Raw genomic sequence first — 72,089 nt, forward strand, 5'->3', positions numbered from 1 at the left:
GTAAGACATCTTAACTTCTGTCACGAAGGGCAAAGTTCTTCACAAAGCATTGAAAAACTGTTTCCTCTGGTTTATTGATTCGAATTCATCTTTTGCATTTTCTGTTTTAGATGGTATTTTAACAATCCACATTTCTAAATCACAGGTGGTGAGACATCTGTCGGCACATACCCACAAGGTATGAAACTCCAAGACTATTCGTGTCGGCGAGAATTTATCTGTTCAAACTTTGTGTCATCATTCGGGTTCTGGGTCTTCCATGAAAGTGAGGAGTATTTTTATTAAGTTGGAAAACGGAAATTAGGTTTAACACCGTACTACCAGGACTCACACGTGAGTGCTTCAGGGGACGAGACATGTTTTTTACCCTGCCTTGCTCTCTGTAGTTACCTGTGCCGTTAGCAACACGCTGGGCCCGAGGGGAGCCCCGTGCCCCTACACTCCGCGGGACAGCGGGACCGCCCTGCCCTCCCGGGGGTGCCCGCAGCCGGCCCGGGACCTGCCCCGGCCAGGATCCGCCACCTGCGTTCCGCCTCCCGGCCGTGCCCGGCCCCGCGGGGCGCCGGGGCGGAGCAGGACCCGGCCCTCCCCGCCGAGCCGCAGGTAGGGCAGCGACCCGCCCGATCGCATCGCGTTCTGCCCGCGGCGGAGTCTCCGCGCCCCGGCGCTGGCCGATGGATCCCGAGGCGGCGGGGGACGAGCTGTCCCGCTTGCGCGCCCTCTTCCTGGCGTGCGACGCCAGCGGCTCGGGCCGCATCGAGCGGGAGGACTTCGCTGCTCTCTGCGCCGAGCTGCGGGTGCGGCCGGCCGAGGCCGAGGCCTACTTCCAGCGCCTCGACAGCGACCGTGACGGGGCCATCACCTTCCCGGAGTTCGCCCGTGGCTTCCGCGGCGCCACGCGGGCGCAGCCCGGTGGCAGCGAGCCGAGGGGCGAGGACACGGGGGAGGAGGAGGCGTCGGCGGCTTGGGTCGCCGCGGGGCTGGAACAACCCTGGAAGGACTTCGAGGTGCGGCTCGGGGACGAGGCGAGGTACATCCCCAGGTAAGGTCCGGACCCGCCCGCTCCATCTCACCGTGAGCCCGGCGGTGGGAGCGGGTCCGGGGCCCCGCGGTTGGCGGGCTGAGCCCTGGGCACCCCGGTGCCGCCGCTGCCGAACCGGCCCTGCCGTCCTGCGGGGCGGGCACGGCCCTCCTGGCGGAGCCGCCGCCGGCGCTGATGCAATCCCCGCTGGGGGACGGCCGAGGAGCCTGACCCCTCGCCCCTAGCGCCTGCAAGTGTAGAGAGCCCTCCGCACACCTGCTTCCCGGCTGGGGTGGTTTCCAAAGCTGTTCTTCAGCGTGCAGCCGCTCCTAGCTTCCTCTGCTCTGCCCTGCTCTGCCAGCACCCACGTGGGAGAACGCGCGGGATATGTAAAGTTATGCCGGCTCTGCAGGAACTTTCTTACCCGTGCTGTTCCCCGACCAGCCCCCAGCATTTTTCTTCCAGCCCTGTGAATCTTTTCCTGGTAAAAGCTGACCAGCCACATCGTTGCCTCCACGTTAACGGTGTTGGTAAATTATGGTCCTCGGTCTGGTGAGCTCACTGAAGTTTGTGAGAGTATTTGTCCCCAGTCTCAGTGGAATGAAGACAACTGATGGTAGCTCGGTTTGAGATTAAACCTGTTTACCACGGGTGTGTCAGTACGGGGCTAATTCCAGTGTACAGAGACACATTTTTGGTGACTCTCAGGAATCTGCCTGAAAGCTGGGGTGCTCAAAATTAATATGAAGATGTTGGCTATAAAAAGTATAGAGTGATTCTTCCTCATTTAAAAATTGTAATTAATGGTGGAAAACAAGTAATCTGAGTTTCAGGACTTGGTAAAGTAAAAGGAATTTATAAAAGTTATGTATGTGAATATATCTCTGTGTTGTCTCTATATAGTGCTACTTAAATTCCTACCTATTCCAGCCAAATTAAAATTTTGTTTGGATTATGAGGTGAAAAATTTCTTCGGAGAAATTTTCAGTTATTTAACTTACTACTCATATGCAAATCTGGACTCAATTTTCTTTACTTCTTGGACTAATACTCTTTCATCTAATTAGACTGCCCCATCTCAGACAGATCAGTAAATTCATACAGGTCTTTCTTAATTTGTTCATGGTGCTTTCCTTGTTAGACACTTGCTTTCTACAGAAAGAGAACAACAGACTGTTTGAAAGCTTGCAGACACAGTTAATAACCTGAAGTCAGAAACTCAATAGGAGCTGAAAAAAAATCTGACTCGTGAACAGTGGTAACTTGTGAAAGCATCTGTCTCTTCTCGGTAATAGTTCTGTTTCAGTATCTTGGTTACTGTTTGCAGCAGCAGTTTCGGTGTAGTCTGATTGTCTAAGAAGATAATAGGAAGGGGAACAGCTTTGATTTGCTCCCTCATGCAGACGCATATGGTAGTTTTGCTAAATCCATTGTGACGTGAAGTAATTCATGTTACAATTCTTTTACATAAAAACTAAAAACTAAGTTTTGATGGTTAAATACTATCAGACAGGCAGTAATTTGATGTAAATGTTTCTTATTCAGGTTCATATTTGAACATCCTTCATAGTTGGCTGTATTTATTAAGCGTGTGTCAACTGAAAAACAGTGTGCCCTTTGTTTGTTCTCTCTCTTGTACTGAAGTGCTAGAAGCAGGTCTGTTTTACAGCTAAGCTTTTTTTCCTTTTGTAGCCCACATCTTTTTTTTGTTGGAACATATATGTAAGGTTTTTTTCATCCCACTAAGATCATTAGGACCACTTACATGAGTAATGAATATATTGAAATTCTTTGAGGAGTCATAAGCAGAAGAATATAACAAAATCAAGTGAAGTACAAGCTGGACTTCAAAAAAGATATTTGTCTTTTTGTTTAAATTACTTAACTTGCTTTAGTTATTAGTTGCTTCAACTTTTTATTCAGGAAAAGGCAGTATTTTGAAAACTAGAACTGGCTTGGAACACACCTGCATCTTCAGTGCTATTAAAGAATTAGCGTCCTTATGTTGTGTTTTATTGCTCTTCGTGTATTTGTTGTGACATTGATATCTGTGAGAAAAGTAAATGACAAGGGAGAAACTCCTCAAAGCCAGATGAGTGCAGCTTGTAGTCCATATTTTTTAATCTCAGTTGTGTGGTTTTTGTCTTGATCCTTTGGGGTTCAGTTCCTCAAAATGCTCTGCCTTGTGGCCACAGACTAGCAAGACACTGGCACATGTGCTTTGATGCTTATTGGGGTTTATACAGAGAGAAACAAGGCACAGCAAATAGAAGTAGTGAGATAAGGGCTGGAGAAAATGCCACAGAAAACACCTGTGGTCTGTGCCACTCTTCAGCTTGAGTGAATGCCGATGGAAATGACAGGGAAAATTTTCAAATTTTCTGTCTCCATTTCAGAAGTGGAAAGTTCAGTTTCTGTGACCGAACTTTTTAAAAGCATAAATAAGCCTCCATAACAAGGTGTGAAACCTGTTAAAAGATCTTTACCCTGACTCAGTCCTCAGTGTAGCAGCAGGCATTTAATGCAAAATTATTTACTGCCAGGTACTAAAATAAGCATACATTACAATAAACATATTTTGAATTTAACTATGTTTTTGAAAAAGGTAATTTTATTATGGGACGGATCATACCTCTGCAGCTTGGTGTATCAGTTGCACAGTCCTTTTAGATTATACTTGAAAAGATTCAAGTCTGTGCTGAAGCTGAAATTTTATTGTTTGCAGTTAAACAGGCAGAGTCACATTAAAGAGTCTCTTTACAGCCTTGCTCCTTTCCCCCTCACCTGAACAGATTTCTTTGGACTGAATTAAGTTAGATTTCTTGGTAAGATGGTTACTGTGAGTCAAAGTATTGTTTGTCTTCGCTTTCACTTGTGTTAGGTGGGCAATATGCCTCTCAGAAAAAAAAAATTAGGCAGAAAGTCTTTCCAGGCTGATAATCTGTGAGGTCAGACCTTAGTGGAATTGTACAGAGGGTTGTTTTTTTGTTTGCTTGCTGTTTGTTTTTTTTTCTCGTTTTGTTTTGTTTATTTTTAATTTCATTTAAAATGCAACTACCCTTCTGCATTATTACATTTAATCAGGAATAATGAGTAATTAAACATAGAATAATGCAGTGCCTTTAGTTTATATGTATGTATAGTGAGTTGCCAGCTGGAGATCTGTTTTAATGAGAAGTCAGCCATGTTTGTTAGTTTATTCCTCTAGGAAGTATTTGCAGTGGTACGGGAGTGGACAGAAAGAAGCTTACCCTTTTGGTGCTCCAGGCAGTGAGTGATTCAGTGCACTGCCACACTGGAAGTGTTTAGCCCTTGATGGTGTTACTGGATGTTGCACTCTTTCTTGTGGCCAATCACAGTTTGAATTTCAGTGGCAAAACTGAAAGGTTCCCTCCATGCTCCTAATAGACAGATGTGTTCCTTTAAGTGTGTGGGAGTATCTCCCTAATGGCAATCCTTTTCCATTCCTCAGCTTGAGCAAGGAACAATCTAAAATCCTCTGACACTACAAGAGAAATCCTATACTTACGAATGCTATGACATTTCTTCCTCTGTAAATTACAGGCAAAAAACTTCTGGAAAATAGATTTTTACATTTCAACGTCAGACTTTAGTCAGAAGGAGCAAAGGCTTGGGACTGTCAAAAAGACTAAGCCCTACCAGACAACTTTTGTGCAATAGCTGGCAAATTGGATAATCTTACTGGAAAATGAACTAAATTAATTAGAGCATAAATGGGTGGATTAATCAGAAGCAGAAAGTTTGTATCCCTATTTTAAGTTAAATCTGCTGCTTCTGAGGGGCCTCATACTCCATTGCTTTGCTTCTTAGTCTTTGGGTCTGTTTTATTTGTGTGCCTTGTACTTTCAGCCAAGCTGACTATTCATCAGACTCAGATTTCAGCGCTGCCTGATTGTGAGATTTTATGCCTCATACAATTCCAAAGTCTTTTAATGTGATTATGATAGCAGTGTGCCCCCAGTCATGTTATCTGGAGCTGGATAGAAAATGTGGATCTGGGGGATGTGATAAAATGAGAAAAGCATGCTGTTCTTAATGTGGGCTACTTAAACTGTGAAAACAGGCGATGCTCATGGGGTATACTGCTGTACAACAGCAAAGAAGAGATGCTCTGTGCATAAAAAAGCATCCAAAACCTGTCATGCTCTTGCTGTCTGAACTAGGATGGATTTTTGCCAAAGTCAATATAGGGCACAGTTAACTTTTGTCAGCAATTTGTGTTTACTTGAATGAGATGATGAGCCGTGATGTCAGAACTGGAGAGGTTTCCTTGGAAGTTGCAGCATGTTCCCTGGAGAGGGGATAAAGGCAAATCCTGAGGAAAAACACATACTCTGTCCTTTTTTTGCCACAGTGCTGGAGAGGGGATCTGAAAGAATGTTATCTTTTAATACATGTCATGACAGGGGTTTGAGATATGTGCTCTCCTGGATGCCTTTCTGTGAGCTAGGAGACTTGCTGAGCTGTGTTAAGTTTTACTGCTCTTCTGAGTTTTGTTTTAATCAAAACAGAATCTGTGCCAACTAACTTAAGCACTGTAGCATGCATTTTCCTGGATTATTTTCCTGGTACCATCATGTGATCATTTGCCATAATGTCTTTGAGGTGTTCTGTTCGATGGACTTCATCTTTCCCTGGTTGTCCCACAGTCTTTTCTACTGCTGCTCCACTGGCTCTAAATCACACCTCTAAGGGAACAGCATTCATGCTTTGGAAACATTTAAATCAATCTTTCCTCTGGGAATCAGACCTTGGCTGGGCTGTCTCATCTGGGGATTACCGATTTGTTCATCTTCTTTTAATGCAGCCTGTTTTTGAAAGGGCAGATACAGAAAAAGAAAAGGTAGCATTAAAAAACCCATAGTGCTTCAAGTTGACAAATACTTTGAATTTTACTCTGTGCTAAAATTCTGTATAATCTGTTTTTCCTTAAGGCACTCAATCTAGAGAAAGTGTTAGGCACTCAGCTGTGACAAAGTTAGATCCTTTCCAGTCTGTATCTGATTTGCTTGTTCTTTTCTGCTGACTTGTTACAGTGGCATATCCAATGTGTCTGCTTCTCAGAAAAAGGTTCTTCTTGAGCACTTGGAGACACACAGGCTGTTGGTCTCTAGTTTAAGGGCAATTATCAGATGCATAATGCTTGAGCTTCGTTTTGTTCTGACTCAGCTCAGACCTTCCCAGTTCAGAGCACCTTACGCTTCATCTGTTCATGTCCATAACATAACAGAACTTCTGCAAGTGATCAGAGCAATTTTACAAGCTGGCCCACAATAGATCATTAAAACAGTGTTCTAAAACCAAATACTACCCTTAGGCAGTATTAGACTGAGGGGCCTATGTAACATAGCATATTCTTTCTAGCCACTACATAGGGAGCACACATAAGATACTGAGTAACTCTGGAGTTGTTATCAGTCGAAAAATTCCATCATCGTCCTCTGAACTGGATTCAGAGTGTGGATTATTAGGCAAATGGTCACTGTACAATCAGCAAACCAGAAATAATAGTATAAATTGATAAGGATTAATTTAACTATGTGGATTAAAGGAAATTATGACATAATATAATCTAAATATCTGATATCCCCCAAAATCAGTGTTGTGTGTTTTTTTGGTGTGGGTCCTAGGTCCTCCCACAGCATCAACCCCCACCCTCACTTCTGCTCTTCTATTCAACCATGGTATTTTAAATGTATCATATTAGATAGAGTATTATAATCAGAGCAGTTTTATTTCCTTTATGCAGTTCTCACAGGAACTCTCTGAAAAACCATGTGAATACTGTAACTTTGCTTAAGTTAACTCATGTGAAGCTTTGCAAATATTGACTAATTACTCTTCTAAGTACTAATTTTACAGATGGTTTATGCTATAAAACCTTTGACATGAAGTAAGGTAAAGCCAAAGCAATCCTTGGCCACAGTGCAATACTTTTTGTGGGTAGTAGTGTTTGGTGTCTGCAAAAGAAGCAACAGAACTAAATGTATGCATGATGAGTAGTGCTAGATGAAGAAAATGACAGACTTTCATGCCATCTATTAAAAAATGCTCTTTCTATGCATTAGTATTTGTGAACACCTTTAAGTTCCATACTAGCATAGTTGTGCTAGTGTAGAAATTAAAGGTGTGCCACTAAATACATTGAAAAATGAATTTAGGATTTCAAGGAAAACCAGTTTTAAGGGGCAAGTCCAAGCATTTGAGATGAGTTTTGCTGAAATATTTTGTCCAGCAAAAGGACAGACTATTTAGAGTTCAAGTCAGCTTGGTGAAATCCATTTGTAAAATCTTCTTTGATGATTAATTTTGAATAAGTGATGAATTTGCAGAAAGAAATAGCATGTATTCAAGAGGAAGTGAGGACAAACAGATTGGGCAATATTCAGTGCAGCAATCTGCCCTGCTGCAGCAGTGTCACTGATATTCACAAAGCATGTGGAAACAAAGGAGTGAATAAAAATATAATAATATCAATTTGGAACAAATAATTTTCACATGCATACTGCATGTTGATACAGAGTCCACATAATTGCTGGTACCTTCATGGATTCATGGATACTTGGAGTGACTAAATCACTGACAGTCTTTCCAATTCATGAAAGTGTATTACATCTTCCTGAAAGCATAAGTGATTAAGTAATTTCGTTCATTTTGTTGCATGACTTTCATTTCTCATCTGTTTTTTTGTTGTTGTTTTTGGTGTTTTTTGTGATTTTTTTGTTATTGTTGATGTAACATTTGTGAGCCTACTTTTTAATTAAGGCATCCTGTATTGTTGCTGTAGAAGCACTCATATGATTATCATTGGGAGTTTCAGTGACCAGTTATGATCTTTCCAGGCCCTTTCCAGAATCCTACATGGTTGTGGTTGTAGGGATATTGCTTGACTTCTTAAGCCTAAGTACTGCTTCCTAAAACTGTGTTTCTGAAATATTTTGAATCCAGCTGTGTGGTAAGTGGTCACTGGGCTAAGAAAGATAGGAAATATAAAAGTTTTTTTTAATCCCAGAGGGAGACTAAAACCTCACATTTACTACTTTGAATTTCTGACTACTGTATCTTAAAGCAAACTTAGCTGTGTGGCAGAGAGTCAGCATCACAGGCATACTGATTTCTAGCTTCAATTCAGGCATGTGTATTTCCAGATTGCAGAGCATTCTGAGTTGGAAGGGACCAACAAGGATCATCGAGGCCATCTTATAAGTAGTGGCCCTACAGGTACTGGACTCACAACCTGGTGTTATTAGCACCATGCTCTAACTAACTGACCTCAGGTTTGCACATACTTTGAAAAGAATCACAGAATAGTTACGGTTGGAAGGAGCCTTTGGAGATCATCCAGTCCAACCTCTCTGCCAAGGCAGGGTCAGCTAAGAGCAGGTTACACAGGAATCTGGCCAGGTGTGTTTTGAATGTCTCCAGAGAGGGAGACTCCACAACATCTTTGGGCAGCTTCTTCCAGTGTTCTGCCAGCCTCAATGTAACAAGAATTTTCCTCATGTTGAGATGAAACTTCCTGTGTTTTAGTTTAGGGCCACTGCTCCTTGTCCTGTCTCTGGGCACCACTGAAAAGAGTCTGGCACCATCCTCTTGGCACTCACCTTTGAGATATTTATATATGTTAATGTGATCCCCTCTCAGTCTGTCTTCTCCAGACCAAACAGGCCCAGCTCCTGCAGTCTCTCCTCGTAAGAGAGATGCTCCAGACCTCAGATCATCCTTGGTCATCCCTCTGCTGGACCCTCTCCAGTAGCTCCTTGTCTCTTTTACTGAGGAGCCCAGAACTGGGCACAGCACGCCAGACACAGCCTCACCAGGGCCAAGTAGAGGTGCAACTCCTTCAACCTTCTGGCTGTGCTCTTCCCAGTGCACCCTTGGCCCTCCTGGCCACAAGAACACTGCCAGCTCATGGACAACTTGTGATCCACCAAGAGTTCCAGATCCTTCTCCACAGAGCAGCTCTGTAGCAGCAACCCCTGACCTGTGCTGGCACTTGGGGCTGTTCCTCCCCAGGTGCAGGACCTGACACCTGCCCATGTTGAATCATTAAGTTTCTCTCTACCCAACTCTCCAGCCTATCCAGGACCCATGGAATGGCAGCAGAACCTTCAGGTGGATCAGCCACTCCCTCAGTTTAGTGCCATCAGCCAACTTGCTGGGGGTACATTCTATCCCTTCATGGGGTCATTGATAAACAGGTGGAACAAGAATGGTCCCATTATTGATCCCAGAGAATGCCACTGGCTGTTGGTCTCCAGGTGGATTCTGGAAACATCCTTAACAGTTTTTTGAATGCAAATCATTAATTGCATAAATATACATTTGATGAGTTCTTTAATGTTATATTATTTATACAGAATTTGTAGCATCTGATTAGATAAATCTGTTCGTTATCGCTCTTTGTGAACCTCAACATTACTCTGTTTAGAATACATTTTGAAAAAGAAGTTGTGTGCATACATTGAAAAATATTTAACTTACTAAATACAAGTAAGCATTAGCCTTAGTAAGGGAAATCCTTTGCAAGACAGAAACACGTATGTACACAAAAATTTCTCAGGCATCAGTAAATCTTTTCTCTTTGTTCTGGTTTTATGTTTCTTTGTCTCAAATGAATGTCAACATTTCAGCTGAAAGCAAGTTTTACAGTATCCTGAAGTAGTTAAATTGTTTAAAATGGAATTTGAGCTACAGTAACAGTTATGGTACTGTTTTAGTAAAGTAAGTTAGACCTTCAGTGGAGAAATCACATACAAGAAGCAGAGTGCTGCAGCATTGATAATCAAAGTTGTGGAATTGCTTCAGGTGGGAAAAAATGAAGAGAAAATACATTTATTGTTGATATCGTGTGTATGGTGAAGGTTTTAAATAGCACTACCTCCACTGAAGATAGGAAAACGTTAGCTGTCTAACAAGGAGGATTGTTTAACCAGAGTACAATCTTTCATTAGCAACAAAAAGAGGGTGATGAAAAATACATTGTGATGTTAGATATGGTGCTAGACTTGAACTTGCAAAACATTATTTTTGTTTGTATTTCTGCTTCTGGTAAACGTGTATTTCCTCATTACTGGCCTGTTTTCTCCACCTTTCTAGACTTAATCTTCTCTGTTCCTTTTTTTTTTTACATTCAGTTTTTAAGTTGTTGAATACTTGTTCATGTTCTAGCGTATAGTCTATATCAATCACATTCAGTTTTCCTTAGGACAACTAAATTCTGCTGCAGAATGTTTTCTGGTATGTTGCCTGAAGTAATCCAGGAGTTGGAACTTTTAACATGTAAAACAAAGGTTTGCATGGCATACCAGCAGCATGAACAGAAAGCAGTGCTATTTATGTATTAGACTTTATAACAGTGGCTTGGCTCTTACGCATTTTTCTTTTCTTTTTTTTTTTTTTTTAAACTTGTTCTTTGCTCTGACAATGAAAACTGTGCAATCTATGTGAATGAGCCTAGATTAAATAGAAATCAGAATATACTGTTCCTGCATTAAGGCAGCTTTTCAGTATGAATTTCAGGAAAACTTTCAACAACTAAAATACCTACAGAAATGTTTTCTTTCTTCTTTATGAGAATTATCTGTCATTTTTCACATAAGAGTCACATGCAGTATTAAATTTTTATAACAACAAATTTATTTGTAGACCAGAATAATTTGTCTGAAACTGAAGAGCTGTTTCTTCCTTTGCTTATAGCTCACCTCCATCTGTCTCCTTTCCCTTTTAACTTAGTTGGCATTCATACCCATTTTCAATTTTATGCAACCTCCTTAAATCTTGGGTTTCTTCATGAACTGTGATTAATGTTAGAGCAATCAAGAAACTTGATATTCATTATGGGTTACTTTGGTGGCATTCTCTTCTCTACACTATGAATAGAAGTAAAAAATATTTCATCAGGCAGTGTTTGTTTTTTTATTTTTTTTTTCCAGAAGCTATATCAAAGTGGAGAAGTAGAAATGGTAATCATAAGTTAAAAGAATTCAGACATACTGTACTGAGTGTTCAAAGCCTTTGTCTAGCTTGCTAAATTTTAAAAATAGGCAAAAAGGGGAATATCTTAATTTGTAGTAATTTTTTCAGACCTGTATTAGAGCATTGTTCCAAGTAAGTGCATTAAAATGTGCATCTCTCTCTTTTTCAGACAAGAGCAGGTCAGTGTTCTGTATCAGAACATACACATAGCAGAACCAAGATTAATCCAGCCATACGAGCATGTCATTAAGAACTTCATCCAAGAGATCAAACTTCAAAGCATAGAGATGGAAACTCTGGCTGTAGCAGTAAAAAGGTACAGTGAACTGTGTTTCTAGTTCAGTTCTGCAGTTTCTTCTTATTTTTCTTTTCTCATGCTTCTTTTGATTAAAATACTGAGAGTTAATGCCAAAATACGCCATGCAGAATATTTCCGTAAACTGAGTTCTGAAGTTACTTCATATGCATAAGCACATATAGCAGCCTGCAACGATTACCTGTTCATACTTTCGATAAAGTCTGGACCAAGTTTTTGCAGATTCTATTGTTAGTTACATGCCTTAAAGCATTTTGACTCCTCTTCCTTGGCTGCAGCTTTGAGGTTTATCATACATGTCCACTATACTTTCATTTTAGAAATTATATTTAAAGTTTTATTTTTGCTTCATGAGCTTCAAGGAGTGTATTTACCTGTTTTAACTACTTGGCAGTGTCAGTCTCACATCATAACTGGCAATACCAAACAGATTGTACAGAGATCTCATATGTGTGGGTCGATGCAAGTTGCTTTTGAAGTCTCTTCATAGGATAACGAGAGGCATCTTTTATCTTGGTAACTTAATTTTAAAAATGCAGATGTGATGTATTTCATGCTAATCATCAGCTTGCAGCTATTATTTAAAATCTAATTTGCCTGTATCTTCAAAATAATCTGGAATTTAGGTTCCCAGCTGTACCAATTTCAAGGTCTGGGCAATGTTAAGCTGTTTCCAAGTCTGTCTGTCTAATTTGTTTCAGTTGAGGTAGGCAGATGTCTTTCACACAGTGTTTCTTTCAAGCCAGAGGGCAATTCCTAAGAAAATATTTTGTTCTAAATTTTAGAGCTCAGGACAAAGCAGCAGTTCAACTCAGTGAGTTAGAGGAAGAGATGGAACTACGAATACAGGCTGCAGAGCATAAAGTTAAAAAGGAAGTAAGTATTTTATATTTACAGAATTTCATAATTACTGAACTCTCAGTGGTCTTAAGTAGGATTGATGGCCACGTGTGGTTTTGATCCTGATGGACTGACTCAAAGCTGCTGTAGGCAGGGCCTGGATAAAAAACCATATCCATATGAGTGGATGTGAGTGGACTTAACCATGAGTTAAAAAATGAATGATCATAATGCTTTCCTAAAGAGGAATATCTGCTTAGGTATAATAAGCCAAGAACAAAAAGTCTTTCCCTTTTGTGGAACACACTGGCCAAGAAGAATTTCTTTCTGAGACCAATATTGGAAACAAACTGGAGAAAATGATATTTCAGCACTAAGGAACGCAATCTAGTTCTCCTGGTAGAAGAATTTATGTAGAATTGAATGACTGGATTATTTGGTCCTGCTTTGTATATCTACCTGGAGTAGTGATCTTTCTTTCCCCCATTCTCCTGCAACTACATTTTAGAGACTTAAGAGAGGGTAACTGTGATAACAGTGTGTGACGGCCTGGGCCTCTCAAACTTCATGGGAAATTCTGTTTTGATCTGCTCAGTTTTAGTTGTTGTTTCAACTAACTTGCAAACTGTATGAAAAGGTGCAAAAATCCTCTTCTCTTACCCAGGGAGAGATATATTAGAGCCACATGTGACTGCATAATTCATGGGAGCAAGACCAGCTCCCTGCTTCATTTGGAATTCTACATGCATTTAGATAAGCCAAACTTTATATGGGCATAAGAATAACAGTCTGTGAAAGTTTCTAATGTGGACACAAGAAGTGCATTAGTTAAAACATATACTGTGGGCGTGATTATTGCTCATTAGGACACACAGTGTACTGGATAGCTATATGTATTTGCTATGGGTTCTTTCACCAGAGTATTTGCAGAACCAGAGGCAACAAAGTGCTGTCTGCCAACCTGCTGATTTAAAGTAACTCACACTAATTGATATGTGAAGGTAAACGGTGTTCTGATAGATTTACTTCAAATAGCTTTTTTTTGATACAAAACAGTCCTTCCACAACCTAAAAGCCTATTGTGTTTCTAGAAACAAAATATAATGGCATAAAAACTTTAAAGATATCACCCCTGCAAAAAAAAAGTGTCTTAATATGTTTAACTAGTGGTAATGTAGCTCTTAGTAGAGATAAATTTTTACTTCCAGAAAAGCTAAGCTGTTAACATTTAGAAAACAAATACATTTTCTCTAAAAAAATTACTGTTCTCAAAAAATGATAAATCCCTGAAAAAAAAGCCCTGGATACTCTTTTTCACTACTTTAAAAAGATGAGTGGGATATGTGTACATGCTTATTCTGAGAACAACTACAGTTATGTAGTAGCATTATGCAAAAGTCGATCTATGTATTATCTACATCTACTCTGTATTCTCAATCACTGTGTGCATCTAGCCATAGGTATGAAAGATGATCTGTTAACTTGTTTCTCACAAGGCTTTTTTCATTTTCACTCTCCGGTGCTCCCTGTAGCTCCTAGCTCCGCATACCGAACCTACTAAAACGCCCTGAGAGTAAATGTTAAGTTATTTACTTTGTGGGAATGTACTAAGCCATTAATCTTAATGTCTGTAATGAAGGCTATTGTTTGTCAGAGTGATCTCACTCATTCCACCGGGGCACCTGCTTCTGCATAAGCCTATCCTGTATTTTGTTTCTTCAAGGGAAGCAAATAGTTACCAAACAATACTTTGGAGTCTATGTAGCTGGCAACAAGAGGGGAATCCAACTTAAGTTGATTACTTTGATTATTGTTTTAACACATGAATGTCAGTGTCACCCAGGGGAAATTCTAATTCTGAATACTAAGCAAAGTCCAGATCTGCCTCTTCCATGTGACAACTCAACCTGTCTCATTGGGTCCACTTGTCGCTGCTGCATTCTGATTTCTTGTGTTGTGAAACTGAGGTCCCTGGGGAGTGACTGGAGTGAGTGAAACCAGTCTAGCACACTGCATACTATTCTTCTCATTGTGGTTGATGCAGCCTCTTTCCAAAATCTCTTTGTTTTGATTAAAATAAGTTCTAGAATGCTGTACTTGGTTTGATACTCAGACTGAGTACTACATATAGATATCGGTATTTAGACTGAGCACCTGCACTGGTTTCAAACGGAGTGAGAAAATTAAACCTGCTCTAGTTGTATAATACATTTCCACCTTTTTACCCCCTCTGCTCCTTCCAGTAATAGAGGAAAGTAGGAAAAATTACGAACTAGAATTGCAGTTTACTGGAAAGCTGCAATAATCACAACATATTGATAATATAAGGTATACAAGGGAAAGAGTTTTACCCAAAACAAAGGGCATTCACCACTGACTGTCCATGTGGACAGAACTGTAACCTTCCAACACTTGCAAGCAAAAAGATTAAAACATTAAAAAAGAAACAGAAGTAAAAAAGTAAGTGACATTAAGAATGTTAAGCACAGGAATAACGAGTGAAAAACACTGAACGGATTTGTATCTTTGCTTTCATGCCACTATTTTATTTCTATGAGTGTTTCATAAGTGGACTGCAGTTACAGAATCAGACTCTTTGGTTTTTAAGGAAGGGACAGAATAGAAAGACACATTTGTCTAAGCGAAAAGTATGTGCTTTCCAAACTGATTAATGAATTTTTTAATAAACATTTCAAACCTGTCTCAGCTTCTAATGAGATTGAAAATATTGCAGGAGAAGAAAAAAGCTGAAGAAGCACTGAATGAGCTGAAGCGCCAGTATGACGCTGAAGTTGGGGATCTTCAGGTGACAATAAAAAAACTTAAAATGGTAAGAGAGTTGAAGTCTGATGAGATTTTAATTGTTTTAATAGGTTTTGACTTTATGAAATGCCTCCCTAAAAGTAGATAATCATAATTGTATGATTAGAATAGGTTTCTAATTTAATTTGTATTTGTAAATGGCAACTGTAGTGACATTTTGGGATATTTTGTAATACTGCTTAATTTTGATTTTGGTTTTTGCTGTAAGTTTTACCAGAATTACAGAAGTGGATATATTTTTTGGGTTTTGTATTTAAAAGAACTTAAAGAACACTTAAAAGAACATTTGTAGAAATGGAAATTCCTCAAAGGAAACATGGGAGCTTCTTGTCCAAATACTACATAGCTGAGATAGTAATTTGTTTTTATTGGTTTTTTAAGTTAGTGTTTCTATCTGTTTCTAGCTTAATAGCTGTCTTTTGTGTCACTAGTTAGGAATGTTTCGCACCTAAAGAGTGTGAAATGCATATCAATTTTCTAGGAAGCCAGAAATTTTTGACATAATTCTGTCTGCTAGTATATTTGGAAAAACTCTTTAAGTTTTGAAAACTTTAGTATCTGTAAAACCTTTTAATGATTGTTTTTTGTGATTTCCATAAGGTTGTTTGTTTTGTTTTTTTTTTTAAATTAAAACAATCAAATACATTAACTGTGCATTTTTTTAATACTTCAAGCTGGAGGAGCAATCCAAAAATGTCAGTCACAAGGAAGATGTAGTTGAACTGAAAAAGAGAATGCATGATATGTCACTGGTAAGAGATTATTATCATTAACATACTGATTTAGCCTCAATTTTAGTGTCTGCAGTACAGATTGTTGTTTTTGTGGGTATTCAGGTGTCCTGGGTTGATGTTATTTGGTTTGGTTTTTTTCACATTTGGTACTGGTAAGCTAGAAAGTAAGCTTTTAAAGTTATGGGTAAGTGTATGTGGAGCTTTTAAGTTGAAAAAGTACCTGCTCAAATGTATACACATTCTATGCAGGAAATTTAGAAATATCTTGAGATGATGTAGTCCCATTTTTTTGTGACTTAATGGAAAAATAAAAGCTAAGAGGTTGTTGCATGTTAATTTTCTGACTTCTCTGTTCATTTAGTGTTCTTTTATTTTCTTTCCCTCTCTCTGCCAAATTTGTAGTGTTTCATTTCTATTTAACTTCGATGGTTTTTATTCTATTATTATATCAATATTTTGTGGAGGTGACTATGACAGATAACATCTAACATCTTCCTTTTTTTTTGAAGGAAAATCAGAGACTTAAGAAAGATCTTTTAGAAGCGCAGACAAATATAGCTTTTCTACAGAGTGAATTGGATACCTTGAAGAGCGAGTATGCAGATCAGTCTTTGAACACTGAGAGGTAAGTTACTTCCACATGATAATATTTTCACCAGGGAAAAAACAAAATCTATTTTCTGATGTAAAAATTATGTATGCAGTTGGCAACTGTTATTTTTTAAATTTACCTTAAAGAGTAGGTACATATTTGACATCGTGTCATCTATGCTGTTCACTTCTCTTGCTCTTGTTCTCTTGTTCTTTCAGGTTTCTGAAAGAGCAAGTTCTGGCTATGATGCAAACTCTCACAATCTTGCAAGAATATCCATTGATTTTAGTGGGACTCTTATTTTAGAAATAAAACAATAGTATAACATCAGGCATTTTTTTTCTTCCTGGCTTGCACTCACATGAGTATCATCTGTATGTGTATTAAGGAGAATAATTTTAGAAGCCTTTCATGTCTATCTAAACCTTTCGTTTTTCTGAAGTGAATGTTATTGTTACTTATTGTTACTCTTTTACAGGATTGTTTACTCTTTTACAGGAGCATAAAAATGCAGTTTCACTGTGTGGTTGTCTTCAGATAATACAAATTATATTTCAAGGAAAAGGAGTTCCTATGGTTATTTCATACATCTTTCATTTTTCATTCACAGTCTTTGTTGTGTTATAATTTCAAAGTTTAATGAAGTCACCAAGTGATCTTACTCTGCTTTAAACTGTTCTCAGGATATTTCAGCATAAATGTAAACTCTGCCAAAGGCAATATGGCAAAAATATAAGAATATCCTGTTAAATATAAGTTCATTTAAGTTTGGTGGTTTTGTTTGGTTGTTTTTTTTCCCCAGGGATCTAGAAATTATCCGAGAGTATACTGAAGACAGAGATAATCTGGAAAGACAAATTGAAATACTTCAGTAAGTTTTTACTAATTCAGTTTTTTATTGTCAAACTTTGTCCCAACATATTTGGGATAAATTTTTTTGTATGCAAACAATCAGGTTCAAATTTGGGAAAAAGTGCCTAGTGAAAATACTGAAGTGGCCTAAATTGACGTAAAAGGTATTTTCTCAGCTGTAATAAATGTTACTATGGTATGAACCATACCATAACACTACCACTTCAGTTGGTTTCTTTCCCTTTATTTTCTTAGTCCCACTAACTTTTATTTCTTTCTTACAAGCTGAATGCAATTTGAGTCTATCCATCCTGTCAGAAAAATTATTGCCTGGCTCCTTTTTCTGTTGGCTTTGCTTCTCCAGTAACTCCCTGTCTTATTATTGTCTGGAATAAGCACTAAGAGTGTACAGTATTATACAGTAGGTGCACAAGAAGGGTCACAATGAATAGATCTTTTTGCATCCTTATTTAATTTCCTTATCCTAAACAAATTCTTTCAAGCAGATGAATTTTATTTGTCTTCAGAATCACTTCAGCCATATTTAAAGGATAGTAGTTTTGTACAGAAATAGCTGGACTAGTTGTTTTGTTGTGTGGTTTTGTGTGGGTTTTTTTCTTTTGGTGACCATTTCTACAGTATCTTTTTTGCACTAAGCTGACAGAGACCATGCTGTATGAGTGAAAATGGCCTTCCTGGTCTGCCACTGAAGTGTAAAATTCACAGTGATTTTTTCAGATAATTTGAGTATCTGTCAATATATTTCTAGTTTCATATTAGTCTTTAGTTTTTAGTTAAAGAAAAAAAAAGGGTCTTTTAGAAGTATTTTAAAAATTTTTCTTTTTGAGAAGTTACATGGTTTTTCATGTTTTCTTTAGTTCTGCAAGTTAACTGTGTTTTCTTAGATCAGCTAATAGAAAATTACATGACAGCAATGATGGTTTAAGAAGTGCACTTGAAAACAGCTTCAGCAAGTTCAACCGATCATTGGTATGTATTTATGATTTTGTTACATTGTCATAGAAGGTGTAAGAATTAGCACAGCAAATTTAAATTGGTACCTCAGTGGGTACTCAGAAAATTGAATTTTATTCAGTGGACTCACTGTGGGAATACTCCTGTGTAGTTTTGTTAGATTTTACTTATATTTTGTTAAATAATGGAAGTTTAGTTAGTGTGTAGGTGCTTCCTGAAAAAATAGTAACAATATTTTTAATATGTTGTGATATTTAATGAGGTTAATAAAACAACAGTTTCTCTTGTGGTAAAGGGAATGTATTTGTGTTGTGTGTGGGAGTGGCCTACCGTTGACAACACACTTTCTCAGAAAAATGCTCTTTTTAGTAGCAAGGTCTTACCCTAATTTGAACTTTTGTCCAGGCAAGTCACTGGGAAAATGAATAGCATGTACTACTGATACAGACCGTAGTCAGACCCTTTTGAACTCTCAGAACTACATTGCAGTCTCTTGTAACAAATGTCACCTGACATCCTCCAAACTAGAGAAAGAAAGGACTGAAAGAAAGAAGAAAGCTACTCTACACTGTTATTTTGCTATCCTGTGAAAACTGTTAAAACTCTTAAAACTGAGGAAAGCTAATGACAGTTCCCCCTTTTTTTTAGTAGTCAGCATGCCATGATCTAAATACCACTTTTCAAAACATAGTATTTCAGGGTTTTCAGGTGTAGTCAATGTAATCATCCTGTTGGAATTCTGTAATCTTTTGTGGCTGAACTTGTCTAGTAGTTTCAGTATAAAGGCAGTGGTGAAGCCTAAATGCAATAGGTCATAGGCCTTCTGACCATCAGTCATATATAAAGTATGAAGTTTAACTAAATGTAAATAGCTAAATATATATATATATATATATATATATATATATATATATATATAATATATTTATTATGTGTCTGTTACAGCGGTTAGCAAATACCTCACCAGGAAGTACCATTTCTAGAAGCAGTCCTAAATTTAATGGTGAACATTCTCCCTTAAACCCACGGTATGACAGGTAAGACAGGCTTGCTTTTGTTAATTTGAAAATGACTTGTTTTAGAAGAGTAGATTGCTGTTAAGTAAGAGAGAATAGTTCTGTCTTATTTAGAAGTAACGTCTGACCATAGCATGTGATCCAAAATATCCTGAAGTCAATAGGAATCTTCTTAATTACTTCAGAAAACTCAGGATAACTGTCTTCAGTGGAAGCCATAAACTTATGGAGAGTTCAAGACAGCCTCTTGTGTGGTCTTGGCCTCTTTTGATTCTAGTTTGATTCTTAGTCTCTTTGTCTCCAAGAAGCTATAAAACTCTTCTGAGGGCCTTTGTTAGCCTTTCTCTGTACTTGAGAAATAAAACATTTTTGCTTTCATCTTCAGCTTGTGTGTCTTCTTTCCCTTGTAATAATTACGACAAGTGTGGGCCTGATTCTTCAAAAGAATAAATCACCTCATCTCACACTGATGTGCAAGAGTAGTGAATGCACTTGAATATTAATGGGATAAGAGTACAAAATCAGTAACCAGTGACCATCTAAATGCAATTAGATGGTCAGACGTGTTTATTTTGGTAGTTACTGGATACAAATCATTGATTGGAACTTCCTGTCATCATTTCAGAGACTCAATGAAGACAGTGGTTATTGAGGCAACCCTGAGTGTTGTCAATCATACTATGCTGTCACACTTGATTTTTTAGAAGTTAGATCCATCAGCAAAAATGTGTGTCCTTGCTCAATTGATAGATTATTTTCTGGTTTTTTTTTTTTTTTTCTTTCAGTTGTCCAAACCACAAAATAGGGAATCTCTAATAGAGGTTTTAGTAGTCTGAGTTTTACATTTTTTCCTGGAAGAAAAATATCTGGATTGGACTTAAATTGACTTCTGCTTCACACTTATAATATCCCCATTCATTCAGTAGTGTCATTCTTATTCTGTTGTCTCTATGTGAGATGTAAAGTTTTGGTTGTCACAAGCTGTTTCCTTTTTCTGAATGCACATAAAGCCAATTACCTATTGCTGGACCCTGTGCAAATTTTTAGAGGCATCCACTCTTAAGTTGCCTATTACATTCAGTAATTTTATGAGGGAGTAACTAAAACCTCTCTGGAGGTTTAGTTATATTGTTCTCTATGAATATTTATTAGTACCTGCCACATGGTGCAATCCTTGTGTTTCCACAAAATTGAGAAATACAAGCTACTTTAGAAGAAAGTTTATGTGGTAGGAGTAAAGCTTGATCTGAACATGTGTGACTTGCTAGTGTCAAAAGACAGAAAGAGATGTGACTGTCCCAAAACCTGTTTGTTTTCAGCACTTTATTTCCTGACAACAGATCAGCATTAAGAGCTATTGGTTTGCATACTAACATGTTTTAAGCAATTTGTTCTAAAAGGTTAGATTTTTGGTTTTTTTCATCTGTAAGATTCATCTTGGTCTAACTTGCTTTAAGCATATATGAAATTCCCAGCATTGAATTCATGGCTCAGTGAAGTTGAAAATTACCTACTAAATAGCTTTATTTCAGGGAATGCCTAACAAGCTTAACTTTATTGTAGCATGCACTCTTCCTCAGTATTTCAGTGACTTGGTATAGGCTAGTAGGTGCATGAATACCAAGAACATGTATGCTTTGATACCATACAGCAAAGATCACATGCATTCATGTGATTATTCGTTAGCATGAAGGGGTGTAATTTAGATGGCTCTGAATGCTACTGCATGGGACAATGATGCCACTGTCACCCCCATTAGCATTAGTTGCAAGGAGGTATTTGATTCAGTAACAACTCCGTAATTTGGTGATTTTCCCCAGTGTACTCTCCTGTATTGTGCCATCACAGGGGAGCCCCTCTGGGAGCAAGCTGTTATTACAAGGATTGATGCTGACCTTGTCTGGTTTGCAGACCAGAACTGCAGTTCAGTGCATCACATCCATTCCCAAAAGGGCTAAGCCAGACCCTCTCTTCTCTGCTGTGGAGACCTTTACTGCCTCACTTTAGTTGATGCCTGTCCCTGTCTTGCTGAAGGAGCATGATAATGATTGTAGCCATTGTAACTTTTTTTATAAGATAGTTTTTTTTAAGATGTACTCTATTAACTTTCCTTTTCTGTGGTTTTATTTACATAAATAAAACCTTTTATTTTTTTTTCTGTAAGACATACTGCCGTTGCAGCATTCACTAAAACATATATATTACAATATCCAGAATGAAAAAAAAGACCTTTTAAGGAAGGTTAAGGGAAAAGAGAGGAATTCAGTGTAAAAGTTTAGGTTTTGCATAGTGTACCAAGCCGTAAGAAAGTTTTTTAGTAACTTCTTCCACCAGTACTGATCTCCTGAACTTGGCTGCTCCCTCTTCTATATTTATACCTGTTTCTTGTTGGCATGTGTGCCTCTGTGAGAAAATGCATTCATTTAGATGAGATGCAGCGTGTCAGGGTTGTTTTCTGTCTTAGAATAGGCCAAAATTAGCTAAAACATCATATGTATTTTTCTAATGTCTTCATAGTACCTCACTTTCTGAATTTTTTTTTTTAGATAGGCTTTTTTTAATTAACAAATAATCATAATTTCTGAGACTTGGAAAGTCATCATCGGTAACATAGATTAAATAACTTATTCTGAGCATCCCAAGACATATGATTGAGAAAGAAATTCTTTATAAAGCCAAGATAGGGATTGACATATGTCTTAAACTTAACATTAACTTCTCTAAGAATTGTCTATTCCAGAAGGGCTCAGATTTTGCTGGGGAGAGCAATCATTTATTACTGGAATTTATTATGTGGAATAATTTTTTTTTTTCCCCTCCAATATTTTCTTATTAGGTCGTCTCATTCATCTTGTGTCGATGAAGATTATGATTCTTTAGCCCTTTGTGATCCAATGCAACGAATAAACTGTGAAGTTGACAGCTTACCTGAGAGCTGTTTTGACAGTGGTTTGTCTACTCTGAGAGATTCAAATGAGTATGATTCAGAAGTGGAATATAGGCATCAGAGGATTTTTCAAAGGTCACAGTGTATGCAAGAAGGCTTTGGTGGTGATGCTTCTGATACAGATGTAAGTTCCAGATTTACTCCTCTGAGAAAGGCATTTGATTGGAGACGAAGTTAACTTCCTGTTTTTAAAACAAAATGCATCTTTGTCCGCAGGCCAGTTAAAAGTAAATATTTGGGTTGTGCACATTTAAATTAATTTGTGAAAACTTTTTTGAGAATGTATAAATAATTCTCATTTTGTTTTTACATTTTTTGATACATTTTTCAGGTAATAACTTAATTTTTGAAGTTTATGTGGTTTTTGAAGGTTGTTAAAACTGTATGTAGAAAAGAGCTAATTTTCTAATAATAAAAAAGCAGATAGAAGTAAAATAGGTTTCCATTCACTTCCTCTCAGTGCACACATTGATTTACAGCTAAGTCTTGGAGAATTAAAAAATCTAAGAAGATGTTACTGTGTCCCTTTTATTGTTACTAATATTTAAAGAGTTACTGAGGGCTACATAGCAAAAATAGCAACAAGCACAGCAGAATATGTGGGGCGTTTTTTTAAGGTAAACAATTTGCTGTGCATTTAGTAGACATTAATCTCTGTGGAGACTTTGCTATGAATAATGTTGATTATTCATAGCTATGCTCTACTTAATTTAGCTTGAGTAGTAATAGCATAGAGAGTAACGTCTTTGGGGAAATTCTTAATATTTGCAAAATAAGCTTTGAAATAAAGTGTTGTCACAATTGTTTATTGTGACTATGTTTTAAGTTGAAATTTTCATATAGAAATTAATTTGCTCTATTAGAGTACTGAAAGAATGGATGCCAAACAATAAAAATGTTAAAAGACAAAATGTAGATTATAGTAAACAGCAAAAATGAATGAGGACAGAATAATCACGGTAGTTTGATTAGAATTGCTGTATCTGGTCATTCATCTCTGTTTAATCCAAACTGTTAAAATGTTTTAATCAGTCTTAGCTGAGCCTTTCCAAAGAAGCATACTTTCCTCACCAGAGAACTAACTCATACTTTCAGGTTCCAGAGATCAGGGATGAAGAAGCATACAGTCCTGCTAACAGCCCTGCAGTTTTAGACTGGAAACCCTCACGACCAGTTAGTCGGAGCAGCTCAGTTGCTTCAACAAGGAGACACATATCTGCTCTCACCCCTCAGGTAACCAGTTCTTCAGGGGAAAAATGGAAAAGATTTTCCATTCCATTTCCAAAGTGGTGGGTTTTTTTATATTATAGAGGGATTCTTTTTATTTTCAGTCAGATGCAACTGAATTCGCTCCAAAATACCCCAGTTCAGAGAAGGCTTACAAGATTGTTCTTGCTGGAGATGCAGCAGTGGGAAAATCCAGTTTTCTTATGAGACTTTGCAAGAATGAATTTCGAGGCAATACCAGTGCGACTCTGGGTATAGTTGGTGTTCTTAATATATTTAAATTACTTTCATTGTTATTTTGCAGTGAAGTGGGTGATAAGCTTCCCTTTGTGATTGCTTCCTAGAGTTTTCTGGATATACACACGCAGTTTCTCATGCAGGCTGTGCGATCTAATTGAGTACTAAAGCTTAGTAATAATACTTATTTTTAGTGGACAGTAGGGTACTGGCCTAATTTAGTTTTTCTTTACAAAGCCTCTTTCTGAACAGCACAAAGCACCAGAGAAGGAATGTCATTGTAAGGAACTTTCAGTGTGTGTGTGAACTTTTCTTTGTTTTTCATTGCTTTTTGTTTTCCCAATACTTCCCTCTTTCCTTAGTTTTTTATACTATCCTTTGATGTCTTTCCATTTTTTGTTGTGATTTCTTCAAAGTGTTATTGAAACTTTGGTTTAAATGCAGCTGGAGGATTTGTGACTGACTTCTTGTATATTTTAGTATAGTTATCATCTAACAAACTTAAGTGTTAATGGTTCCAAAGACTGAATTTTGTCTTCCAATCAAATCATACGTATATGTTTGTTTTATTTCCTCTCGTCAGGAGTTTTGTTCTAATTTATCTTTTTCTTCCTTCATATTTGAAATCAGGTTTTTTATAAAACATTTTAATTTCTTCGATAAAACTGTTTGGCCAAATTAAAGCAGTGAGAGATCTTATTTGTTGTCCAGAAGGCAATTTGTATCAATTCTTCTGGGAAAAGACAAATACATTCAGGGGATTATTGCAGCTCAGAAGTACGTGCATGACTGACTGAAATCTCACAACCTATTAAAATAGATTAATTTTGGAAAAACTGTTGTAGATAGTCCCTACCTTTTAATTTCTGTAGGTTCTTTAAGATTATTGGTGCTTTTTTTTAGATTATACACATGATTCTTTTCAGGTGTGGATTTTCAAATGAAAAGACTAATTGTTGATGGAGAACCTACAGTGCTACAACTGTGGGACACAGCTGGGCAGGAGAGGTTAGTGATGCTCTGCACTTACTTAATTTGAATTATTTTGTTTGTAAAAGTAATTTACCTTTTTTCATCTAGCAGAAAAAAATCCTATTAATTGTATTGTCCACATGTAAATATCCTTAAACAGATGGAATTTTTCTCTGCTGAGACCTCAAGACAGGTGGAATGTTTGTTCCAAGACAAACCAAGACAGGTTTGAATGTTAGCTTTGGTGATGCTTGAGGTAATCTTTTCTTGGCATAGAAAGAAATAGTTGAGGTTCACCACAGGATTAATTGATTAAATCCATATGTCCCTCCTTGGCGATACTAAATGATGGAGTAGATGCACATGGTTTCCTCAATTTTTAGTCTTTAGCTTTCTTTGTTCTTATACACCTGTATCTTTAAGCAGGCTTTTTGTTAGAGATTCCCTTCCCTTCCTTTCCATCTCCTGTTCTTTCCTTGAAAATCTTGGATTTGCATTATACCTAATATATAAAAACTTCTTTCCAAAGACTTTGAAATTTTGCCAAAAATATCTTTGCATATTGCTGAATTTATATTTAAGGTTCTTCAAAATATTGTGTAAAGTTTCCTCAAAATCCTATGACATCTTTACTTGAGAGACATTACTTCTTTACCAGCAGCTTTTAAGGCTCATTAAGAGGTTGGGTTCAGTGCCATGGAAGTCAGTTCAATATGTTCATTGACCAAGATTTGTGTTGGGCTGTATAAATGATCCAGTCAGACTCCTTTCATGTAATGAATTTGTGAAGCATATTTTAGTATCCAGTGTAAATACCTGGTTACTGTACTTGGTTGAGTAGATTGTATGAAGTTCCTGACAAAGATGACTGTAATTGATCATGAAGTCCTGGAATAATTTTACTGGATTTCTGTCTTTTTCAAAGGAAGTAAAGCAAGCCAATCAATTTAGGAAGTTAATTGTAGGTAGATCATAGAATCATAGAAACATTAAGGTTGGGAAAGACCTCCAAGCTCATGGGGTCCAGCTGTTAACCTAGTACTGCTGTGTTTACCACTAAAACATGTCCCAGGGTGCCACATCCATACATGCCTGTTCAACACTTCCAGGAATGAAGATTCTGCCACTTCCCTGGACAACTCCTTCTAATGCCTGAGCACCCTTTTAAAGAAGAAATTTTTATTGTTATGTAACCTAAACCTCCCCTGGCAGATTGTTTTGATATACAGACTATTCATTGTTGTTTAGGACAGAATCCCACTGATCCTAAGGGATCAGCATTTGTAGACCTGCATCAGCAGTTTTCAAGAATTCATTGTATTATATGGAGATAATTGCACTCAGTAGTGAAATTAAATAATGCTGTGTTCTTAATGGTGTTAAACTGAACTATTATTTGATAATGTGGCCTTATGCAAATACTTTCTTTTTTTCTGAAAGATTTCGAAGTATTGCTAAATCATACTTCAGAAGAGCAGATGGTGTCTTACTACTATATGATGTAACATGTGAAAAAAGCTTTATTAATGTGAGAGAATGGGTGGATATGATTGAGGTAAGACCCTTACATATATACAACTTAGAAGCTATGTTTCACCACATTGTTAGCCTTATTATTTACAAAATTATAATAGACATAAATTGTAATTATCCAGACTGGAGGCTGTCATTGAAATAAAAGCTTCACAGAAGTCCTAAATGTATCCTGACATACTCAGTTAGAATTCACACTGATACATCTTCTTGTGTTAAAGGATGTTGTGTAATGACACTCTTTCCATTCACTTCCTTCTGAAATGAATGTGGCAGCACATTTCAGATACCTTCTTGTGGATGGCTTGAATATTCCTTGGAGTCTTTGCATTTTAAACCAATATATTAGATTCTGTAAATTAGCTATAGCTCAAGTGAAATTTTCAATATTTCTTTCCACTTGTACATATTTTTTATTTGAATGTGAATCTGCATTTAGTGCAAGGGGTTTTTCTCTTGTGCTGGGGATGCTTAATGAGAGGGAAAGTGGCAAGCAAAATACTTACTTCATCTTCTGTGAAAGTATTTTCTTTTAGTCATGGTATAGGAGTTGGTTACTTTTCCCTTAATAATTTCATCATACAGCATTTGGATGAGTAACCAATTCCATTAGAGTAACTTAACATATTAAATTCCTTTTTGGGAAACAAGGCTTACAGGAATGGAAGGACATCTCTGCAGGCTAATAGTTAAGCCAACTGCTTACATTTTGAGTGGCTTATGAAAAGTTCTCAGCATGGCTTTCATAACTTGTCAATTTTTTTCTACTAGTGTGGAAGATGTTATAGAAGGGAAATTGTTGAGACATGATGATGTTAGCCACTTCTTTGTATTCTGAGTGTTCTAGCAATAAGGAAATAAAATTCTCTTTACAGGATGCAACTCACGAGAATATTCCAATTATGATGGTTGGAAACAAGGCAGATCTCCGTCAAGATGTTACAGAACAAGGGCAGAAGTGCGTGCCTATAAACTATGGAGAAAAGCTGGCTATGGTAAGGTCCAAGCGTCCTCATTAGTATAAAATGGTCTTACGAATTTTAATCTGAGAACCATGTGAGAAACTAGTAAACAAAAGTAATTTTCTGATCATTTGTCCAAGTCAAGTGATGAGGATTCACGGATACTTTACATTAAACTATTGTGTTTTGATGGTGTTTGCTAACACATCTCAGTGTCTGCTGAGCTGAAATTCATTATTGGCTGTGAAAGACTTCTCAGTCTTTTTTTGTAAATAGTGGATGGACGGAAGACTTGAGTTTTTCTGCTGCCAAATAGAAGTTGCCAGTTCAAATATGAGGCACACTGTTGACTGATTTGTGTCTGTCCAGATTGTGTGGAGTATTCTCCTCTTCAAGAGACTCTCTTGTATTCCTGTCACATGTGCGGAAAATAAAAAGGGTTTCTCTGCTATAAATAGAAGCATGCACAAAATTTTTTTGCATGTATTTATGTGGGTTAAAAGAGCTGCACAAATCCCTTATCTTGTAGAATAATAGGTAGAGTATTAAGGGTCTTGAGTGGCTGAGTGCTTGCATGATTGATTGATTATACTGGGGCAGGTATCATGTGTGTTGCTTTTGGAATGTTTTTTGGTTAACCTACAATAACCAGATGCTGTAGTTACAGCAGCTAGCAAGTTAAATTAAGTAACCTGTCCTGGCAACTTTTGTACTATTTTGCAGTCTGGTGCACAAGAAGGTTGAGTTTGGTCATTAAGCTTATAATATGGCTTTTATTCAGTTTATTAATTCAGAATATACTGATTATAAACCAGAAATAATTAAAAAACAATTACTGTTTTATTTCACAGTACTAAAGAGAATGTGTTGGACAATAAAAAACACTAGAAGAAATCCTGTTTATTTAACTGTACTGTCATTCTTTGTGTTATTCAGGAAACAATTTGTAATTATATGTACCCATTCACCTGGGAACCATCTCAGATCAGTTAGCTTAACATTTTATTTTTACTCACAGACTTATAATGCGCTATTCTGTGAAACAAGTGCTAAAGATGGATCTAATATTGTAGAAGCGGTTCTTCATCTTGCCCGGTAAGTAACTGTGTTTCTATTTTCACCGAAACACATCTGAGTATATTTTATAAAAAAGGACATTGTATGTGACTATATATAGAAAGATACACACATTGTTTTAAAATTGTACCAATGTTAACAAAAATTTAAAAGAATACTCTGTGAAATCATTATAGATAAGTGCAAGATGGGATATATTCTCAGTTTAATGAAGTAAATTTTTTTCTTGAAAATGTTACAAAGCTCTCTCAATGATTAATATTTAAACCAGGACTCAGTTACAGAGCCCACAACTTTAAGACCAGTTTGCTGAATGAATTATAATTTTAATTGTACGTGCACATTTCTTAACTCTTTCATAATTTATTTTGAAATGTATTAATTCTATGTGTAATTATTTTTTAATTCTTTCACACATATTAATATGTATTCATTTTTATTACTGACCATTCTAATTACACATATTTTCTTTGATGAGCCCATCTCTAATTTACAAGATAGAAATTCTTTTTATGTTCATTTAGCACCCTGGTATTTCTGTGATAGTATATGAGCCAAATATTACAATTCTACTACCTTCTGAAACTATTTCTGGTTAAAGTATAATTTTGAAAGGTGAGTGGTCTGTAACCATAACCAGTCATATGTGCATAGCTTCTAAGTCTTCATTTTTAAAAAACATCCAAAAATATGCATTTTTTCTATGAAAGTAAATTTATACTTGAAATTGAGGTTATTTGGTTTTATACTTAGAGCTATGAACATGCTCTTTTTCTATGGTAAAACACTGAAGCAAATAAAAAAACTTCTCAAAAGAAAATGGAAGATAAATCAGAACATGGGGGAGTTATTAGATATTGAAAAAAATATATTTTTATCACTATAAATTGTATAGAAACATCAATATGATTCTCAAATTGGAAACTTGTGAGACATGTTGATTCTGTGCTAATTTGCACTGTATTAGCCATGCAATGGATGGTGATGAACTCTGCAACATACAGGGGAAAAACAGAAGAGTGAACATGAATAGAAATATGTTAATTGAGTGCAATTTTTTTTGTTTTTTTACAGCGAGGTGCGAAAGCGAAGTGATAATCAAGATGATACAAGATCAGTAACCAGCCTGGCTGGGACACCTGTCAAAAAGTCGGCACTCATGAAAAACTGTTGTAATGTTTAAATGACAGATAATTTTCCTTAACTAAATAACTTGCATATTTAAAAAAACCCAAGCCAACAACCAAACCAAAATACTTCAGTAGTGTTTTCTTTTTATGGATTTATAAATTTGTATATTTAGAAACTACACATAATGTTCAAAATCCAGACTCTACTTTCTACTCATTCAAATTTGTGAAATTACTTCACCCCATAGACTCTGGTTTCACTTTTCTTAAGTAATATAATTCAGTGCAATGAGCTCAGAATCAGTGCTACAGTAGCCACTGCGTACAATATTGTAATATATATTATTGTCTCTACCTGCATGTTTCTTTATGGCCTCAGTATTTCTTATATAAAGAATTTTGTAATATCCAATATCACTCACAGGTAAACAAAAAATTACAGCTACAGCTAGTTTAATCTCTTTTTGATCATGTCTGCTTATCTAGTTTTTGACAGCCGTAAGTATATATTGATTAAACTTTTCTTAAGAAAACTCCAAGCCACTGCAGGTTGCCTAGGTCCAAGTAATTCCTTCTTTAGGGGAGCCAGCATGGTCTTTGTCAGGAGAAGACAATGGCAGGTGCATATGGTGTTCTGTTTTAGCTCCTCAAAAGTTGTCGTTAGAATGTATTTCATTTTGAGTGTTGGGGTTTGACTAAGAACTGAGAAGTAAACTTTACATCTGATCCTACACAGCTCAGATTGAAAGAAACATTTGTCTGGACAGTTCAAAATTCCAGAGAGAATGTAACATCTGTGATATGTAGGATTGCTGAAATGACTCATGATCCAATATCTATGTGCCTGTTTAGACTAGATCATTATTGTTACTACAGAGCTATACGAGTTGTACTTTTTCCCTTGTTTTTAAAAAGGTCTTCTATTCAATCAGTAATTGAAGGATTGTAATAGTACATAGGAGTCAGATTTAATAGATATTTGAATGCATTTTTTGTAAGTTTTAAATCAGCCAGGTGAAAGAATTACTGCACATGCACGAGCATTTGTATAAATTTTTCATTAAAAGAGAACCCTGGAATGAACAGCAATCACCTTAATGAGAATTTCTTTATCTGATTTTAGAAAAATTATGAGAAACTTTCAAGGGGGTGGTAGCTTTAGGTGTCAGCATCTCTAAACACTGAGTTATTATTGCTTAAAATAGTTCCCAAGAGTTCCATAGTGTAGTAAAAAATTTTGGGCATTTATACAGTGAGCAGTCAAACTAACTTTCACTGATTTTGATCAAAATAGGATAGGACATTTTCAGAGCCAGCAAACTGTTGTCTCCTCTGTTTCCTTTAATAAAACATCTCCAGGCTGAAACCTAGTTCAGTAAATGAAACTCAGATAAAGTTTTATCAATTTATGGAAAACCCATATGAGTAGCAGCTGTTGGCTGCATTTTATCACCACTATGTGTAAACAGTCTGTACTGTGTCATCTCTTGTATAAAATATGGGGTCTGAGAAACAGGATGGTTCATAATTTATGAAAAAGAAAAAATGTTTGAACTAGGAAAAGTGTTGTTTTTAGGCATCCTTTCAAACTCGTAATCAGAGCAGCTAATCCGTGGGTAATTATCAGAAAAAATTTTCACAAGAGAGAGAAATCTAATGCCAGAATGAATAAAACATTTGATTTCACTGTATAATCAATACATTATACATTATGCTATTATGATCATACAATATAATGTATGGTCATAATAGTTCAGATAGTTAGCCCTAGAAGACAAAACATGTTTGATGAGGGCTTTTTGAAGTACTAAGAATCTTCATTACCTACCTAATTCCATGCAGGAGATTTCAGGGTTGTGGCATCTTCCCACACAGCAGCACAGGGGGCCTCACTGTAGTTCTGAGACCTATCTGAAGCAGATAGCAGGGAATGCAGGACACTCAGGTGTATCAGGAATATCCCTAATGACATACATATTGTTTGCTGTTAATCCTGTATTATTAAAAAAAAAAAAATTAAAAAAATACAGCTTCAGTTAGCTTCTTTGAGGAGAAAAGCCAAATTTAACCTACTGCATTGATGAGATGTTGACTACAAATTTATAACAGTTTTCCCACATTATATCATGTGCTGCTAATAACAAGAATTTCTCTATAAACTTGGTGACTTCCCTTTCATTATCTGTAGATCTCCCTTGGCCTTCTCTCCACCAGTGTAACAACGTCAGGAGTATCTCTTGCGAAGTATCTCTGGGTTCCACATCCCGGAATTAGCGGAATGTGTGCATGTGTAGTAATTGCTTTCGTATCTAATATTTTTATCATGCAGATGGTGCCAGGTAAATATACATGTTTGTAGAGAGGCTGGTTGAAGAATGTGAGTTCAGGGACCTGCCTTCACACCAGTTTTTCCTTGTCTCCAGGCCACTGATGTTTTGTGTACTTTTGTTTTTCATTTATTTTGATAAACAAAATCTATCCTATGTTATTTAGCCAAATTATGTAGCCTAAATCCATTTATTAAGTTCTGTAATTTTTTTGTGTCATGTAAAGCAACTTTAATTAGAAGCAGTGTTGTTTCCTAAATAAGATGCAGGTTTGAAGGTTGTTAGCTGTTAACAAAGTTTTACCTTGGGGTAAATTTATGATCAACGTCTAGATGACAGAAAAAGCACTGTTAAATGGGGATATAGCTGTAGCTCAGTTGGAGCTCATCTTAGAAATTCTGTGATGGTCAGCTTCATCATGTCTTGTACTCTCACAAAATACCATGTTGAATTAATGTTAAAGCAAAAGAACTTGGAAAAATATTTAAATCTAGAAATTAAAGCATGTATTTATACATGGAAATAATGAATGCATAAATTTTCCTGTTGTTTTACTTTAAAAGGTTACCTTGTCTTCAGCCTAAGAGGTAAAATGGCAAACATCAGTTTATGCTCTGACATGGTTGCACTATTGTCCTTTGAATGTTTTTATGGTTTTGTTTAGTATATAAGAGCTATTCATTTAATCGCACAAATTTATTTTTTTAGTAAGTGGAAGTGTTCCCTTAATACATGTATTTATTTGAAAAGGAAAGGTCTTTTATGTTTTTCCTCATGATCTGTAAATAAACTATTTTTATTCAGTTGACATGGAAACCTTATTTTATCCTGTATTTTTGACCCTTTTTAATTGTAATTTATTACACATTTTTAAGGCAATAATTTCTGTGACACACTCCAAAAATGTTTTGATCACGTAAATTCTTGAAACCACTTTGTGCCTGTTTAGCATATATTAGTGGCTTCATAAGACAAACTGCAGCTTCTAAGTTCTGTTATGGCCTTACATGGCTTAAGTATTTTTCTATGTAACTACTTTTGCATTGATTAGAAAATCCTCTGTTAGGAAAAGAAAAGTTACAGTTATAAATCTGTATAAGATGCTAAAATGTAGTTTAAGGAAAATACCTATAGGCCAGTCCTGCAAGGAACATCATTTAGCTCTGCATACATGCAGATCTCCAAATAAAGTAATGGCTTCTGTGCTAGTGCATGCAATCCACATACATATATCCTTTTAAAGAGATTTTCTTATTTTTCCCTTATCCACTGCTATACGGCAATGGCAGGGTAGCATTTTAGGTAAAAATACTGCAGTCAGTGATCCCCAATTCATAAACCAAAGGGAGAAATAAATTCATGCAGTGATGGTAGTTCATTAAATTATAAAGAAACATATTTTCAAGGTGTTTCTAGCTGTGTTAGGTAATCATAAAAATGGACCAATATCTCATGTAAACTTCCAATGGTCTTTACCACTACCTCTGCCAGACTTGATATAGCATGTAATTCTCTCTAACCCTGTCCTTGGCTACTTATGGATTCGAGAAGGTTTTTAGAGTACCAGTTATTTTATTATTTATCTTCCACTTCCATGGTATTACTGTCAGTCCTAATCCTTTCTTATTGGTCTCCTTAGGACTAGTAGTATCAATATTTGTAATTATTAATTTTTTTAAAGTCTCTTATTTTGAAAAAAACTTCCTGTTAAAGAAAATATGATTCAATATATAAAGTGTTACTGAACTTATACAAAGAAGTTCTTTCTCTACAATTCTGCTCCTTGAGTTATGGCTTCAGATAGCTGGACTAATAGGAAATTAGTCATTAAGTGGCTGAGTAACAAATAAAACCAAGCTATGGAGGTTTCCCACTGAATATAAAAGGAAGTATGTGAAATATAAGTGTATTTTCATAGTAGTATGAGTAAGAACTTGTGCCCATTGTATATTCATCTTTCAATAAAAATCTGTATATTCTATAAATAAGGTTCTAAATTGTGAAAAGTTTTTTAAAATTTTACACTGTTAACTAGTAAAACTGGATTGAGTGCAGCTTGTTCCTTCTTAAAACAAATGATCACTTCATTTACTGTAAGTTTGTATATATATGTTTAAAACTGACACCTTTCCTGTATTACAAATTACTGTATAATAAAATATGCTTCAATAGCCATTTTTCTTCAGTGTATTTTCTTTTTGTCAGTGCTTATGAACAGCAGTCCAACATCTGTGACCTGTCAGCTTAATGTTGTTATGGTTCACCAACTTCTGCAGCCACTGCATGCAAGAATGATGCAACCAACCACTGGTATATGGCTGCCTCCAAAGTTTTAGCCTCAATGAACATCATCAGCTTTGAGCTGAGAGATGTCCCTCGCTGTGATTCTCAGATAAATCTTGATCTAGTTTACAGAGATGCTTTAGCCGTGCTGTCTCTAACGACTAAGATGTGATTTTGGTAAAGTAAGAAAATAAGGTAAGTAGCCCAGAATAACCAGTCTCTTGCAAATACGCTATATATAGCACTCTAGGCATCAAGCAAAAAATACGGGTACATATATCAAAGACAAAAAAATGCCACTAAATACAAATTAAAAGCTGCATCAGGTAAAACTGGCCAATTTAAACGTTACCATGGAATCACAAAATCATGTAAGGTAGAAAAGACCTCCAAGATTGAGTTCATCAGGTAAGACCAAGTCCTGTTCTAAGCTCACACATGACTTCACTAGTGATTGGATCTGGAATTGCATGAATGTGTGCTGCTTTCTGAAACAGTGCAGTAAGCCGTGGAAGAACGGGATGGGGGTGAGGAGTGTCACTCTTGAAATGCCCTTTTCAAAACCTGATTTATTTTGAAATGCAAAGATACTAAGACAAATTTAATTTTCATGTTCCTTTTGCTCTTCATGTATTTTTCCCTTTTATTTTTGTGAGAATTCTTAAAGAATTAAGAATTAAAATATGCTTTTGTTTTCTTTATTATTTGCACAAATTAAAAATTATTGTTGAAACTGAAACACTTAGCTGTATTTAACACCTGATGCTATCAACATATAATCAGAAACAATTTTTATAATCTTTCATCAGGGGCTATATCTTTACTGATAACTATAGTCAGCAGGGAGTTCTTTTTCACAAGCTAGTGGTGTAATCCAAGGAAAATTAGATGTGCAGCAACATAAGTTTATTGCAACAAAAAATACACACTTGGTAATTTTCTCTTGACACTTTCCTGTTACTTTCTGCCAACAATCACAGATTTGCTAAGAACTTGCTATTCTTTTCACTTTAAAAAATAGTATTTAAAAAAGTTTTACTTAAAAATAAGGAAAAAATCAAAGAAAGAATCAAGGATGTAGACCTTAAATGGAAAAAATACTCTATGAGTTTTGTATTTTTCTTGCTCCCCAGAGCCAAATGAGAAGTTCCACAAGGACAAAAATTTGAAGTGTTTTCACCAGAATAAAAGATCAATGACAAAATGTAAGCTACAGGAAAAAAAGACAAGGACTATAGTGCACAATACTTGACTGCTCACGTTTGTTTTTCCTGAAAATAGCTTTCCACTTCAGTCTGTATCCATTCCTGTGGAGTGTTTCTTTTTTGTAGCTTTTAGGGAATTGTTCTTTTCATGTCACAAACATATATTTAGAGAGATAACTGTAATTGGAGTAGTTGGAGAAAATCTTCAGGCATTCTGCAGTAAATTTATCAAAGTTGTCTTTATAATGCCTTGTATGTGTCAAAGTGCCTGAGATTTGCAATAGTTCCACAAAACAAACTCACTTAGCATTTCTATATTGAATAGATGCACATTCTAAGATAAAATAAGGAAGCAAATTAACTGTGAAAGATGTCAAACTAAAACCAGGTCTGTGAGAACAGATGGTACTGTATTAAACTATGTGTGTAAGTGATGAAAATAAAAATAGAAGCTATTAATTGAGTGAAATGTTTTAGATTAATCTAAACCCCAAACTGTGATTTACAGTAACAGTTTGTGAAGTTGTTCATATTTTCCATATTTCTGCTAGCACTTATGCTAAAGTGAAAACATTGTTCTGGCACTGTCAGAGCAGTAATATTAAACTTGCCTGTAGCTGAGTTCTGGGCCGCAAGAATACTAACTGAGCCATATACACTCCTTGCCAACTCTTGCAATTCTTATTCATTATACTTGATCAAACTGGTGGAAATCTGTACCAAAGTTGCATAGATGAATAAATTCTACTAAGAGATTTCTGCAAATGCACAAGAATACATACACTTCTTCCACATTTGTTTCCAAGTCATCAGAAGTGACCAAACATGAGTGATAGTGTAAGGCTAAGCAATGATGAGTAAACTTGCTTTGTATAGCAATGTTCCAGTTCTGGAAAATCAGGTATAGGGAGGTATATACTTATACATACCTGTATACACATAAACATTACAATATATACTCTTTCTTCTTTTTGTTTATATACAACCATGTATACGTATTTATGCTGCATGCATATGTGCATGTGAAACAATGACTATTGTCTTTCCCTTCAAAAAATTAAAATCCTAGATCACAAGAGCCTTCATGTAGTGGTTTTCATAGAAGATAATGATGACATCAGTCATCTTGTCATGTCTGTCTTTCAGTGTAGGTCTGATCTATATCTAACTCAGTGTCTTGCTAAACGTGTACTGACAACAACTTTTGCTTTTGAAACCCAGAGAATTTTTAGTGCTTCATTGCAAAGTGTTCTCATATATATACTTTGTGTATAGGATCACAGACTCCTTGTGGTTGGAAGAGGTCCTGAAGATCATTGGTTCAACCATAAACCCAGCAGTGCTGTCACTAAACCATGTCCTTAAGTGCCACATCTACTTGTCTTTTAAATCCTTCCAGGGTTGACTTAACCAGGTCCCAAGGCAAAGCTACTGTAACAATTTTAGTATCCCATTCTGTATTTACCTGAGAATGTGTATCAACATTTGAGTACAGAGATGCCTCAAAATAAATTCCTCTCAAGATTTACATGGAAAATTTACATTGCAGGGTGGTGCTAAGGAGCAAATTGTGTCTTTTTTACAGAATTCATGGACCATTTGTGTATTACAGTTCTTGCAGAACTTTTTGAAAAGGAACATGAATAATTGTAGCCTCAAAGTGCTGTGATGGACATAAAATCTGTCCTTCTTAAGAGGGGAAGATACACAGATAATTTTATGTGCATAATGGATAGCTTTGGAGTTTTTTTCCTGCTAAAGGAAGTCTTGTGTGTTTTTATCTCTCTCTCTCTGTCTTTTTTTTCTTTCTCTCAGTATATTTACAAATAATGAAGTACTAGGGTCATGCAGCCTGTGTATAGTTGCTTTCCCAGAGAGCATGATGACAAATCAAGGTTTTAAGTGAGTTCAAAATAAATATGACATTTAAAGTGAATGAAACAAATAGGTACCTTTGGAGATTAGTTACTGATAGGATTTTTTGGAATAAAAATAGTAAAATTTTACTTTCAAAGAATACATTTGAAGCTAGATGGGGAACCTTAAAACCCAACCAGTGAAGCATGGACATGCCTATATAACTTTGTAAGAAAGATGTATAAAGAGGTTTAACCTTAATATTTTTCTTTAAAGACATATTCTATAAACATTTTGTTAAGTCATAGTATTTTGTTAAATTCCATCTTTACTTTTGTCTTATATTTGATATTTAGGATTTAGGCAAGTGAGTACTTGATATATCAAGAATTTAAAATATTTTATTTTTGAAGGTAAGTCATTTATTGAAAAAACATAAGCAAATATTTGAAGAACAGAAGTCTGTCTGCACAGAGCATGGAAAAAGATTTTCTGTTCTGCTCCCAAGTCCTGGAGTTTTCTCATTCTAATTTTCATATTTTTATCTTTTGCTTTGTTCTGTGTCTCTACCTGTCTGTCCATCCCATACTCTCATACTCTTGCCATGCTTTTCCACACCCTTCCATTCTCCACATGCAATTACTCATATTTTCTGATTTTCTTTCACCTGTAGCTATATTTTTGCAAACATCTGTCCCTTCTGTTTAACAATGCAAGGACTTTGTCTCCTGACACTCCCAGACTTGTATCACAGAAAATATTCTCAGATAATTGTGGAAGTTTCTTTGCTATGGGGGCCTAAGTAGTAGTAGATAAGAGACATTTCAGGTAGGGGAATTTAGGTAGAGATATTGCAGGCAGTGTGTTTTTATCACGACTTTTCAGATCACAACTTATTGGTGAAGTAGAAAAGTGCAGTGCAGTTGCCCTGAATACTCAGTTTTCTGAGCTTGCTGACACAGTTTCTAAAGACTTGCCCAGGACAGTAACTGTAAACATAGACATGTATACATTCTTTCTGATACACATCCTTTGATAGACATCTCTCACAGCCAGTGTGGTTGGGAAGGTGTTATCCTGACTGTGGTCAGTCCCTGGCTGTGGTCAGAATCCTATAAATTCTGAGAGAGGAAATAAAGCTCTCTTCTTTTCACCACACCTTGAGCTGTGTTCATGTGACCGATTTCACGTCCAGCAGGAACAGGAACCTAGGAGAGTGCATTTATGTGTCCCAGAGATAGATTATAAGTTAGATAGCTGTTTAGTATTTAGCACACTCTGTTCTGCCAGGTTCATTGCAGAACTAAAATGTTTATGACAGAGGAAATAGTTTGCTGCATTCATCTGGAGCATTGTAGTCCTGGGTTAACCAAAAAAAGGAATGTATTCTGCTTGTGAAAGCACAAGTGCATGAGAATCCAAAAGCTGTTGGCAAACTGAGACTAAAACTGCATGATCATGTTTTTTTTACTATTAATCTGATTCAAAAGAGAATTTTACTGAAGCTAGCTACAGAAGAGAATTTGCAAAATAAAAATTAAATTATGTGTCCTCACAACTGACTAATCTGTAAGGCCTGTGTGTGTGCTCTGACCATGTTTCCCATGAGGAACACACTTGTTTCCTGGTGAAACAGGTAGATTTAAGATTTTGTGTCAAGAAACTTCATCAAAGGGTATGATTTCCATAACTTTTGCAGTATGGACAAGGTCCCATCACAATGCAAATCTGTAAGCTAAACAAAGAGAAAATAAGTCACAAAATATTGGGAATTTGGAACTACAAAATTAAGGACTATCAAACAACTTGTCTACCATATAACACACTTACAAAAAAATGAAGGTTAGTTTTTAGCAAAAATTAAAGCAGTCATTTGTTCCCTCTGAGATGTTGGGCAATCCTGCAAAAGTGCATGATGCACATTTATGATTTACACTGCTTTTTGTTGAAATGTTTGATAATATTTATTGTGAAAGTCCCCAGTAGTGTAAACACGGTGACATTCATAAGAAGTTTTATAGCTAAATTAGATCCATTTGTTATTCAGCTGTCATATAATATAGATTTCTTGCTTTCAGCTTTTCTGAAATGCTTGGCTTGCACAGTTTTATTCCAACACAGAAGTATTGCTGATTGTAATTGTATTGCACTACACATTCCATTTGCAGAAATATGTATTTATCTACAGTCAAATACTTTGTTTAATCAAACTGTATTTTAAAGCTAAGGTTAATTAAGATTTCAGTCTAGTATCATTAAATTTTGTCATAGTTCAATGATAGCTGATCACTTACCTGAGAGCAAAGAAGTTTTTTGCAGGAAAAGGTCTCTTCCCCAATTGCATGTCGTCGCTGGAGGGCAGCAGTGTCTCACGTAAAACTATTTTATCCCTCAGGTTTGGCTCGTATTGCAAAGCCTAACACACAAACCCCCTACTTTGGAGACACATACAGTCCAGACGTGGGTTTGTATAGCAGAACATTTGTCCTATGTTAGTTAAATTCAGTACTGTTTTCAGTAAAACAGCCTTTCTGAGCAGTGTGTTACCTGCTTGTGAAAACTCCCCCAGGGCTAAAACTTCACATTCAAGAATCTTACACCACCTTCACACCCTAAACATGTCGAGTTTGTGCTATAGATTGGTTTGGCTGTTCTCTTGGAGTCTGTGGTGCAGCAGATACTTTTGTGATTATGAGTGCCAGCTGCTGCCTTGCAAAAATGGTTGGATGAATTTTATTCTTTGATTTCTTTCATTTGTCTTTTAGGTTACTATTATTATGAAAAAAACACTGCTTAGGGCAATTTTCTGTGATGACAAGCATTTCATTATAGCTTTGAATGGAGGGAAAAAAAACCCCATTCTACCTCCTCTGTCTGATATTTCATAGAATGAGGGATGTGTGCTGCATTTTGTGTCCTAGACTATCTTGTGGACTTAAGAGATTACTTCTAAGAATCTCTTTTTATGTGTATCTTGCTAGCCTATGTTACTTTTGAGTAAGCAATTAATAAAAATGTTAGAAGTAGAAGACATTCACTTTGAGACTACCCTGATTAGAGTTCTTGACAGTGTAGAGGCATGCATTAACTAAAACAGCTGTAAATGTTAAGACTAGCTAGTCACAAGGTATTTGTTTATTCATTGCTTCATTTCATCAGTGCAGAAATTTTAGTGTGTTAGTTCTTTACCATGCTGATCAGCCTAGGATAATGAACAAATGTTTGCAATTGGAAACAAATAAGCTCCATGCTAGCCTTACTATGTGCAATGGAAAACACTTGCAAACATAGAAAAAATGACTCATTAAGTGGACAACCTCTGACCTTGGAACAAAGACACTGACCTGATGCTACAGTAGCTTTTGCCTTTCCTGTGGAGGCTGTAGGCTCAGGTGGGAACTAGCTCGCCACTGCTCCCACAGCCCTTGCCAATGAGGTCTAGGCTGCCTGTGGCTGTGGGGAGCTTGGTGCCCCCATGGGATCATAGTGTCTTTGAATTAAAAATTTCCATATGCTGTACAAGAGAAAAGGAGCTGCCCAAATCACCTTTCTGGCCACCTAAAACATCTTAACCCTGCAAGGTGCTGGCCAGTGCTGGTGGGCTAACGATGCTGGGAGCTGGAGAGTGACAGTGAAGCAGGATGCTGGCTCTGGGGGCTCATCCAATGTTCCCCCTCAGCAGAAGGGTTGCTGAGTGGGAGTGGGAGGGGGAGGATGGAGCCACAGGGCTATGCTCCCAGCTAGCATAAAACATTGTCCCCTGGACTGGGTAGTGTGGTGAGGTGGTGGGTGCTGATATCTACTGCTGGGGATAAGGCCCAGGGTATATTTTTTTGAGCCAACCCTCTCCCATATTGTGTGTAGAGGCCCCTTCTGTGGGAAACAGAGAGCAAACACTGCTTTGTTGCAGACTAGTGATGCTACAGTCAGCTCCCTGTGACTCTGGGACTGATCCTAGCAGGCATGGCAAAGTGGAGGGATGGGAATGATGGAGTTGCCTGAAACACATTAATGATGGTAAAATAACAAACTGCAGGAACCACACGTTCTGGGGGCAAGCTCCAAAGACCAAGGGCTGTGGTGAACTTAACAATATATAGGGGTACCTGAGGGCAGGGGTCCAGTTGTGAATATGGACCCGGACCTTATATGTGACAGGTCCTGAACCAACTGAGAGCCAGAACCAGAAACATGGCCTATTATGAAATGATCCTAGTAGCATCCTAGTTTCCAACCTTTCAGTATCCTTCCTCCCTTGTTTTCAGGTTTATGCCCTCTGCACAAATCACCTGAGCTATCTATCCCAGCTGGTTCTGTTCCCATATAATGAGGCTGTGGTGAGTGTGGAGAGAAATCAGTGTAATATGATATAAAGGAATGAAAAAATTATAATGAAAGAATTTCATAATTATTGAAAGGGAATAGGCTCAGAGGCATGGGGAAAGATGGGAACAGAAACCACAAAGTGGGCGAGTGGAGGCCTTGAGAGAGTGCTGTTTATATGGACAGCCTGCAACAAAACCTATTTTTGAGAGGATGTCAGGGCTGTAGACTCCAAACATGCTCTTCTGCAGTGCTAGGTGAATTGAATAAAGAAGGATAATATTTTGTTCTCAGCCAGGCTGTGCATGGCATTTGTCCTTGCCACACGTTGGGTGCCGGAGCTACCTTGAGCTCCTGCACAATCTGGGAGTGTGGAGCAGGGCACAGCCCTTCTATGGGACTCTGCTGGTCAGTTTTATCTGTACTGCCATTGGGTTGCTTAAGTTTTGAGGGTTTTTTTTTTCAACAGAGAATTTTAAGATTGTTTCATGTCCACTATCTGGAAGAGGCCCCAGAAGAAATTTGAAATCATCTACCTCTTTGAAGGACACGTTGCTGTCTGCAGCTGCTGGGACAGCTGGGAGCTGAGGCATTCAGGCTTAAGTACCCATTAGACCTCTCCAGTCACCCTGGGGAGCAAATGTCAAAGCACCATACAAATTTGGGCATAATGTTGGTTGTGTAAAGGTAGGGTCTAATCCCAAATTAGATGGTGACAGAGTAGAAGTTGCATTAGAGACCTCTTGGACCTCACAAGGAGTTTATAAGACGGTGGGTGCAGGAGCTACTGTGAGGTGACGATGTTCCCAGAGACAAAATGGGTAGGAAATTGCTATTTTTCCTTTGCCTGAACTTAAAACTTGAGAAAAAAGGTTGTGGTGGGTTTTTGGTTTTGTTTTGGTTTGTATGTTTGTTTGTTTGTTTGGTTTGTTCTGGTTTTAAGTCTCATAGAAAGCTTTAATTTCTGGCTTTTTTTCAGTGTTTTTCGGGAGGAGTTGAGTGAGGTAACATTATTTTGAAGCAAGTCCAGATGTATCTCTTATGGAGATTTGATGTCAAATGTCATATATATAATATATATATATATGACACAAAACATACATATATCTATATATCTATCTATCTATTTATCTATATCTGTGTGTGTGCATGTGCCTATTAATATATATACACACACCCACCCACACTTGTTTTCAAAATTAGTTGCTTATGAGGTTTCAAAAGCCATGTTTCTATGATTGTTTTTGTGTTGCTTCAGAAGTTCTGGAGCATTTATCCATGTAATAGCATGGTCTTCTGCTTCACTGGTTATATAGAACTCATGCCTCAATAACTTTGTTTGATAGGTTTCAGATGAAATGCTGCTTAGTACATTTTGTGTTTAAAATCTTACTTTCAGCAAAGAAAAGCGGGCATTTAAAAACACATAATCAAGTTGACTTAATAGGCTAATTAGGTTTAAATATATATATTAAAATAGATGGCCGAACCACTTGTTTTTAATTGATGTAAATGTTGCTTTTTATTGTGGTACAATTGAAATGTGGACTATTGCCAAACATAGTTTTTGTAAAAGAAGAGATCTTAATTCCTGTAAAAATAAAAACATATCCTAATGGATAGGATCTTATGATTATGTATCTTAGGAATTGATTATGAATGTTGTTTTAGGAAGAGAAATATCCATATGACTTTTACACAGTCTTCACAAGATGATAGTGGAACAGTTACTACAAAGCATTGTGATGCTAATTTAAATTAGCCTACAAGACCAGGCTTAACCCTTATATTACCAGGATTCCATAATAATTAAACTTACAGAGTAGAATTGGCTGTCCTATCAGATGAGTGAAACTCTGTCAGGCAAAAGTTAATCAAGATCAGAAGGTCAGATGGGTAGCCCCCATATTTCAACTAACTGGTCACTCTCCAGTCTCTTTCTTGAATGTTCTTGTAGTTCAGCAATAACTTTCAGTGTGTTCCAGTGACAGATAAAGGCTGATCTGGAACAAGTAAGAAAGTAGTTTTTGAATCTGAGAGTCTTACCAGCGGTGTCCTCTCATATGTCACTGAAATTCCATCTCAAACTCTGGTGTTAGTAATTCCTCAAGTATGGCAAAGCAGAGTTGTCTTTTAAGTGAAATCCATACATAAGAAATCTAATAGCTTAAATTCCAAAACTTGAATTCAATCCAGACCTGAAACAACTGACTGCACCTAGGAAAAGAGGGATATGACAGGTATCTGGGCAACTATTTTTTAATACTGAACTCAGTAGAACCTATTAGATAATGTCTAAAAGATTGTTAAATTCACTTGGCTTATCCCCTCAGAACTTAGTAAATAAGAGACTAAGAGTGCCTGGAAGGGTTTTTTTCCTAACAAGCAGATGACTATCAGTTAGAGAACTTATTGGCAGAAACATGACAAATCATGGTTATTACATTGTCTCCAGAGTACTCTCCAGAGTCTACAAGAGGTAACTATTTGCAAAAAATGGCTAGAAATCTACACTGATGATTTGCTTCATACTTTTTTAACTAGCAGGAAATGTGCTACTCAGTGGTTACGTAATTGACTGGATGGCCACACTCAGAGAATTACAGTCAATGGCTCAGAGTTGAAGTGGAGACCAGTGATGACTTGAGTCCTCAAGGGTTGGTACTGGAACCAGTGCTGTTTAACAGTTTTATTGGTGTGGTGAGTTTTACCCCTAGCTAAAATCACCAGGGTGCTTACTCATTTTTTGCTGTGAGATATGAATTAGGAGAAGGGCAGAACAGGCTTAAAACTTAAAAGGAAAAAAGAAATTTTATTAACAGGACTACAAGAATAAGAAACTAGAATACAACTTCTAGAAACCTATCTTCCCCTTACCTAACTTTTATTTTCCCAACCAACAATGTAGAGACAAAATTTGGGACATTAAAACAGTACTAATTATATAATAGTTATTTCATCAGCTTTTTTGACAAGTTTCTCTTGTCATGCTATGGAGATTTTTTACAAATATCTCTGTGATCATTTCTGGGAACAGAGGTTTTCTTCTTCTCTCCTTGGCGCAAAGGGTCTTCATCAGCTCTCACTTCTCTCTCTGTTCAAGCATCTCATGGGATCACAGCTACTTCAACATTTGCTTGCCTTCATCAATGGATACCTCTACTCAGATCAAGTTCAGAAGCTTGACTACTTCATTTCCCCAATACTCTTTCATGAATTAAAGGAGTTATTTTTAGAACATTATTGTCTATCTCTGCAGCCCTACCAAAAGAATTTTTCAGCTTATTAGTGCATCTCCTCATTCTCTTTTTATTTGAGGCTTAACTCCTTCGTTTACTGACCTTGATGTTTCATGTTGTCTTTTTATGTGTCGATTACACTTTTCTCTCCCGGGGGGGGGCGGGAAACAGGTCTGCAGGTCTCATCTGTGTAGTGAAAGGGTTAAATCTGGCCCAGGCCACGGCAGGTAATCACCGTGTCTGATTTCAGGCTGCGCTGGTGCTTCTCTCAGCTCGGCACCCGAGAGCCGTCTGTGAGGGCTGGAGGGATGGGGGGGAGAGGAGTCAGCAGATGTGGCCTGGCCCCGCCGGGGGTTGGTTCGGCCACCCCACCAGAACGGGACCCGGAGAACTTCTCAGGAGAAGCCAGCGCTGCAGCAGAGCCTGTCCTGGCCTGGGGGGGACTCCGCAGTCTCCATCCCCCACCCGGGAACCACTGGGCTCTGGCTCAGCCCCCCTCAGGCCTCAGGGGAGCGGGGCCAGCCACACCAGAGCTCTGCTGCCTTTCAAGGCCGGAAAAAGAGAGAGGGAAGTTCCCGGGCTTGGGTTTTTAAAAGGTGGTATTCACAGAGATTAACTTTTCAGTGGTGCAAAATGCTGTCAGTTCTCAGAACTGGCCAACTATTGGCCTGATCTCAGACACAGAGGAAGCTCCCAGCAGCTTCTCCCAGAAATCACTTCCATGGGTGCTTCCCACTTCTTTCCCTAAATGCCAAACTAACACAATCGGCACCATGGACAGTGGAATGGAGTCCATCCGAACAGCACCAAGCCGTGTAGTGTGGTTGACACGCTGGAGGGAAAGGATGCTATTGAGAGGGACTGAGAGAGGTTTGAGAGATGGGCTTGTGTGAACCTCATGAAGATTGACAAGGTCTGGTGTAAGGTCCTGCACTGGGGTCAGGAAAATCTCCAGCACAAATACAGGCTGGGCACAGAATAAATTTAGAGCAGTCTTGATAAAAATGCCTTGGGCTTGCCGGTGGATGAGAGGCTGGACATGAGCTGGCATCCCAGAAAATCAGTTGTGTCCTGGACTGTATCCAAAGCAATGTGACCATCAGGGCAAGGGAGGGGATTCTCTTCCTCTGCTCTGCTCTGCTCTGCTCTGCTCTGCTCCGCTATGCTCTGGTGAGACCCCACCAGCAAAGCTGCATCCAGCTCTAAGGTCCCTGTCACAGGAAGGACATTGGAGCAAGTCCAGAGGAGAGCCATGAAGATGATGAGAGAGATGGAGCACCTCTCCTGTGAAGATAGGCTGAAAGAGTTGTGACCGTTCAGTCAGGAGAACAATAGGCTCCCAGTAGATGTTATAGCAGCCTTTTGGTATCTAAAGGGAGGCTACAAGAGAGCTGGAGATGGACTTTTTTACAAGGGTTTGTAATCATAGGACAGGGGGGAATGGCTTCAAAAAGGAAGTGACTTAGATCAGGTAAAGGAATTTTCTACAATGTGGTGCTGAGACACTAATTCAGGTTGTCAAGAGAATTTGGGGTCACCTGGGAGTGTTCAAGCCCAGGCTGGATGGAATTTTGGGCCACATGGTCTAGTGGAAAGTGTGCCTGTCCATGGAAGAGGGGTTGGAAGTAGAATAACTTTATGGTCCTTCCAACACCAATCATTCCATGATTTTATGAAATATTGACATCAGATGTTTGCTATATGTAAAGATATTCTAGAACTTTGAAAACTGTTTCAAGACAACTTTTACTGGATTGCTGAAAGTCTAAACTTCATTTTGCTATTTATCCCCCGCTCCCACCCCTGGGAAGACGCCTGTCCCACTGCAGTCCACCGAGGGTAGAGGGTGGGATAAGATTTTAGCAAGGATAAAAGATAAAAGATGAAGGAGGCCCTCTTCTTCCCAGCACAGCGTCCCAGCTTTATTCCGAATGGTTCCGGCAGAAAAGTGAATGAGTCTAGCTCATGCTGGATTTTGAACAGAGGGAAAGGGGGCAGGGGAAGTCAGGTTACAACCAATCGGGAGAAACCGAAGGGGAGGAGTGAGGGTGAAGGAGCTAACGCACCATGGTTCAGAGGGGAAGCATCAGGGATAAACCATGTGATATAATGCAATGCAGCATCATTTATAGTTTGTTTTTATCTGATCCTTTTTTACAGTGTGTCTTCCCCACCAACCCCCCCCCCCCCCCAGCATTACAGTTTCAGTATGAAACTACACTGGTAAATGAAGTATAGAGCAGGAACCACTGCCTGTACTGCAAAACTCTGTTTATTTTGAGAAAGCCTTAGGCTGGGCTCCTCCATCAAAGTTGTTTTTCCTGATGTCTTGGTAAATCAGGTATTGGTAATGATGGGTCCATATCAGTCAAGCTCACCAAACAGCTGCTTAAGCTAAGGGTTTCTTAATTAAAGCTTGATTACCTTCAAAGAGAGACAGCTGAATGCCCAGCTGTGAGGAGGCAGAAGCATGTGGGCTGTGGAGCTGGTCTCTGCTATATATTGGAAACATGCAAAATGTATAATGGTAGAGCATAAGATCTAAAATAAATTTATACTGTAATATTCATTGTTCACATCCCATCCTTGGATTTATCTTGCACAAGAAGAAATCCTTGCATTTTATTGCTGGTGTTGTTGACATAAGTAACTAGAGATATGGTGTTACTTGAATCACTTGAGTGTGTTACCTGGAAGCCACTGCCATGTTGATACCTGAAATTCCTGTAGCTGACCCCTGACTCTGGGGTAAAACTTTTTTTTAAAAAACTCTTGCAGAAGATAGAACTATAAGCTTAATCTTTTCATTTTAGATGTTATAGCTCTGTGTGGCAGAAGGCTTAATTCTCTTTTAGTTTTACAAGAAGATATTGCAAGATGCATAGTATTATCTCTGACAAATAAGTGTAGTTTTTCTATAAGAGTCCCATGTCAATAATTACAGAATGCCATGTTACTGGCTGAAGGGATTTGGGAATGTCAAGAAAAGCTAGAGCTTTTGAAGAATTAAAATACAAATCTCAGTCTGAGCTTGGACAAAAGATTTCTCTGGTTTCCAACGATTTTTCTTTTAATCTATATACTTGTATCAAAAAAGAAAATGTAACTTTATGATTGTTTTCTTATATTCGGCAGAATGCATGTCGTGAAGTGACTAGCACCATTAAACAAACCACCTGATACAAATGGGTAATTTCACTTTTTTTGGATGGCTTTTTCAGGGAAATGGTTGAGTAATTTCTGATGATATAACAAAATAAATTCAATATAGCCTTAAGCAGAGAGAAGCAAGAAAAATTCTTTCTTAACTAGTAAAATTTGTTGAAGTTGTAAACAAGGGATAGAATTATAAGTATAATGCAATCTTCTTTTTTCTTGCAACACAGAAAAAGTAGAACTGAAGGGAAAGTTGTAGATGGAGAGAAGTAGAATATGTATCAGACTCATTTCTTCTATACATGGTGAAAAACACGTAAAATCATACTTGTGTGTGATCTGTAACTGCATCAATATCCAACATGGAAAATTCAAAATTACTTTTAGAAAATTATTTGATAGTTTTCTGTGATTCTTTTTTGATTCAAATTGCTGTGGATGTGGATCTTATTATGCGGTAGGAAGAACTTATCTGTGTATTGATTTTTAAGGGGTACCTAAAGTCATGTAGTTCTTTTTCCTTCATCTTCTCTCTTGCCTTCCCCTTCCCTGTGAAATTCCCCAAACAAAATCTTTTCAATAGAGATGAAGCATTTTTTTTCACCTGTAGAACAGCAACACCCTAACTCTCTGAGACAGAACCAGCCACCAGGAAACAAAACAAGATCAACTGTATTGCCTGTCATCCACCCACCAGAGAGAAGGCAGTAGGGCAGAAGGTCAAAAAAAGAGTGAATGGAGACAACAGATAAGAGGGTCTGTATGTGGAAGGCAAATCAATGGATGATGAGGATGGATGAAGACCCAACTCCATTGGAGCTGTTACAACAGTGTCTGAAAGACCTACACAACTACTTCCACAACAAAAAAAAGACAGGATGTAGTTGTAGGTGATTGCCTTGAAATTGCAATGGAGTCCGATACGCTTTGTGAACCTGGAGCCAGATATAAGGACATCACCAGGAGGCTTCCTGGTAAGGCCTTTGGGCTACTGCCCATTACTAGTCTGCCAAGGGGGTAGTGATGAAGTTGCAATGCATAGGCTTTTGGTGATGGAAAGAGCCTTCAGGGCATTCAGGTGATTGGGATGGAATGACAATGTTAATGGACAAAGGAAGGGCTATGAATGTCCTTATGTGAATGTGAACTTATCTGGGTTTATATAAGGCCTTTGACATGGTTCCCCACACCATCCTTCTCTCTAGACTGGAGAGATGATTTGATGAGTGGAGTCTTTGGTGGATGAGGAGTTGGATGAATTGAGTTGGTTCCCTAGAAGGTAGTAGTCAATGGCTTCGTGTCCTTATTAACATCACAGACAACTAGTGTCCCTCAGACATCCACATTGGGAACAGTAATGTTTAATGACTTAAACAATGACATAGAGAAAGGGATCAAGTGTACCTCCAGCAAGTTTGCAAATAAAATCAAGCTGAGTGGTGCCATTGACACTCCTGATGGATAGGATCTAGAAGGACATGGTCAAGTTGAAGAAGTAGGACCATGGGAACCACATGGGGTTCAACAAGACCAAGTGCAAGGTGCTGCACCTGGGTCATGGCAAACTCCAGTTCCAACACAGGCTGTGGGATGAACAGATTCTTCTGAGAAGGACTTGGGAGTGCTGGTGGATGAGAGGCTGGACGTGACCCAGCAATAAGCACTTGCAACCTGGAAAGCAAATTCTGTCTTGGGTTGCATCCAAAGCAGCATGGCCAGAAGGGAGAGGGTGGGGATTCTACCCCTCTACTCTGGTGAGGCCGCACCGGGAACCCTGCATCCAGCTCTGGGGTCCCAGCACAGGAAGGACATGCATCTGTTGGAGCAAGTATGGAGGAAGACTATGAATTGTAGTAATAGCACAAGGTGTCCAATCAAATGTTTAATGCCATAATATCAGGACGACTTTAAAATATAGGCTATTGAAACTAGTGAAATTCCCCAGGTAAGTATCATGTTTCATGCCTGCTGTGTACTGTGTTTTTGGGTGTGGGTTGGGGTTTTATATATATATTGTTTCAATTTTTTTTTAATAGCAGGTTTATGGTGTTCTTTTGAATTTGTAGCTGAAACACTCTTGCAAACACACTCATGTCTTGGCTGTTGTTGAGTAGTCCTTGTCCAGCATCAAGGTTTTCCATTTTTCTCATTTTCCTCCCTCACCTTCCCCTCTCAGTGACTAGGCTGGACCTGGGTGGGAAGCTGGCAGGAGAGCTGACCTCAAAAGACCAAAGGGATGTTTCAGGCCATATAACATCATAGTCAGCAATGAAAAGCATAAAAGCAATAAAAGGTTAGGAAGAGGGATTATGAACATTTGTGGTTTTGGCTTGTATTTCCTCAAGTAATCATTGTGCATGTTAAGGCTCTGCTTTGCAGGAGGTGTCTAAACATCTTCTAGTTCATGGGAAATAGTGAAACTGTTCTGCTTCCCCTATTTTTCTTCCCCTATTAAATTACCTGTTCATGTAATCCATGAATATTGTCTCCATTCTGTTTCTCCTCTTTCCAAGGGAGTGACTCGCTGGATGTGTAGGTATTTTCCCTACCCACCACAGGATTTTTTGTTGCACAATGGGGCTTAAGAGGTGCAAGATAATGTCAGATTGATTGTAGTTTGAATGTATAGATGTTATAACTTCTTAGCTGTTTATTGGCAGGCTCTCATGCTTGCCATGAGGCTCATTTACTTTACTGTATATCGGATCATCTGGCTTGCTGATAACTGTTTTTGGTTTTTGCTGTTTGATGTTCTACTTATCATCTTACTTTGTCATTCCCGGTAACATTTTGATAACAATATATTGTTATCATGTGCCCGGGCTGGTATATGCTGGGCCCTGGCAATGCTTCCATTCCTGTACTGCTATACCAGACATGAATAGAGTCAACTATGAACTAGATCAAGAACCCCTGAAGGGACTAGGGCTCATGAATAAACTCATGCTGGAGCAGGCATACTCTCACAGGAACTGCAACCCATGGAGAATTCATGCTGGCACAAGTGCAATAAGTGGATATTGTTGCAAAGGTAACTCTATCACCTGGTCCAAATATATATATATTGTGTATATATATATACACAATTAACCTTAGCATTTATACATGTTGTAACCAATGGCTTGAGTTGTATGTTGTAGGAAGGAATATAGCAAGAACAACCCAAGTGAAAGGAAGACCAGACTCAGAAGGAACCAGGCAAGTGACAAACTGGTGACAGCCTGAGCTGTTTTTGCTTCTCAACAACACAACAAGCCTTGTATTCCATTCTGTATTCTATAGAAGGAATCCCATCTATGGGCTGAACAAACTCAATGGACTTTTATCATCTTTCTCCTATTTTCTCTTCATCTAAAGAGGAGGTGAGTGAGCAAGAGGCTGTTTACATATTTGTGTATTGGCTGGGATTAACCACCACACTTACTCGTCTGTTACAAGACACATTTAAGAAAACTCCTCCGCAGACGCATGTATTACTTCTCCATTGCAAAACCCTAGGGCTCTCCTTTTTAGGCAGCTAGAAAGAAATTAACTATTGGACGCTATGGGAGAAAGAAATTTAGACAAAAAATGACCTTTCATGTGACCCAGTAGGGTGTTTTTTGTTATTGATATAGAAGTGCTCCTTCTTGATGTCCTTTATGTTTCCATTGAATTATGTTTCTTGGTTTTGGTATCCTTTCCTCAGAAAGACATGTTGTGCTAAAACTTAAACTAGTATTTAAGATTTATAGTATGTGAGAAATTACTCAAATTCCTCACAGTTTATAAATGGACAGTGAATGGGTTATTTATGCAGAGATTTCAGTTTTGGCTTGAGATGCTTTAATTTTCAATTAATCAAGGGGTAAAAAAACCATCTAAGGTGTTTTTAGAAGAAACTTTGTGTTTTTAGAAGAAACTTTGTGTTTGAGTTTTATGATGATTGTGGAATGGGAATTTCAAAAGAATTGTTGAGAGCCCTCCACTAAGAGTTGCACAATTTTATAGATATGATTAAAACTAGACCTCCTTTTCTATTCTGTAGATTTAAAAGGATCAACACTGAAAAACACGACTAGCACCATGCAAAAATTCTATAGGTGAGATGGAACAAAAGGAAGGACCCAACATTATCCACCCCAAATTTTTTTCCATACCAAAATGTTACATCAAATATTAAACCTTTAAATTATATACAAACATTCACTACCTTAATTATATACATATGTACGTGCAGATACAGATACAAGCACAGTGTCATGGGTAGTTCACCCTAAAACAAGGTTTCCTTGAGGTATGCACCGGGTCTCTCCATCCTTTTGCATCACCCACCAGGTGCAACCCAGTCCTTGAGCAAAGACAACCCCACGGATTGGATTGTCTTTGCTGGAGGCAGAATTAACCCAAACAGTTTTTCCAGCATACCTCTCATATGTACTACTGGAATCTTATCTCCATCTGTCATTCTAAAGGGCTCAGGTTGGGCAGGGCTTGCTCAATTAGTGGAACTTCGGGTGTTCACTAACCATGTGGCTTTTACTAAGTTAATCTCTCAGTTCTTCAAAGTCCTCCCACTCAATGCCTTCAAGCTGGTTTTAAGCAGGCCATTGCACCATTCAGCTTTCCCAGCTGCTGGTGCATGATAAGGGATATGGTATACCCACTCAATGCCATGTTCCCTAGCCCAGGTGTTTATAAGGCTGTTCTTGAAATGAGTCCCATTGTCTGACTCAATCCTCTCAGAGGTGCCATGCCTCCAAAGAACTTGCTTTTCAAGTCCCAGGATGGTGTTCCGGGCTGTGGCATGAGGCACAGGGTAAGTTTCCAACCATCCAGTGGTGGCTTCTACCACTGTGAGCACGTACCGCTTGCCTTGGCGGGTTTGGGGCAGCATGATGTAGTCGATCTGCCAGGCCTCCCCATACCTATATTGGGACCAACGCCCACCGTACCATAGCAGCTTCAACCGCTTGGCCTGCTTGATCGTGGCACATGTCTCAGTCATGAATAACTTGAGAAATACTATCCATGGTTAGATCCACCCTTCGGTCTCGTGCCCGCTTACAAGTGACATCTTTACCCTGATGGCCTGAGGCATCATGGGCCCATCGAGCTAGGAACAACTCTCCCTTGTGTTGCCTATCTAAGTCTATCTTTGACACCTCTATTTTTGCAGACTGATCCACCTGCTCATTGTTTCGGTGCTCTTCATTAGTCCAACTCTTGGGGACATGGGCATCTACATGACGGACTTTCACAGGTAGCTTCTCTACCCGAGTGGCAATGTCTTTCCACTCATCAGCAGCCCAGATTGGTTTTCCCCTATGCTGCCAACTGGTCTTTTTCCATCTTTCCAGCCAACCCCACAGAGCACTGGCTACCATCCATGAATCAGTGTAGAGGTAGAGCTTCGGCCACTTCTCTCTTTCAGTAATGTCTAGGGCCAGTTGAACAGCTTTGAGTTCAGCAAGTTGGCTGGATCCACCCTCTCCTTCAGTAGCTTCTGGGACCTGTCGTGTGGGGCTCCATACGGCTGCTTTCCACTTCCGGTTCATCCCTACGATGCAACAGGAACCATCAGTGAACAGAGCATAGCATGTTTCTTCTGCTGGCAGTTGGTTGTACGGTGGAGCTTTTTCAGCTCGTGTCACTTGTTCCTGCTCCTCTTCATCAGTGAGACCAAAGTTTTCACCTTCTGGCCAGTTTGTAATTATCTCCAAAATCCCAGGGTGATTTGGATTTCCGATATGGGCATGCTGTGTGATGAGGGCAATCCACTTGCTCTGTGTAGCGTTAGTAGTGGGGTTTCCTTTAAACTTCCACCCCAGCACCAGTAACTGGGGTGACAGGAGGAGTTGTGCTTCCATGCCAGTCACCTCTGAGTGGCTTGAACTCCTTCACAGGCTGCTAAAACTCCCTTCTCTGTGGGAGTATCGTTGGCTTCAGACCTTCCGCAACTTCGGCTCCAGAATTCCAGTGGTCAGCCTCGAGTCTCAACAGACACTTTCTGCCAAAGTCTCTAGGACAAGCCATTGTTCCTGGCTGCAGAGTAGAGCACATTCTTCACATCTGGTCCTGCCAGATGTGGGCCAAAGACTACTGCATGAGCAATCTGCTTGATCTGGGCAAAGGCTTGTTGCCTTTTAAATAGGCAACAAGCCTGTTCAGGGCCCCACTGGAAATCATTCTTCTTGCAGATAACCAGGTAGAGAAGGCTCACGATCTGGCTGTACTTGGGAATGTGCATCCTCCAAAAACTTATGGTGCCTAAGAAGGCTTGTGTTTCCTTCTTGCTGGTCGGTGGAGATATTGCAGTGATCTTACTGATGACCTCAGTGGGAATCTGACACCGTCTGTCTTGCCACTTTACCCCTAGGAACTGGATCTCTTGAGCAGGTCCCTTAACTTTGTTCTTCTTGATGGCAAAACCGGCTTTCAGGAGAAGTTGGATGCTCTTTTTTCTCAAAGATCTCTTCAGCCATATTTCCCCACACAATGATGTCATCAATGTACTGCAGATGTTCTGGAGCCTCACCCATTTCCAGGGCAGCCTGGATCAGTCCATGGCAGATGATGGGGCTGTGCTTCCACCCCTGGGGCAGTCGGTTCTAGGTGTACTGCACTCCCCTCCACATGAAGGCAAACTGAGGCCTGCATTCTGCTGCCAAAAGAATGGAGAAAAATGCATTGGCAATGTCAATAGTGGCATACCACTTCGCTGCCTTGGATTCCAGCTCGTACTGGAGTTCCAGCATGTCCGCCACAGCAGCGCTCAGAGGTGGAGTCACTTCATTCAATGCACGATAGTCCACAGTCAATTTCTATTTCCTGTCAGACTTGCACACAGGCCAAATGAGGCTGTTGATGGGTGAGTGGGTTTTGCTGACCACCCCTTGACTCTAGTTCTCGGATCATCTTGTGGATGGGGATCACAGCATCTTGATTTGTCCTATACTGCTAGTGGTGCACTGTCGAGGTGGCAATTGGTACTCGTTCTTCCACCTTCAGAAGTCCTACTGCAGATGGGTTCTCCAACAGTCTAGGCAAGGTGTTCAATTGCTTAATGTCCTCTGCCTCCACAGCAGCTATTCCAGAAGCCCACCTGAGTCCCTTTGGGTCTTTGTAATAGCCATTCTGAAGGAAGTCCATGCCCAGAATACATGGGGCCTCTGGGCCAGTCACAATGGGATGTTTCTGCCACTCCTTCCCAGTCAGGCTCACCTCGGTTTCCAACAGAGTCAATTGCTATGATCCCCCCATCACCCTGGCAATGGAAACAGGTTCTGCCCCAACATGTCCTCTGGCATTAGGGTACACTGTGCACCAGTATCAACTAAAGCTTCGTATTTTTGTGGCTCTGATCTGCCAGGCCATCGGATCCACAATGTCCAAAAGACCCGGTTTTCCTGTGCCTCTTCCTGGCTAGAGGCAGGGCCCCTCTAGCACTGGTTATCCTCTTCTCCCTGGGCATACATACTAGAGGTTCCTTCAAGGGATCTGACAGATCATCTTCTCTGCTGTAATATCTGGCAGTTTGGTCATAGGAAATTGAAGCTACTTTCACTTTAGTGGAAGTTTTCTGGTTAGTGTTTCCTTCCCTGAGTTGATGCACCTGTGCTGCCAGGGCAGAAGTGGGTTTCCCATCCTGTTGCTGTGCATTTTTGTTCATTATATTTGATTCAATCACTCTCTCTATTGTTAAGTTATACAATACCCCCTGCCCCCCGCTCCTCCCCCCGGCCCACCCCCCCCCCCCCCCATGTTAATAGCTTAGTCCCAGTTGCGCCCTTCTACCCTGGTTGCCAATCCACCCTGATACCTGCTCCTTGCTCCTGAATGTTCCCCCTCCCATTAAGTTGTCAATCCTCCCTTGTGCCAACCCCCCTGCCTGGACTGCCCCCTTTGGAATTCCCCTATTCCTTGAAGCCCCCATTGGCCCATGTTATCCACTCTCCTCCCCTTGTCTTCCCCACTGGTTTATGTATTTTGTAAACCTGCCCTGTGCTCCTCCCCAGTCTTTCCCCTATTGGTTTATTATTTGCACACACCCCTTGCTCCTCCCCCGTACATAAACTGCTGTATGCCTGTATTCTAGATCTTTTATTCCTGGAACCTTCAATAGAATAGGCCTCTTTTGGAAATCACAAGGAAGACCTCTACCTTGTCCTTGCTCCTGCCCTTGACGCTTGATAGCCTGTGCCATAGAGCATAAGCCCTGAGCTGTATCCTGGACTGTGCTGCTTTCTGGGAACAGCCCACTCTTGGCCTGGTGCTGGGAGCTGGCTGGGGAAAATCCAGCACCACGTCACCATCCCACTTTCCCATGTCATCCCCATGGTTATGCAGAAAGAACCACAGCTCAGCTTGTGGGGTGTACACTGTCTCTCTAGTTGAGGGACGTTGGGCTTGGACTTTGGGGCTTGTGACTTACACTGGTGCCATATGGGAACTGTTCTTCATCTCTTCCCTCATTTTCCTCATCTCCTCTTTGTGTTCCTTAATCACAGCAGAGACCTGAGCCTGCAGCGGGCAATGGATCATACTCTCAAAATTTCTAAGTTTGTTGGCAACAGAACCCACTGTTCTCTCGGTTGTTATTGGCATTAAACATTGCAATGAAGGCGGTGTATTTACATGGGCCCTAGATTTGCCAGGTTCCACAACATCTGCCTAGTGTGCCTGGCTTTGTTGGGGTCATTATCATGCTGTCCACCCCTCCCAAAAAGGACCTCTAATATCACCACTTCTCTCAGCTGTTGGATCCCTTCCTCAAGGGTTTTCCAGCACCTTCTATGATAGTGCTCTTCCATTCTCTCTCTGTGGACAAACCTCTCTCTTACACTCATCAAAAGCCACTCCCAGAGGGAAAGGGGCCCTGGCTCCCTGACAAACACCTGATTCACACCTGAGTCCTGGGTCAAGGGTCCCACATTCCTTGCCTCACCACCATCCAGCTGCACGCCTGTACCCATAAGGTCCCAGACCCGAAGTAACCAGGTTGTATAAACCTCACGCCCCCGCCTCACAATGTCTTTTTGCAAGTTATGGAGACTGTCATATGTCAGAGACTCTGTAATGATTTCAACCTCTGGCTCCCCTGTGGGTTGTGAGTGCCCTCTTTTCTTATCCTTATCAACAGGGTGCTGTGATTTCATCTTAGACTTTCTCGTTTCCACAGGGGCAACTGCTGCTGGCTGTGACTGCCCTTGTGGTTCAGCTGGAACCTGGACGGTTGTAACATCTGTGGGTTCCACTGCAGCACCATCAGACTCCCTCTTCAAGCCAGGGGGAGGGTTTCTCTGAGGAAATGCACTCCTTTAGCATCTGGTCCATCTCGTGTATCTCCCTCACCAGAACCCCCACCCACTCTGGGAGGTTCATTTCTGAGGTGGGCTGCGGGGCAGGGTGAGGCTCTGGGGCTGTGTCAGGCTCTGGGGCATCCCTATTTTCTGGAATAGGTGTCAGGGTGCTTATCCCAGCCAGTCTCCCTTTATCCCTGAATGCTAAATAGAACAGGCACACCAGCAGCACCAGCCACTGTATGATGTCATCAGCATTTAGAGGAGATTTTAAGTTTTGAGAACTGGTGGGGTAGGCCCAAGGAACTGGGTGAAGGGTTGGAAGAAAATTTCCCCAGCTGTCATTTTCTCCCAGTATTAAAGTAACCCCAAAACCATCCAGTTAGTGTGTGATAGCTCTGAATTCATGAGCCCGCCTTCCAGAGGAAGTTAAACATCCATGAATTCCTCACTTTATCAACCCACAAAACAAACTGAATAATAGCCACAGTAGCCTTAATTATGGGACCCATATTTAGGTAAGGTGCAGTAAATGGGAGAAGTATAGCCATGACCACGTGCCACCTGAATCTAGGTAAGTTAAACCACATAGTTCCACCTAATGAGGTTTCTATATCCAGAACACAAAAATTAGGTTATTTCAGAACTGCTATTCCTTTTTCAGCCTTTTTCTCTCAGTGCCCTCAGGCCTCACATTGGGCACCAAAATCTGTCTCGGTTTCGGAAGGTGTCTTCTAGGGAGGGCAGGAGCCCTCCTTGGAATGAAAATGTAGACTCCCTTCCTCCCTCCCTCTTACTATACTTTTGAAATCAAGGAGCTCTCAGGTAGAGCCCTGGGGATATGAATAACAGTTCTTTACTAGTATGTATAACAAGGCACACAAACAACAATAACTACAGCATTAACAACAGAACAGAACCAGGGGCCCTGTGACAGCCTTCTCGGCCGAGACGGGAAGGGATGGAGGAGAGGCTTTGCTTCACAAACCCCTCGGGCGGGCAGTCCCGGTGCTCCTGCAGGGCTCTGAGGAACACCCAGCTGGAACAGCAGGGATGAGCTGAGATCCTGGGCCGGTGGATAAGGTGGATCAGCAGCTCCTGGCACTGGCACACGTCCCGGCAGGACAGGGGGTGTTAGGCCCACGAACGAAGAGGGGAGAAGGAGAAGAAGCAGCAGCAGCGTGAGAGTTCAGCTCTGAAGCTGAAGAAGCCAGCCAGCCCGCAGCTGCCCTCGCTCTCCCCTTTTCCTGTCCTACTTCTCCCCGGGGCCCAGCCGAACTCTTTGTGTTTCTCAAGCACCCACCAAGTACCAGCAGTCAGGGGTTTCCCGCCTGATTAATGGTAAAAATTCCATAGGTGAGACGGAACAAAAGGGAGGACACCTAACTCCCAACACACCATTAATATCAAGCTAGATATAGTACTAAGGACCATCCATAAATAGATGGAAAGTCAATGAAACTTATATTATCTTTCTTTTCTACTCAGTTTGGTTCTGAATGAATAATTCTTTTATTTAGAATATGTATGGTAAAGACCATACATAATGGTAAGGTAATGACCTTAGCCACGCTTGAAGTATGCTCATAATTGACAGGACATACAGAATATCTTTCACAGGAGAGAAAGATAGCAAATTTTAGACAGCAAATGATAGAATATGATAGTGAATCTTCTTTCATTTTAAGAATATGGCAATGTCATTTAATAACTGTATTAAATCTAGTCAGTAGTCTGATTCTACTGACTATCCTTTTTTTTGTCATGAGAAATATACAAGTTCTAGCCAAACAATTGTATAACTATCGATTTGACATCAAATTTTCTAACATTTTTATGGCCTTTTTGACCCTGTTTATATCAAGAAGAAAAGTTTATTTTGTGGCAAAAAGTGTCTGAAATCCAAGCTATTTGACATTCAAAGCTCAGGTTGATGTGTGCAATTCTTTTCTGCTTAAATATGAGAGTTGTAGAGCTGAGTTGGTTATTTTTAGGTGTTTCTTTATTTATGTGTATTTTTATTTTTAAATGGAGATTGCTAAGTGACAGAGATTTTAGGTAATTTTGTTCTACTTCATCAGGTAAAAGAATAAGCTTTACGTACTCTAGCCAAGATAATCCTTTTTTGTGGCTTTCTTGCTCAAATCTCTTGGTTAAAGAGAGAGGGATTTAGCCTTTTGGATCAAATGTAAGCATGTCTGTTGACCTGAATTTAGAAATATCTGATAACTAAGGCATAGAGTATCGCACCTTAAGCTCACTCATATTCAGTGGTTCAGAACTGTGTTAAAAGGCAAGACCAAATAAATAAATAAATAAAAGAACGAAAGGGGATGCTGGGCATGAGGTAAATTTTCCAATTCATGTTTTAGCAAACAGGGCAGTGTTGCAATCAGTGACAGCAGAACACATGCTGGGGCAGTCATTGGAGCAGAAATTCCATGTTGGTGGGTTATCTTTTTCAAATATGAAGCAAAAAATCAAGTAGTGTTTGAAAAATATTAATTTTATTAAGTTTTTCTAGTTGAAAAACTGATTGCATGTGAAAATATTGATTTATTTTCAAGTGTGAATCATATCTTTGGTGTGGTAAATAATCCTAGACTCCTTTGCATAGATACACATTTAATTGAGATCACTCATGGCTACTTCTCTCATTACTCTAATTTGTCTAAGTACAGAGAAGAGTAACCTTTTAGCAAATGTGTAGTATTGTGATATCTGATGACAACTGCAAGAAAATAACAGAACGTGTAACAAGTCAGGCCTTAAATGAGCAACAGATGATCTGTGATAATTTTGAAACATGGATTGTTTGCAAAACCATTCCCTTGACAGATTCTATATTGTGGGTAGAAACGCTTGGTCAAAATCTTCACTGCTCTCTCTCTGTAGTCTCTTTTCATATTTAACATGACAATATCTAGTTGCTTTACTCTTATATGATCCATTGATATATTTGACTTGTACTAACATACTTGAAGGCTCTTTTAGTAGGATTTTGAGAGCACAAAATGTGCTGATATCTCACTAGACTGCCTTGTTTTTCATAATATCTTTGTTGTGGCTCTCTTATGTTTGAACATAAGAGCTATTACAGAGCTTCTGCACTTGAACTTCATGTCTCTAATAGTAAGTTGACAAGCCCTTCATCTCAAAGAAATGCTGAAGGTAATGCATCCTTCCACAAAATGCAGGGGAATCTTTCAGGATAAGAGACTATTTGAAATAAAGAAACTCAAATTGATTAACGATAGTACTTACTAATTATACTGTAGTTTTCCTCTTCAAGATACTTCAATAATTAATTAATTTTCAACACCTTGCTACCCTCCTCATTTGTTCTACCATGTCCTACTTCACACATTACTCCTATTTTCTACCATCTCCTAATTTTCCATTGCAGATAATGCAACCTCACTGTGTTTTTCCTTACATCCATTTGGTGGTTATCTATAAGCGCCATCTGATTCTTCAGTATAGGTTTTAATGCACACTCATCACTGAACATAAACCATAAACCTATAGGACATTTAATTTGCTGTATTTGACTGTGCATCAGATTCTAGCATGCTTACCATAAATTGATCTGAAATATTTTTGGTGAGTTCTAGATTTAGCACTGCTGATCCATTGGGAGGTTGTCATATATAAAAACTGGTACTATATAAATAAGTATATGATAACAGCTTCAGCAGTGTAAATAAATACATACAATTAATTCACCCTTCAACTTGAGAACTTAAGAGTGTGAAAATATTAATAAAAGTATTATGAAACTATCAGTTTGCATTATAAATATGAATTTTCATTCCCTAGAATATTAGAGAGAAACACCCAAAATTGATTTAAAATTCAGTAAGTTGAGCATCATAAATCTATTGCAGAGACAAAATATGAGGCGCAGGAAGGTAATGCTTTCTTTTGGGATTTTGTGATTGGCTCCAGAAAAAAAACATTGCTTGCATCATCTTTCCCACAAAAGGGATGGAACTGAAATTCAGAGAGACATAACCTCAATCTGGATTTAGAATCACAGAATGCTTTGGGCTGGAAAGGACTTTAAACATCACTTAATTACAATCCCCCTGCTGTAATAATAGGGCACATCCTATTAGACTAGGCTTCCCAAATCCCGATCCAACCTGGCCTGAACATTTCCAGGGATGGAGTATCCACAGCTTCTCTGGGCAACTTATTGCAGTGCCTCACCAGCCTCACAATAAAGAATTTCTTCCATATACAGAATCTAAATTTCTTTCTCTTTGCTTGAAGCCTTTCCCCTTTGTCCCATGTCTACAGTTCTTCATAATGAGACCTTGTCTCTGGCTTCCCTGTAGGCCCCCCTCAGATACTGGAGGCTTACTATGAGATCTCTGTAACTCTCTCTTCTCCAAGCTGAACCTCCCCAGCTTCTTCACCTTGTCTTTAGCCTAGAGGTGGCCCAGTTCCCTTTGTGAATCCACTAGGTATAGCAATGGGCTTTCTTCCCTTTTTTGTAGGGAATGTTAAGTGTCCTTTTTGACAAGAGTCCAATTCATATAACTGATGTCTGTGACTACTTGTAAGATCTTGTTAGTGTTTCAAATCCACTTGAGAATCACTGTCTCTGGTAATTTATAATGTTAGGAGTATTGTCAAAAGTAAACAGTTTTTTTTTTTTCCCATTCTCCATTGACTTCACTCACAGAAGCTTTTATTTCCTACACTTTAAGTAGTCTAGTTGCTGTTTGTCTTCATTCCAATTAGTATATTACAGATTTATAAAACCATTTATGGTTATTTTGTGTACCTGGTATTCTTCCCATTCCCCAAATGTGCACAGTTGCAGGAGTATTATCAAAACCAAAGGTTTTTACTTAGGGTAACAAACTACAACTAAGTAACATTTTATTAACTTTCGGCTTCAAAATGGGTGAAACTGATGGTTACTGGATGTTTGCATAAACATTTCTGACCTTGTCTTGGAGGCATGTTGCTTATACACTGCATATAGAGAAGCTGTGTTTTCTGAGGCTGTTCCAGATGAACTTATTGGCAATGAATTATCCAAATCTGTTTAACTTTGGTCTTGAATTCAGAGTTTTGCAATCCCCATCTAACTGTATTTACCTAATCTAGATTACATTAGATCCATTTTCTTTCATGTGCTTTGTAATGTGGTGGTCTATAAAGTATTATTTACATTTATGATGAGAAAGGCTAATTGATTAGTTTTTTGTCTTTGAATTTTTCCTTCCTTCCCAGCAGAGTGGGAAAGGTTTTCTCATTTTGGTTTGGTTTTGGTTTTTCTCTTTCTGTTTTATTTTTAATTATATGTTGAATTTATTTTTAGTAGCTGGTTTGCTTTAATGAACCTCTTGACTTGAAATCTATAAAGATAAAACCCCAGCCCTTTTGCATGCTTAAAAAATATAGAAAGTTCTGTTTATTGTTTTTTTATAACTGAGAGGTGTTTTAAACTGCGTACAAGTGCCTTATAGCCCTATCACATCATCAGAACTGAAATAGATTTTTACTCCTGTGAAGATTTTTGTAACAGAATCTTTAATTATTCTATCACACAACAAAACACCATGAGGTCTTTTCACCAAGAAAACTGTCTGTTCTTGAAGTTCTTTTCCAGTGTTGATACTGACAATTCCTCTGAATGGTTTGCCTACTGAGCTGAAGAAGAATCTTTCTTTTACCTAAGGTTTCTGTACTAAGGATCAATAGTTCTGGGTCACCAAGTAGATGTTATCTTAAATGCTTGCTGTTACTTCATTTTGTGCTTCACGTTGCATTTTCTATAAAAACAGGTATTCTTCTTCCAAAATCTTTCTTATCAACACGTCCAACTTTATCTTTTGATTAAAAACTAGTTCTGAATTTATATACTCAGAAATTCTTGGCCTACCAGAATATCTTACTATTCAGGTGTACTGGTTTGGCACGACCTGTTTTTTGGCAGCGGGAGGGCCACAGAGGTGGTTTCTGTGAGAAGCTGCTGGAAACTTCCCACCATGTCTGGCAAAGCCAATGGCTGATGGCTCTGAAGATGGACGTGCTGCTGGCCAAAACTGGGCCAATGAGAGAAGTTGGGAAAGCCTCTGTGATAACATATTTAAGAACAAAATCAAAACAAAGTCACAGGGGTTTTGCTCCTAGTCAGAGAACAGGAGGATGTGCAAACATGTGAGGGAAACCACATGGAGACACCAAGGTCAGTGGAGAAGGAGGGGAGAAGATGCTCCAGGCGCTGGAGCTGAGATTCCTCTGCAGGCCATGGTGAGACCACGGTGCAGCAGCTGTGCCCTGCAGCCCATGGGATCCATGGGGCATGCAGAGATCCACCTGCAGCCCATGGGGGAGATGCCCATGGTGGAGCGGGTGAGTGCCTGGAGGGGCCTGTGATCCAGTGGGAGACCTGGAGGAGAGAGAGGCCCTGCTTCCAGGCTGGAGCAGCCTGTCCTTGGAGGGCTGCACCCCGTGAAAAGAGAGACCCACACTGCAGCAGTTTTGGGAGGACTGAGTGCCTGTGGGAGGGAGTCACACTGCAGCAGTTTTGGCAGGACTGCTGCTCGTGAGAGTGGACCCACGCTGGAGAAGTTCACGGAGAACTGTCTCCTGTGGGAGGGACCCCATGGTCTCACAGGGGGAGGACTCTCCTCTCCCAGAGCAGCGGAAGAAAATCTCAGTGATGAACTGACCAAAATCCCCATGCCCTCTCTCCCTGCACTGTCTGTGTGAAGAAGGGAGGGGCTGGGGGGTAAACATGTTTTACAGGCTTATTTTACTTCTCATTATCCTCCTCTGATTCTGTTAGTAATAAATTCACTTTGCAACTTAGGGTTGAACCTGTTTTGCCCTTGAAATATTTATCCTGGTCTCACTCATGAAACCTTAATTCATTTTTTTTCCTCTCTTTTGCCCAGCTGTAGCAGGGAAGGGTGAGTGAGCAACTCTTGCACGTGCCTGGCTTTGAGTTAGAGTCAAACCACAACAACAGGTAATAGGCATGCAGCTGGACAATGCTTGGCATAGTCCAAATAGGTCCATTTTTAGGAAAAAATATGAGTAATAGAATTATTCCTCATATACTCCCAGTATAAATGATCAAGGCCATTCAGTCTTTCCACAGAAAAACTCAGAAATATAATGTTCTACCATTTTATCTCCCGGGCCTGAAATGCTGTCCAATGGTAATCACAATTGTTCTACCTAAAAAATAAAATTATGATTAAGCTACAGTTAAGAATCTCTTAATTATAAAACTTTCTGGAAAGATTATGCAAGACTGAATAATGCTGATCTAAAGTGATGAATGAGATGGCATGTGATAGACATAGAAACTAGTAAAGATGATTACAGCAGAATCATTGTCCTAGAGTCGATGGGGTCAAATACAGATTAGATTATATTTCTGTCTTAACCCTTTTTAATCGGGAAAAACAGACTGAAAGGAACTGATGGATATTATTTAGGTAAACTGATAAGGTAATTATCCACAGGGCTGTGCTGTTCTGATAGACTTGCTGATGAGTAATATTAAATTAAGTGTAAGAAAAGACTGGTTTGGTCTTTATAAAGAAATTGCTCATTTACATAAAACATTTTGATTTCACTGTACATGTTGAGAATTTAATAACTTGGGAGCTAATTAGCTATCTATATTCTGTGGTGATTTTAAGAAAGATATGCCATGCCTAAATTCTGGCTTATGCTGTGTAATTAAGTGTAGTTGTTATTTGGAAGAGTAACTATGGACTCCTCAGTGTCATAATTGCACTTGTTTGTAGCTCTGTCTAGCCCATGGGTAGTGTTTGAATGAGCAGGTTTCACTGAGGTTCTTTCTAAGAAATTGACTTAAATGAAGGGAAAAATTTGGTCCAGAAAAGTGGTTATGTAATGGGATATATCTCCTGAAAATCTCAACTTTTAGAACAGTCTGTGAAGGAGAGAGGTATGAAGTAAGCTCTTTGTCAATGGAGAAGCATTTGTTTAGTTGTGAGACCACTTCCATTTGAGACTTACCTGGCCTATAGCAAGAGGAAAATCTTAGTTTCAAAAGGAATCCAAGAAGCTCTCTGTTGTCTCTATTTTGACTTTCCAGATGGGAGGGCTAACAGATACCATCTAAAGGCAATAAATATCATTGTGCATATTGGCACTGCTCAATTCTTGTTTAAATCAGGTAATAGTTGTTGATTTAGTATCAGTGTGTCTGACAAATTCAAGGTCAATATCAGCAATACAACACAACACTATCTCTTGATACTTACACTGTTTTTACAACTTTCTCAACACACTTCTTTAATCCTCAGAAATAATAATTTTTGAAAGTCCTAACACCATTTCCAGAGAATCTGTGGATCACTAGCTCACCCACATTCTTGAACAGGTACCTATTTTTACCTCCCCTTCTGGGAGAGGTGCAGATGCTGCAGCTCAGTCTATATCCATGTAACCTGCTGCCCACACAATGGTGAGATGCCCATCTACAAGGTCACAAGGTCCCACATAGGTGGAAGGCCCTATCAACCCTCTGAGTCGTGCAGGTTACACCTCTGGTGTGAAGCTGCTTCACCAGCTCTAGGCAAAGGTCACAACAGTGGTGAGATGACTTCTAGCTGTGTGAAACCCACTCTGAATGGCTACTCTGTTACCGAGATCTTTCTCTCAGTTGCTGTTAAAATCTCACCCTTCTCTTCAAGCTCATTCTTCTTTCTTAAAAGTCTTTTGATATTCCCCTGGTTATAGTGTTTAATCTTGGCTGATGGTAGTCTCATGCAAACCTTTTTAAGTGCCTCACACTGTTATCAGGCTTTTGGCTAACACTTTGCGAAAATGTTGCATGGGTCATTCCTATATGAGCTCTTCATGCTCACATGTTGAATCAGCTGTTACTGTCCAGATGGTATCACCAAGAGTGACCTTGTGAATTCCCCATACTTAGATTCCAAAGTCTTGCATGAAATTAGATGATGACCTAATTTATACAAGTTGTCCTATTTATTGGCAGGAGGCTGTAGTTAGAAGTAATATTTCAGACCAAATAATGCATCTGGGAAAACCAGATGTTTTGGAAATGTTATTCTTCCTGGGTTTTTCCTGATTTCTTTGTGTAACATGGTTCTGCTTCCTGTAAATACTCATTCTCTGTGAGTTTTATGCAAGGCCTACAGAGTCAACCAAACTGTTTAAATCCAAGACATGGATAAAAGGAATGTTTTGGAAAGGGATTTTCTCCAAATTCAGGTTAGGTGTGGAATTCATCAGAATTGAGGTCTATTGTGCATGGCTGAAAGGTTTTTATCTTCACAAAGGTATAATAATCAGCCTGCTTGGCCCCAGAGGCCAAGCAATGCTGCAGTATACTTAAATTGAAGTAGGGTTAGAAGTAGACAGGCTAACAAAATTGAGATTTTTTTTTTCCAGAAGCCTAGACAGCTTCAGTGAGAATTCATGTTTGTACATGTAAAGTCAATGGACATAAAGAAGTCTAATTTAAGTCTTTCCATATGCTACCAGGTTCTTGCAATGTAATCTTCCCTTAAGTAACACATACTTAATCTATAACAAATTACCTCTAACAACTTAAGTGCACATGAGGAACTAAGGAATATAATCTCAAATATTTCTCCTGTGCTGTTGGGCTTTTTTTTAAAATGGATATCACTAAGGCTAGTAAAACAAACATATTTTAAGATAAGGATAGATGTGTAGATGTCACAGATTTTTTGATTTCCATTGTTCTTGGAAATGATGATTCTGATTTCTTAGGTGATAAACATTCAATGATATAGTACTTCTAAATGAATTTTGGGTTTGGTGATATGATTAAATATGACTATGATGAAGGCAATAATAACAAGGTCAGTTGGTCTCTGATTCAGCATCAATGATGCACAGTCTGTTGGAGGAGCAAATATAGAACGCATTTTCTTAAGGCTCAGGTGATGTTATTTGTCCATTATTTTCCACTATCATGAGCAAAGATAGTGATTTATAATGACTCAACTGGCACCTACCTGAAGAAGTTTTGTATACCCAGACCTCTATGCAGCAGAAAGTCATTATAGTCCAAAAAATGTGAATGGCAGTTACTCCAGAATCTATGCAAAATCCAAATGCAAGAATTTCTCCATTCAGAAAACCACTCGTCTGAACTAAGGAATGTTTTATTAGTTCATGATAAATGATGACTCATGTTCAGTTATATTTTTTATAGTGTTTTTCAAAATCTGTAGCTATGCAAGACTACTTAGAAACATAGTGTATGGAATTCTTGGTTACAGTTCTCTGCATACATGTACTGTTTGCTTTTCCCAGAGGTGTAGTATAACTCCTGATCCTGACTTTGGGGCTTCTGTGGCAGATGATTTTTCTGTAATTATTAGCACAAGAAAGGAAGAAACTTGCTTTGTTTTATCAGCCCCTTGTCTTAGGATCAGAATCTAATTCACTATAGTTGCAGAAAATAAAAGGCAAATACAATCAAATCAAATTAATTAATTTTATTCACAAAAAGACCTCAATGACCACCCTTGAAAGCTGTTTTCAGAAATCTGTTTCAGTATTGAAAATTACTTAAATTTTCTAATTATATTAGAGAACCAGGGTAGAGTTGACTTGGTTTGAAAGACAGGTGTCATCTAAAGAAAGCAGGAGCCTCCTTTGGAATGGAGAACATTACCCCCTTGCTCTCCAAACTATTATAACTTTGAAATGAGACCCTTTCAGGCCGAGGTTTGGGAGAAGGAGTACCAGTTCTTTACTAGTGTGTGTGTGTGTGAGCAGGCAGACACACAGTGGCAGTGCCGACACAGCAAACGGGAGCAGAGCCCAGCGCAGCTCTTCCCGCTCTTGGGGCGCTTTCCCCGTCGGGGCGGTTCCGCTCGCAGCCGGCAGGGGGCGCTGGTGGCTCCCGGCGGGCAGGGCGGGGCGGTGATTCCCCGCGCCTGCAGGGGGCGCTGTGGCGCGGCTCCCTCACGCCGTCATGGCGGCCGGGCTGGCAAAGGGGGGGCCCAGCGGGAGTAGCGGCTGGAACGTCAGGGCGGGCTCACCTGGGGCAGCAAGCGAGAGGCAGCAGAAACTCTGCAGCTGTAACTGGAACCTCAGGGTGTCCGTGCAGGCAAGGGGTGCGGAGCTACGGTGTGACAAAACCCGCAGCTGTGGCAGCGGCAGTCCCGCTCCTGAACACAGCCAGGAGAGGCTCCCTTGGAGGGGAAAGGGGCTCAAGGTCCCGGGGTTTTCCCTGAGGCACCCGAGCAGATGGTGGAAGTTCTTTTTTTAGTGCAGTAGTGTGTTAATAAGGTCCCAGTGTAATGGCAGCTCTTATGGTAGAAGAAGGCAGGAGGAGATGGAACCCCGCAGTGGCGGTGAATTCTCCCCACAGCAACTGCAGCCTGTCTCTCCCTCCAAAGCCGACAGGGCAGAGAGCTAGGAGCAGTGCCCAAGCCCTTCCCCCAGCCCAAATCTCCAGGTATCTCTGCTGCTCCAAGAGAAAACCCTCAGATGAGAGAAGTGCAGGCGGGTGTCATCGTCCCTCTGAGCATGGCAGCTTCTTTCGTCTCCCTAAGTACCAATTGTTATGGTTTCTTAGCGAGAGATGGGACAAAATTCCATGATAGAAAAAAGCAAAAGGAAAAATCTTAAATCCCAACAGGAATTTATGTACAATATTTCAGTGTGATAATATCTATGAAAGCTTTAATGCATTTTGGCAAAGAAGTTATTAACTCTGGGATTTAGTTTTTTTTATTTTTTAAATAATATTAGATTGGCTAGGAAATTCCTGTTAAATGTCTGTCAACCTTGAGAAAACAAGAAGCTTCTTAGATATTATCTACCCATTGATACTTACTCCTGAAAAGAGACAACTAATTTCCTTAGTTAGAAGTATTGTGTAAATCTCACTATTCTTGAAAAGAGTTAGGCTGTGCTTTCATGTGCATCGGCTATATTATCCTTGCCTATACAGTATTTGATATCATCCACAAATGCTGCTTGTAGATATACTAGAAGTTTAAATCATAGTAGATTGATGGTGTAAAAGATAGACTTAGTCCTCACCAGTAAACTTCTTTAATATCCCTATGTATTTTGAGAGAAGAAATTTGAGGGATAATGAAAATATATTAAAAACTCTGAAATTACACAGATAGTCCAGTTTCAAAAGAAAAATCATCACCTTCCAAAGGTCTTATTCATTGAGATGACACCATAAACTAGATTGCATAATCTGTGACTTGTTTCCTGTTGGGCTTCTGTGCTGTACCCGAGAAGTCTTGTCATTCTGCCACATTTCTGGCAATATAACCTGGATCAGGGATGAGATAGAAGCAAGAGTATGGGATATTTTAAGTGCATGGGTCTTGCTTAGAGGTTCATAGTAAAAGTAACCCAATTTATTGCACATCATGGCCCTGAGATCCACATCTGCTTTCTTCCTTTCTGTCACTAATACTTTCTATTTCCATCCCTATGCTTCTTTGCCAGATTATTTAGTGAAAATGAAGTCTTGCAACCCATTGAATCTTAATATATCAGACTGTAGTGGTTTAGGTTCACCTATTTGAGTTTCGCAGCCAGCTCACCAAAAAATGTGATGGGTTTAGCGCTGGCTGAAATCGCCGTTGCACCTACTAGAATTATTTACTCATTTCCTGCTGTGAGATACGAATTAGGAGGAGGGAAAAACAGGCTCAAAACTTAGACGGTATAAAGAGAACTTTATTAAAAGAACTAAAAGAAAAAAATGAATCAGAATAAAACCTTCAGGACCGTTTTCCTCCTCCTGTCCGACTTCTCTTCTTTACCAACTGACAATGTAGAGACAAAACCTGGGATTTTCAATCAATTACTGCTTCTACAATAGTCTTTCATCAGTTCTCGTAGGGAGAGGAGTTTCTCTTACCAGGCCATTGAGACTTCTCCACAAGAAACTGTTCTCTTGTGGCTTTTGATTTCCACGAATAGCAGCTGCCCGGGAAAAAATCTGCTATCATGAAGCTCCTCCCATTTTCACAGCCTTCCCATAGCTGAGTTAATGGGCCATGTAAACTTATGTGGTATTATTTTAAGGATGAGCTATTCAAAAGCAAAGGTTTTCTTCATCTATCTCTGCAATCATCTTCATCTCTGGGAACAGAGATCTTTTCCTCTCTCTGGGGCAAAGGGTGGTCACCTCTCTCATCTCTCTCTCTGTTCAAGCTTCTTATGGGATCACAGCTACTTCAACATCTGCTTTGCTTCATCAATGGATGCCTCTGCTCATATCTACAATTTGAACACTCTATCCCCACATACTTTCTAATGAATTAAAGGGGATATTTTAGTATCCCCTTTAATAGTAGTCTATCTCCATGGCCTTACCAAAAGAACTTTCAGCCGCATCACTAGGGCATCTCCTCATTCTCCTTCCGTCTGGGACTTGACTCCTTCTTTATTGACCTTGGTGTCTTCATGTTGTCTTCTACATGTCCTGATTCTACTTTACTCACACCCAAGAGGAGAGTCATGGTGTGCGGTCTCATCTCTGCACCAAAGGGGTTAGTATCTCGCTCCATGGCCTCCTGTCCCCCAGCCTGGACACTGCTGGGGTCCCACCCAGCCCTGCCAGGCCACACAGGCTGCAGCGGAGCAGGGCTAGCCCAAAGCCCAGTTACCTTTCAAGGCCAGAAGGAAGAGAGAGAGATTTCCTGGGCTTGCCCATTTTTAAAATTTGGAATTCACATAAGTGGACCCAGGTTCTAAATGGTTTAATAGGTTGCCAGTTCTCAGAGCTAGCCAGCTATTGGTTTTGCTAACCACAGAGGAAGCTCTGAGCAGCCCCCTCCGAGAAAAAGAATTTCTTATTATTGGGTTGTTTCTTCCCTTCTCACCAAATATCAATTAATACAAAACCAGCACACAGACATACACGCCAAACTCTGAGGTATCTAGTAACATGTATGTAGGCTTTCTCTCTGTTGCTGGCAACCCACAGGTATTTTAGTTGCTGCTGAATAGTGCTTACTCTATGTCAAGGACTTTCCAAGTTTCCCATGCTGTGCCAGCCAGCAGGTGAACAAGGAGCTGGGAAGGAGCTCAGCCAGGACAGCTGACCCACACTGGCCAAAGGGATATTTCCTACCATGGAATGTAATGCTCAGTATATAAATGAGGGGCAAGTGGCCAGGAGGCATTTACTGCTGCTGTGGGATGGGCTGGGCATCAGACAGCAGCTGCCGTGCAGTTGTATTTGGCATCTCTTGTTTCTCCTGGGTTTTAGTCCTCTCTCTCTTTTACATTTAATTATTTTTATTTTACTTTCTTTCAATTATTAAACTGTTCTGGTCACAATTCGTGGGATTTAGCTTTTCATGATTCTCCTCCCCATTCTCCTGGAGAGTGTGCATGAGAGGCTGAAGGGTATATAATTGCAAGCAGGGGTTAAACCATGACAGGCCTATACAGAAAATAAGTCTGAAAGCATGATTTGAATATAGCCAGAAAGAATTCTATCAAGTCAATGAAGTTGTGTGTGCCTGTTGATGATGTAGTGCACAGGGAGACACTTCAGAGCAGGCTGCCACATGGATGGGAGGCATGCTGTGATCCCAGCTGCTATGAGGACTGCTCACGAGAAGCAATGCAGGCATGACCAGTAGGAGTTGGCACTGTTCTTCTCTGTAGCAGAAGTCTTTTTTCTCCCTATGGGCTAAGTTTTCTTCCATCTCTGTATTTTCACATATATAGCTATGGAGAACTAGGCTTCTGCAAACATTTCAAAGCTTAATATCTAAATAAATCATGGGGAGTATTTTAATACAACTGACAGGCCCAGCTGGCATTGATTCTTTAGACTCCTGAACACATCTAGAAATGTATCCCTTGGGCACTTTTGAAGGTTGGCTACTTTTCTGCGTGCACATAAACACACACACACATACAAATATATGTGTATATATGTGTGTGTGTTTATGTATTTATTGGGTAATAATCTGTAATGCTAACTTACAAAAGATAGGAAACTATCTTTGTATCTGAGCATTCTTCCAATGAAAATGTTCACTAGAAGGTTCTCTGGCTAAAGATATGGAAAACAAATAGTTTCAGACAGGCAGTGTCAAATGGGCAGAGCTTCTCCTCAACCTGGGGAGATGCTTTTTCCATGCTTTGATGAGTAAGGAAGGAGTA

At 39.1% G+C, this 72,089-nt stretch overlaps 1 protein-coding gene across 1 annotated transcript; it reads left to right on the top strand.

The window, feature by feature from the left end:
* Positions 1–652: 652 nt before the first annotated feature.
* RASEF (RAS and EF-hand domain containing) lies at positions 653–33,680 on the top strand. The gene is made up of 17 exons (XM_005522746.3): positions 653–1,042; positions 11,190–11,336; positions 12,122–12,212; positions 14,911–15,006; positions 15,674–15,751; positions 16,243–16,358; positions 17,128–17,196; positions 18,083–18,167; positions 19,098–19,189; positions 22,005–22,239; positions 23,211–23,348; positions 23,447–23,594; positions 24,506–24,587; positions 25,992–26,106; positions 26,960–27,079; positions 28,065–28,141; positions 29,198–33,680. Exons 1-17 carry the CDS (start codon positions 675–677, stop codon positions 29,304–29,306), a joined length of 2,166 nt encoding a protein of 721 aa, XP_005522803.2. The 5' UTR covers positions 653–674; the 3' UTR covers positions 29,307–33,680.
* Positions 33,681–72,089: the final 38,409 nt, after the last annotated feature.

This window comes from Pseudopodoces humilis, chromosome 4 (genome assembly GCF_049639895.1).
Source record: "Pseudopodoces humilis isolate 2021_Gansu_Grassland_sample_001 chromosome 4, ASM4963989v1, whole genome shotgun sequence".
In the NCBI taxonomy this organism is placed as follows: domain Eukaryota; kingdom Metazoa; phylum Chordata; class Aves; order Passeriformes; family Paridae; genus Pseudopodoces; species Pseudopodoces humilis.

Coding starts and splice junctions, on each gene's coding strand:
- RASEF (XM_005522746.3), top strand. CDS start 675: ATGGATCCCGAGGCGGCGGGGGACGAGCTGTCCCGCTTGCGCGCCCTC. Junction 12,213..14,910: donor AGCATAAAGTTAAAAAGGAA/GTAAGTATTTTA, acceptor AAAATATTGCAG/GAGAAGAAAAAAGCTGAAGA. Junction 16,359..17,127: donor CAGTCTTTGAACACTGAGAG/GTAAGTTACTTC, acceptor TTTTTTCCCCAG/GGATCTAGAAATTATCCGAG.